Genomic DNA, 72,089 nt, shown 5'->3' with positions numbered 1-72,089 from the left:
CTCAAAAAAAAAAAAAAAGAGTATTGTTTATATTGACTTTATGGTTTGAAAGCATGAATATTCCTATAAACAGATATTTTTAAAGAGAGGCTTATGTTCTCTAAATTCAGAATTAAATAGAAATTAAGTACCTAATGATAATTATGTAATGATAAACTAACCTTGTGATATTTAGTTTTCCCCGAATGCAGAATACTCCAGCAGCATCTGAGTCTAAACGAAATACTTCAAATTCTAGTTCATCACCCATGTTTATCTCCATGGTTAGCCACTGCTCAGCTGACAACTGCTCAGGTTTAGGAATGGAGGCATTGAAACACCCGTGTACTAAACAGCCAATGTGGCTAGAAGACACTTTATTAACTATACCCTGGGAAGAAGAAGGAAGAGCGTACCATAAAGAACAGATCCACAAAGTTAAAAGGTGAACCAAACTTTACAAGCTTCAAATAATCTTCAAAGAGCAAACATCAAGTTAATGGTCTAATTTAATATGGAAAAAGTTTACCTCAATTAAAACTTACCCCATGTCATGCCAAAACATCACTTTAGAATACCTTTGGGTTTTGAGAAAGCTCAAACTTTATTATATAAGTAATTGCACATTAACTGCCTAACTGGATAAACTAACCTGCCCCCGCCACCCTGTCCAAGAAAAAAACCACCTAAACCCCCCACTGCAGGATTCCTTGGGGAGGAGATTATTACTCTTTAGCTACATTGAAACCATGCAGAAAATACTTCCATATAACCTATAAAAAGACCTCATATGTGTTTTATAACTGGGATCTATGTTATGTTTCTGTAAATAGACCAAATTTCAAAGCTTAAAAATGCATTCTTTATTTAATTTAGCATGATGCAAGCATTCCATTAGAAGACAGCTTACCCTTTATATGTAAATATTGACCATGACTATTTTTGGCTAAATCACAAAAGTATTATTAGAAGCTTTAAAACTAAAACAAAAATATGTGCTATATGATTTTAAGATGAGACTCTACATAAAACTTATTTTTCTTCTCAGGGTCAATATATACAAAGCATATGAATGAGACCCAGAAATATTAAAAATTCACATTTTCTGAATTACAAAACTGCAAATAATACTGACATCTATATAATGCTGTTTAACATCAGCAACCCTTTACACATGTGACATAATAAAACTTCCCTATCTGGTATGGTCAGAAGTCTAGTGTTCCCACTGGTAGTTTCCAGATGGTCTAGATAAACAAACTGGTACATCCATAAAATAAAAGATTATTCAGTAACAAAGATAAATAAGTTCTCACCATAAAAAGACATAGCGAAACCTTAAATGCATATTGCTAAGTGAAAGAAGTCAATTTGAAAAGGATACATACTCTATTCTTCTTTAAAAAGGCAAAACTATGGAAACAGTAAAAAGATCAGTGGTTGCCAGGGATTAGAGGGAACAGAGGGAAGAAGGAAGACATGAATAGATGGAGCACAGGAGTTTTTAGGAGAGGAAAACTATTCTGTATCATACTATAATGGAAGATAAGTTGTTGGGATTCACTCATGAAAGTGGCAGAAATATTAAAGGGAAATATTAGGGAAAGTTATAGGGAATAGTCACAAACCTTTTTGGAAGGCCAAAAGGTTATATAGCTTGTAATAATTGAACAGGCTGAAGACAGCCGGTTCTTACCTTAGAGCATTAAGTTATAGGGTAAATACTAGGGACAATAGAGGCTTCCTCAGTTAAGTCTGTTTACCCTACCTCCATTAACTAACCTTTAAGTCAGATGGCCCTCTGGGGGTGGGGCCGGGGGAGGTCGCCCAGAGATATTGCCCCCTAATGACATTTACTTTAAACCTCAGTACCTGAGCTTTAATTATTTGTAGAACTACTCTCTTGACCATGTTAATTATCCACAACTGTGTGGACTCAGAACTTCTATTGTTAACTGTATACTAAATAAATGCCTGGAGTGTGAACTGCTCAGGGCCAGTGGCAGGGACAAACCTCTCTCGGTGTGTAGGCGGTCGGACACTCAGCAGTACTGGCAAAACAGAATATCTGTGTGTCAGTGAAGGTTTTATTCATCCGTCTTTTAGGTCAGGGTCTGCGGGCAGACCCTGTATTTTTGGAGACAGGGTCTCACTGTTGCCTAGGCTGGAATGCACTGGCACAATCATAGCTCACTGCAGCCTTGAACCCCTGGGCTCAAGTGATCCTCCTACCCCAGCCTCCTAAGTAACTGGGACTACAGATCCATGCCACCATGCCTGGCTAATGTTTTATTTTGTGTAGAGATGAGGTCTCACTATATTGCCCAGGTTGGTCTTGAACTCCTGGCCTCATGTGATCCTCCTGCTTTAGCTTCCCCAAATGCTGTGATGGTAGGTGAGCCACTGTACCTGGCCTACATGTTTATATTTAAAATAATAATTTACACAAAGTAGATGAAAGTTAAGTTTCTTAATTTCCAAATACACATCTACTGCCAACTTCAGTAGTCCAGTTATAAGATTCCAGTTTAACAGGCAAAGGATACTATTTGTATTAATTCGATATTGATAAATGAAAAAAATTGGAAGTGCCTTCTGGGTTTTGTCATGGTTAAATTGATCTATATTTTTATGAACAATATCAAGGGTTAGTTAACAGTTCTGATCTATTAGATTAAAATATTTATCAGCTGAAGAAAAGAGCATATACACCCACATATGAGTATACATATGAACATGTGTATACACAGAGAACTGCTGGAGGAAGACAGGAGAAAGTAAAGAGTAAAAAAGGATCTATTTCAGTAGATTTCATATCAATATCTGCATTTCCAGCTTATGAAAAACTGGAAGACCTTTCCCACAGAGATTCCATTTCCAAGGCACAGACTGGCTGCCCTGTCATCTGTCATTCACACATTTTCATTACTGCCTAGCCCATTTGAATTCCTGTTTTATATACTGCTATATATTCTTTGAAACCTTTGTAAAGAAATGGTATTTGTGTAGAATTGAGAACTTTTGAAATAATGATAATTGATTTTTTCCCCTTAAAATCATTCTGTGACTATGAAAATAATAAAGTGAATGGGACATATATTCTGTGCATGCATGTGTTTTAGGAGGATATTAAAAAACTTACCTAGGTTTGGATGATACAAATTATTTTTTCCATAAAAATATTTATTTACTCACAATAGCAATTTATTTGAGTCCCAAGGTATATATTACCTTTTAAAATGTTCCAAGTTACATAATTATAGAATTGTACAAAGGGAGCTAGAAAAAAGGGATACACATACCATAAGCTTTTGCCCCGGTTCAGGGCAGAAAATAACAAAATCAGCTTCAATGTTAAGATGAATGTGTCCTTGATCATCATAAATATCTCCAAGTTCTCCCACAACTTTGATGTTATCATATGCAATAGGGACACCTAAAAGGCTGTAAAAAGAAAAAGTTGAAAATGATATATTTTATCCTCTTTTACTTATTTATTTTTTTGGAGACAGGGTCTTACTCTGTCACCCAGGATAGGGTGCAGTGACATGAACAGGGCTCACTGCAGCCTGGACCTCCTGGGCTCAAGTGATCCTACTGCCTCAGCCTCCCAAAGTGCTGAGATTATAGGTGTGCACCACTGCACTCTTTTAAACCAGGCCATTTTCATACTGATTAGATATTCTAAGAGTCCAAAGCCTACACATCTAAATACACCACGCATGTCAAAAACAATAGTATATGATTAGTCTGTAACAACTTTAGTAGTCCTGTTTCACCAATGGATTCTGATGTGTTGGCTAAGTTAAAATGATGATTTAAGATACACAGAAACAAAATATGCATTAATGCATGAGCAGTAAATCAACTCTTCTTCCCTTGCCAACTCCCATTCTTTCTGTTCTAGCATGACTATTTGAATTCTTCAAGTTACACTAGGATAGAAAGAAAGGACTTAGCAAAGAAAACGTGTATCTCTGTGAGCATGACTGAACAAGAGGCAATTTTGGTATTATTCACCATTACTGAATTTCAGTACTTGACAGCATATAGCAAGGGAAGCATTACAGTTAAAGGTGAAGCCCCTGAATTTTATTTTATTTTATTTTATTTTATTTTTTTTTTTTTTGAGACGGAGTCTCGCTATGTCTCCCAGGCTGGAGTGCAGTGGCGCGATCTCAGCTCACTGCAAGCTCCGCCCCCTGGGTTCACGCCATTCTCCCGACTCAGCCTCCCAAGTAGCTGGGACTACAGGCGCCCGCTACCACGCCCGGCTAATTTTTTGTATTTTTAGTAGAGACGGGGTTTCACCGTGTTAGCCAGGATAGTCTCGATCTCCTGACCTCGTGATACACCCGCCTCGGCCTCCCAAAGTGCTGGGATTACAGGCTTGAGCCACCGCACCCGGCCGCCCCTGAATTTTATTTTATTTTATTTTATTTTTAATTTATTTATTATTATTATACTTTAAGTTGTAGGGTACATGTGCATAACGTGCAGGTTTGTTACATATGTATACTTGTGCCATGTTGCTGTGCTGCACCCATCAACTCGTCATTTACATCAGGTATAACTCCCAATGCAATCCCTCCCCCCTACCCCCTCCCCATCATAGGCCCCGGTGTGTGATGTTCCCCTTCCTGAGTCCAAGTGATCTCATTGTTCAGTTCCCACCTATGAGTGAGAACACGCGGTGTTTGGTTTTCTGTTCTTGTGATAGTTTGCTAAGAATGATGGTTTCCAGCTGCATCCATGTCCCCACAAAGGACACAAACTCATCCTTTTTGATGGCTGCATAGTATTCCATGGTGTATATGTGCCACATTTTCTTAATCCAATCTGTCACTGATGGACATTTGGGTTGATTCCAAGTCTTTGCTATTGTGAATAGTGCCGCAATAAACATACGTGTGCATGTGTCTTTATAGCAGCATAATTTATAATCCTTTGGGTATATACCCAGTAATGGGATGGCTGGGTCATATGGTACATCTAGTTCTAGATCCTTGAGGAATCGCCATACTGTTTTCCATAATGGTTGAACTAGTTTACAATCCCACCAACAGTGTAAAAGTGTTCCTATTTCTCCACATCCTCTCCAGCACCTGTTGTTTCCTGACTTTTTAATGATCGCCATTCTAAGAGTGCATCTCCCCCGGCAAAGCAACGCCCCTGAATTTTAAAGTCAATGACTTAATGGAGAAAATCCCAAACTTAAACTGTTGCTAGTAAATGCAAATGTTAATACAACTACATTTAGGAACTGACTCTTGACACTTTAGTCTACAAATGTAACAGTCAGGATTAAGGGACAACTATTTTTCAAACTGTCATTTCTTAGTTCTTAAGGAATTATAGCTATTAAGGAGAAAGACCTAGTGGTGGGAGGCGGAGGGTGCAGTGAGCTCAGATCTCACCACTGCACTCCAACCTGAGCGACAGAGGGAGACTCCATCTCAAACAAAGGAACAAGAAACAACAAAACAAACACAACCTGGTGGCTTCATTACTTGTTGGAAAACACTTCCCTGACTCCCCTAGGCAAACCTGAAATCATTCCTCTACTCCTATAGGCCAGCTTTCTCACTGTTCTTAATCTAACTGTATTGAACCTATCTGTATATATGTTTGAATTTCACACATGACTCTAAGGCCTTTGATAGCAAAGAATATTTTTTCTTGAACTCAATTAAACTTCTAACACAATTCACATAAAATAAGGGAAAGCATTTATCCCTAATAGTTGTTGTTTACTAAAACAGCCAGAAGCCACAGAAAATAAACTTTAAGAACTACCAAATTAGGAAAATCCTAACTCAGAGACTTACTCGGGAAAGCAATCTTCTGAGGTTTTCATTTCTGCATGTGGCATTCCTAAGCTGGAATCATCCTATCACTAAGACAATGTTAGGGACACAGAAAACAGAATCAGAGAATAGGAAGAAAAATTAACTGCCATACTAGACAGAAAAACAAATATTAAGACTTTATTTCTCCTAATCAAAGCCGTGTCTGGAAGGAGGTCTGTGGTCCCCTGGTGGGAGGGGGGACATTTGGAAATTTGTGATACTAATCATGGTTATCACAAACTTTGCACAAGCCAGGGCAGAAAAGAGTCTGTCATGTACAGGACAGTCGGTACAATGAGGAAATATCCTTAGCTCTGACTTTTGAATAAAAGGACAAATCTGTTTACAAATAGCTAGGAACCTAATTTAACTCTTAACATCAACACACAGCCATCTTTGCATATTTTTAATCTATATTAAATTGTTCAGGAATTTAGCAATATATAAATTCAAGGGGGATTTTGTTAAGAGTCATCAGATATGTGAACACAGGCACCCAACACTATATACTTTTTCCTTCTTCACTTTTGTTTTTCAGATACCATCCTAAATAGGTATCAGGGCAAGATGGTAGCCTCACTTTAGTTCTTTAATACTGTATGTTCAATGTTTTGTCCCTCATTAGTAATGCATAGTTCAAAGTGTGGTGCCTGATTTTCACCTGGTGCATAATTTCACCAGGGGTCTTCAGCATATCCAAGTAATATGAAAGGAGTGGTGGCCAGATCTGTTCAGAGTCACTCCGCGTGATTTCGTTATTTCCCGCCCTAGCCTGTCAAATGCAGGCAATACAAAACGGTTACAGAAAACAGGATGGTTGCTTGTGTTTCCAGATGTTATGACTACTTTGTATATCCTTTAATCTCTCAAATCCATCCTCTCTAATCATTTTCTCTTGAACAATTATAACATGATCTTAATTCCTCTCCTTGTCCACTTTCTCATCCTATTTGGTAGCTAACCATTAAGTAAGGCTAACAAGTACTGTTTCTTAAACTGCAAATCTGATATGCCAGGAACTGCAGATAAGTACTGCTTTCTCAAAAGTGTACCAAGTCTCAGAGTTAAAGGGTACTGAGAGGATGAAGCACTAACCCTGCCTATGAAAACAGAAACACAAAAGGAAAAACAACAACAACCCCACCTTACCCCCAAAAGAACAAAAACTGGCAATGACAGGAAGGGAAAAGCAAAATGGCCATCCTCTCTGAGTCACCCCTGCCCTCGTCTCCAATGGCATCCAATGCCTTTCCCCTGACATAAACCTTATTCTACTTATATAATAGATACGGTTCTCTGGGCAAAGCATACCGGTTCACATCCAGTATCCGTTTGTTTATGCCACTCTTTGCCTGGAATGCTACCATGGGAAAGTACCGTCTTCACTCAAGTTGTTCTCAGAGGTCCCAAGATCCCAATTCAACACTCCTTATCTTGTTAGATTTCTGTCAAATTTTAACACCTTACTATTTATTGGCTTGTATTTGTATCTCTACTACAGCTTAAAGCTCCTTGAAAGAGGGATTTCATTTTTTGTTTGTTTTTGTATCTCAAGTGTTCGGTATATAATATAAACATACGAGAAGTGTATATTGGTGCTTGGAAGAAGCTGTATATTCTGGAGATGCTTGATTATTAACCTGTGTGTGGAGGTCAAGGATCCCTTAAGAAAGTGATAAAAGCTTCCGATACAGTGCCCAAGGAACTTCACATAAGAATTCCTGAAGGACAGTCATGAATCCCTAAAGAATCCATTCACTCTAGTATTAGAACCTCGCTTTTGAACCAAAGTATAGTCCAGAGGAATACTGAGGCACATGCCCGCGCCCCCCGCCACACACCTCTGTAATTCTGTTTTCAAGGCACTTTTGAATACCGTAATATAAATGCATACCTTTTGTTTTTTTCTCTCCCAAAAGCAACAGGCTCATTAGTTCGATTGAATAAATCGTCTTAAAAACAACTCAGGTCCAAAAGAAGAGAAAATGGGGAAATGACCAGATTGAAATACAGTAAGAAAAAAACGTGCTTCACGTTTTACAGGTAGAACGGTTGTACTAATGCTTCATGTGCAATCTTCGATGGAATGAGAATCTACTTAAGCACTGCAAACCAAATTTTTATCGTCAAATGAGAAAACATCATCCGGAACGGGATAAATGAAACGTTGAATGCCAAACAGAACTGGGCCTACTAGGTCTCCAGACCCTTGGTCTGTTCCTACCCCTACACCAGGATTCTGGAGCGAGAATCTCCACTCCCTCCGCCGACACCTGAACTTCATCTTTAAGTTTTCTTCTCTATCTATGAAAGGGACCCTATAAAGATCTTCACCACAGTGGTACTGGCCTTGAGGGGCGGATCGCGACTCTAGAATTCCACGGGGCTAAGCTCTGGGGGGGCAATGCGACCTTTACTATTTGCCCCCTTTCTGCTGCGTTGTCAGCATATCTACCTGCTGCTACTTCCCGTGCACAAAAGAAGGAACAGGCAAAGAGATCGGTACCTCTCAGAATAGCGAAGGAGCTCCGCATCAAGCTGTTCTCGAATGCCAGTGCGTTTCCTGTTCAGGTAGCGGGGAGACAGCGCGATGTGCCTTTGGTGCGGCCCAGCCACCAGGCATGAGTAGCGACTGTTCACCAGCGCACAAGCAGCGGCATAAGTCGGCAACTCTAGGCAAGGCAGGACGCCAGCCTGCCCTACCAGAGACCCATCAGAAGCCGCCGTTGGCCGCGGCACCTCTGAACAACCCGCAGCCATGCCGCTTGTCAAGGTTCCCACGGCGCGCGCCGTTGACGCAAGCACAATCGCCTGTCCCCGACGCTCTTTTTACGTCATCCACCAACTACCACGCCCCTAGGAATTTCTCCTCCTTACGCTGTATTACGCCGCTCTGGCCAGCAGGGGGAACCGTATTTTCGCGCTTCGAGGACGCGAGCTTAGAGCCTGGGATATGCATTGAGCATGCAGGAAAGTCAACTGTCTGCTCTTTTAAGGGCAGGCAAATATGTGTTTTCGTACAGAAGCTTATTGGATTAAGTAGGCAGCTTAAAAAGGGGGGTTTTCACTTTGATCATTTCCAGTAGTAAGGTGGTTTGGTAGAATTTTACAAGCTTGGACTGTACAATAAAAAATCAAAATATTTATGGAGTGTATTTTATGCAGGACACGAAATCCTAAGAAGCAGGCCTGATAACTCTAATGCAACATATCTTAAAACGAACCTACTAGTTCTCTCCTGTCCCACTTCTCTCCTCATTATGCACATGCTAAATCAGGGAATTATACCACAGCCAACCTGTCAGCCTCGGATCCTCTTTTGTTTTCCCAAATATTAAATCAGCCTGAAGGCCTGTATTTCCCAAAGTGGAAATATCATTCTGTTTGGACACTATTCTCTTTCCCTACCGACAAAACCGCAGGACTCCCTGCCTGTGGAAGCCTAGCTCAATGGTCAGGAGGACGCCCTGGGGCAGCCAGATCTTCCCGGAAACACATATGATTGTGTTGTGCCCTGTTTAAGCCCTACATAGGCACCCCACTTTCTCTAGGACAACACAAACTCCTGAAAAATGCTTATACAAGGCCATTTTGTGATCTGTGTGGGCACGCAGCCTCTCTCTTCAGCTTCATTTGTCACACTCCCCACCCCAATATTATGCCCCTTGATCCACTTTCAGGTCACTCTTTCTGCAGTCTTACGCTGTTCCTTCTACCGGGAAATATAATATTTTCACAAGGGTAAATTCTCCTCACGTATCAATTTTTAGCTTAGATTTTACATTCTGTCCCTTTGCAAAGAGTTCAACCACCCCACACCTCTTTCTCTATAAGGATTAGGTAGTTACCCATGCATGTTTTTTTAATGTTAATTTTATATTAACTGCCATTTGCTTGCCTGTTCCGTCAATAGATTCCTACACTCACTAAAGTGGGGACCATAATATCTGTATTATTCACTACAGTAGCCCCCCACATCTCATCCCTCCTCCAAAGAAAACCAAGAAAAACGCAAACAATGCACTCTGAATGAATAACCTGATAGCGAGTTAATAAATAATAAGTGATAAAGAGCTTGCAGCCTAAGTGGAAGTGGGATGTAAATGTAAACATGTAATAGGTTATGCTGGGTAAGTGCCAAGAGAAATGTATAGCAGTGATGTGAGTATTAACATACTCCCTCATCTCCTAGACACTGCAAAAAGCTTCTTAACCTCTCTAAACCTGATTTCTGACTTGTAAAATAGGAAAAATAATGCTTGCCCTGCTACCTTAGAGAGATGGTAGGAGGGTCAAACAAGATAAATAAAAAGTATTTTCTTTAATATTCCTGAAATGACTGCAAACTCAGCATGAGATGATAGCGGGATGAAACTGCCCCCAAAACCTAATAGTAGACATTTTAAGTCCATAAATGGGAAACTTAATGGCCCTTACCTTGATTTTGTTGCAAAGTCCTGTAAAACCCCTGTGCAGGACCCTTCTGTTCAATGTGCTCAAACTCAGCTAAACAAGGAAGTCACCTAAGGTGAGGAGCTTTAAGAAACTCCTGATGCCCAGATGACATCCCAGACCAGTTCAATCAAAATCTCTCCAGGTGACTACACCTTACAGTCAAGGTGGATCTAGACTGGATGTAAGTGATTTGAATGAAAACTATTTGGCCAAAAAAGAATTTAGTAAAAAACAAGCTGGACATCGTGGCAGTTTGCCCAAAACAAAATGTTACCTGAAATCAAATATTCCAGTAATAACCTTTCACAACAACTAAATGTAGTGCACCATGGAGTAGTTTTGTAACCCTAGGTGTGTCCAGTTGCAGTTAGAAGTTTACTTGTTTAATTTTGAAACTGATTTTGCCATTTTCAGTTTTAAAAATTCTGGCTTGATCGTTAGCTTCTGTCCACGCTCTGCGTGATTTGGGAGCGAACAAGGTGATTCTGCCTGCATGCCTGTGTTCACCATTATGGGGTTACTCTACAAATTAACCTGTTTCACCTTCGACACAGGGAAGAAAACAGAAATACCATCAGTTCCTCCTACCTACCCTACCCCACAGACATGTACAAAGTTTATTTGTTCAAGGACCTGTAGTTGAACTGAACCATTTTCTTTTTCTCTAAGATGTGTCCCAGTTCCACAGAAAGTAAGGCAATGGTGGTCCCTGTCTCATGAAAAGCTCTGTCAAGTCAAAGGCAGTGTGCTGAGAAGAGCTTCATTCTATAAGGAGGAGAAAGAAGGTTAGAAATAATTTTGACCCCATGACCAATGGCCTCAGAGGAAGAGAGAGAGAAAATTTCCTGTGCAACTGTCTGTATTATTTTATCATTGACCTTGCCACCTCCGGCATGCATACACATACACCTTATTATATTAGTGTGTTTCTATTCCTCCCAATCAGATAATCCCTGGAGCAACATAAATGTGCAAAAATTGGTGGTTTGCTGAAATAATGGTGGTTACAAAGTAATATGTGCCATATGCTCTGCTTTTTATAGAATACATGCACACTTATACACTTAGAAAAAAATCTAGATGCACAAATACAATCATGTGCCCCATAACTATGTTTTGGTCAACAACAGCTGACCTATGTGATGGTGGCCCTGTAAGTTTATAATGACATATCTTTTTACTGTATCTTTTCTATGTTTAGATATACTTAGTTGCACAAATACTTGCCACTGTGTTACAGTTTCCTACAGTATTCAGTACAGTAACACGCTGTTCAGGTTTGTAGACCGGGAGCAATGGGCTACAGACTATTTACCAACCAGCTAAATAGCAATAGGCTATTTATCAATCAAAGAATCTAATCCAGGCATGACTTATGTCATAACCTATCCTTTCAATTACTAAAGATCTTCACTTTTTCTATGTACATGACCAAAGCTGATAAAGAAGGAGATTAGCATAGCACAACATATAGCATAAGTGTGTAGTAAGGTATGCCATCTGGATGTATCTAAGTATGCTCTATGACGTTCACACAATGATGAAATTGCCTCATGAGGCATTTCTCAGAATGGATCCTTGTCATTAAGTGACACATGTCTATACCATATGTTAATGTTAGTTATTTCTTGAGTGTGAGTTTATGGTTTTCTTTTACTTTTGTGAATTTTATATATTATTTTAATGTTTTATACAGAAAAAAATCAGAAACTTAATCAGAAGATTGAAGTTGTTACAGAAAATCCTCTAGTTTTAGATGGTTTAATAGTATTGGTTGGTGCAAAAGTAATTGTGGGTTTTGCCATTACTCTTAGTGGGAAAAATGACACTTACTTTTGCACCAGCCTAGTACAAAGTGAAGAGTCTTCCTAGATGCTAAAGTCAATTGCTGGAGTTCAGATCCTGGCTCTGTCACTTACTAGATGTGTGATGTTAGGCAAATTTCTTTCATTTTTCAAAAAGCTATATTATTACAGTAGGATTATATGAAGATGGAATCAGACAGGAATTTTTGACTATACATAATAGTTTGCATAAAAAAATTCCTATAAAGAGCATTCCATGAAAAATGTCATTGTATCAGTTAGCTTTTGCTGCAAACTATCCTCAAATTTAGTGGCTTTAAATAAAACTATTAATTTAACTCATAATTCTATGGGGACAAATTTGGGCAAGACTCAGTTGGGTTCACTTGTGCATCTGTCCTTGTATGTGGCCCCACGTGTCTGGTGTTCCAGCAGGCTAGAGTGAGCTTGCTTTCCTGGCAGCTATGCAGGTTTCCAAGATAAAGCAGGAAGCGCACAAGACCTCCTGTCTAAACCCTGGAACTTCCACAATGTCAATCCAATGCATGGGGTACGTCTGATCTCATGTGCTTTGTTCTTTGCCTCAGAGAGGCTCAGAAGCTTCTTCTGTCATATATCAGGGGTATAGAAGTCCTTAGGAATGCCCACCCTGGATAAAGAGCAATACTAGTACTGACAGGAAGGATTTAATCATGCTTATATGACTGTTTTTATCAAATTGGTAGAATGAGTGATGAGTGTCAACATCACAATGACCAACATTATCATGGGTAAACTTTATTGCAAACCTGCCAGATGCTATGCCCAGTGCCCTAGGCAAATCACTGACAGATAATCTTTATGAATTTATTACAATAATTACATATATGTGCAAGTGAGGAGCCTGAATTCTAAAAAAACTGTCGGCCTCATGATGGTAGCTATCCTATCTGTATTGCTAACAGTCACATACCCAGGTCCTAACGCATACTCCTGGAAGACTCCCAGGAATATCCAGCTATTTATCAATAAAGGAATCTAACCCAGGCATGACTTATCCCATAACTTATGCTTTCAATTACTAAAGATCTTCACTTTTTCTATGTCTATAACAAAAACTGATGAAGAAGGGAATTGTAAAAATGGATGGTTTATTTTATTTAGTCTCTGCCTAAAAATGCTAAGGTAAGATATTTGAACAAATTGGAAAATATTAACATTTTAGTAGGATTGGAAAGCTGTCAAACAAGCACCAGTTTTAGCCAAATATATAAAATACAGGATATATCAACCAAATGTTGGTTGATGCAGACCACTTGTATTTCACAAATTTGCCAGCAGATGGCAAAAATGAGCTTAAATTTGTAAAGTTTTGCTTTAGCCTAAGGGCTATAGAAATGACAAAAATGAAGGGAAACTATTTATCGATGGCTTGTTTTTATCTACAATCCTTCTTCAAAAAAGAACTTACGATAAATTTTTGACTCTGAAGGCTCCTTCTACTTGCTTGTTAGATTGTTGATACTAAATGATACACATGTGCCTGCAGAGAATGAGGAAATACATTAACAGAGCACATTATATTACATACATTCACATACACACACATACACACACACACAGACACACACACACATATATGGTTTAAACCTGAGCTTTAAAATATGGAACTAAATAAAGTCATGCCAATGTTTTAGTTCCTGATGTTACAATTATTTATCTAGGTAAAAGCCAAGAAGGAACTGCCTAACACTTTGGATGAAAGATGTCAGCTAAAAAGGACTGCCTTAAATAACAAAATGAATTTGAGGTGTGTGGGTGTGCATGAGGGTGCATCCATGTAGATATGAGCACTAATGACTGCTTTTAGAGGTTGGGAAGAGGTAAACAAGGTATCTCAAGGGGGTGAGTCTACTTTAGGAGGACAAGATGCCATCTGTATTTATTGTCCTCTTACAAAAACTAGTGTCAGTATTTCTTCTAAGCCCTTTTGCCTATCTAATCAGACCTTTCTGCAATCAAATTTTAACATCCTTCTTTCAAGGTTTTCAAATCCAATGAATTAGGCTAATACAATTGGCTGTGATGCTTGCAAAGGTGCCTGTGGAAATTCTCATTTACTTCCACCTGTCTTTTGCTCAGTACAGAACAAAAATAGAAAACAGTTTTCTCTTTTATATTTTGAATATTACTTTAATGCTGTAGTTTAATAAACCACTTGATGACTGCAGAATCTGTGTAGGTGTGAACTCCAAGATTCTTGACGTTAAATAATTCCAAAGAATGTGGTATCGAAAGTTTGAGTGTGATAATTTAAAAAATGAAATTTAGATGCAGTGCCTTTTGATATGCAATTTACTCTGAAGTGACCAAGCACAATTTATGTTAATGTATCATATTCTAGACTTCCCCGTACAGCTACAGGGTGAGTAATACATCTATGCTTTGGAAATTATTATAGTTATGAATTTATCATTGTCCAATGGCAAAGTGAACTTGCCCAGTTGTGAAAAAATGCCCTGCAGGAATTTACAAAGTAAGTCATTACTTTAAGGCCACATTTGTTAGTAAAATATCTGAAAGTCCAAAATTTGCACTGAGTAGGATAGACTAATGAATAAAATGAAAGACTAATGAATGAAAGAAAGCTACTCGATTTCTTTGTGTCTCACTTTGCCTTGACATTTTTTGTTGTGATTCCTGTTGTCTTGAACCATATTGGCTTTAGGGTGATACTGACAGTATTAACTCCAGCTTGAATAAAACCTTTTCTCCTGAAATCTTTGGCACAGTCGAATCGACTAAACTGGATGTTTAAAATGGGGGGGGGGGGGAAGAGCGTACCAGAAATGAACATGTCTTTAATATAAGGGAATAATATTGTTCATGACTAAATTAGTTTTTTCTATACTCTACAGGTCCAAGAATCTTATCAATAAAGCCTAGGGGAAAAGTGATCTTGTTTCCATTTCTCAGTTACAGCTTTCTACCTGTCTCCAATGACTTCCTAGGTTTTCCAGCCTCTTTATATTCAAGGGTTACGGAGCTCAAGTTTTCTTTCAGTTGGCTTTCTTTGAAATCCTGTTTTCAGTCTGAGCACATACTTGTTGGCCAGGTGACTAAAACGGTCACTTCTCTCACTAGCTGCTGCTGCCTCAGTGACTAAAGCTGGATTTTAAATTGGCTGATTCAAGAGTAGGGAGTTTTGTTAAAGGAACCCAAGTGTCTAGAGTGAAATGACTGAAGGTAGCTGTCAAGGCTTGACAACTGGAGAGATGAAGTCTCAGGTTCAAGTGCAGAGACCGGAAACTGAAATCAAGGCAGCATCAAGAACCAGAAATTTGAATTTAAAATCAGAAGTAGTAGATTAAATAAAGGAGAATGGTTCATATGGGATAGAATTGGTTTGTTTTATGAACCTAAGTATGAGTGTGTGTGTGTGTGCGCGTGTGTGTGTGTGTGTATATATGCACATACATGTTATATGATTTGGCTGAATGGCTTTAAGATTCAGGAGAAATGACCTCACTTTTCAGGTAAAATGATGTCTACCCACCTTTTTCTTGTTTATTCTATTTCTTATTTCTTGTTAAATAAGTGATGTTAATATAATAAAGGGATATTCACCTTTATAGATAATGTATATTATAAGAGCATTTGCTAAATAGAGCTTGACAAATGCTTATTTTCACCTGCTGTGCCACCATCCTCTTTGCTGGTAAATGGCAATAGGCTAATATTACCACTACTAAGTATATTGAGACTTGGAAACTTGACCATCTCTCCAGCAATTCATTTCATTACAGAGAACATTGAGGCTTTTATTTTGTTTCCTCAGAGGTTGATAGAAGAATACTAATATACTCTGAAGATAGAAAGAGAAGTCTGGCTTTCAAAAGCCTTTTTGGATAGTAATGAAAGGAGTGGACATTTAGACCACTATCTAAACAAGCCCTTAGATTACTTTTATATTACAAAGTTGAGTGTTATGTCATCCTTGGGCTGACTTACAGTTCAGAGTGAGGGGTAGTGTTGGCTAATAGAGCCACCTCCAAAGGTATCAGTAGCTTTTCTTTCCTGGGCAATGACCCTATTATTTCAAGGGATTTCTTTTAGTGCACGACACCCCCCCCCCACCCCAACTCCCGGGTTGGATGTTATAGAATGATCAACTGGAGATCAATACCCTGTTGGATACTAAGGAACAGTCATGAGTCCCGATTACTTGCAGCTAATACAACACTTGGTGAAATTTTGACAACATTTTAGATTTTTCTGTGAAGTTTCAGGCAAATTCTAGAGCCTTCTTGACAATTTTCTGTGGCATAATAACTTTTGGCTTTGGGGGAAGGCTTGCAATGTATTCTGTGGCTGAAGAAGGTGGAGCCTTTCAGTGAAGAAAATCTTGTGAAAACAATAGTCCCTAGTTGATGTGGAGGAAGGTAAAGATGGCAAGGTTTCCAACTAAATGAAGGCCTTCTGCCTAAAATGAAGGAGTCTCTTTTCACTATAATTTGTTGATGTAGATAATATTGAAGTGTTAAAATATTAAGATAATTTCATTAAGGCTATAGCTTGGTTTTTAAGCAATATATTACTTGTGAAATGCATTTGTATTCCTAGTAAAGGACTCTTGTATTCAATAAATTGTTTTCCTAGCAAAGGGAGTAAAACAGAAATTCCTCCGTTTAATTTTGCTAGGCATCCACATTTCCAGCAATTTCTGAATTGGTTTCCCCTGCTATGAGTAACTGACAATCTGTGATTTATGGATTTGGAATAATTGAATTTCTTGGCTGTCATACACTTTGAGTAAGAAATATTACATATGTTTCCAGAAAAAATGACTAAAAGAAGAAAAGAGTGAAGTGATGCCAACTTCTGACATTTTATTTGGAAACAGTGCTCTAACTGAATAATACTTAAGATGCTCCTCTAAGTTTCTGAAATATGTTCGCTAACTAATCTTTGAAAATGTAGTTTGGGACATAAGGTTTTAAAATACACCATTTTTGAACTAAGTCAAATAATAAAGTGGAAGACCATATATTTATTATTCTCACATCCCCAAGCACAAGAAATGCAGGATATCCTTTGACACATGTAATAGGTAGAGTAAAATTCTTCAAAAATAGGGGTTACGCAACATCTCATTTTGCTTGTCAAACATACAATATTTAGCAATTTAGTGGAATTGTTCTAAGCAGAACTTTTTAAATGTGAAATATCTAAAACAATTTTACACTTGATTATGGGTTGTGCACATTTGCTAATTTTTACAAGTTGTGCTCAGTTTATGGATTTCTTTCTTTTCTTTCTTTTTTTTTTTTTTAAGACAGAAACTCACTCTGTCACCAGGCTGGAGTGCAGTGGTGTGATCTTGGCTCACTGCAACCTCCGCCTCCCGGGTTCAAGTGATTCTCCTGCCTCAGCCTCCCAAGTAGGGGGGGCTGCAGGCGCGTGCCACCATGCCCAGCTAATTTTTGTATTTTTAGTAGAGACGGGGTTTCAATTTCTTGACCTCGTGATCCGCTCGCCTCGGCCTCCCAAAGTGCTGAGATTACAGGCGTGAATCACCGCACCCGGCCCAGTTCATGGATTTATAATTGGTGCATCACCTTTCAAATTCCATGGAGTATTTACTGACTCTTTTCATATTTTCAATTGTAATGACAGTTGGTTAATTGTGCAAGAACTTGTACAAGGACTGAAGGAAATGGGAAGTTTCTATATGCTTTTGACTAGCATTATCCAATGGATCTTTCTGAAATGATGGGGATCTTCTGTAACTGTTGCCCATATATATCTATTTGACACTTGGAATATGGCTAGTTTGATGGAGAAACTGAAAAACAAAAATATTCTTTTTGTTTTAATTAATTGATACTTAGATTTAAATAGTCACATGTGGAGAGTGGCTACCATATTAGACAGTGTAGGTAGACCTTAGAACAGTGAGTTTATGACCTTGAGCAATTCAAGGCTTCCCTTATGGGTGGCATTAAAATTGGCTGCTCTGGATTATGTTCAAAGGATTTCCTCAGTGGTTCTTAACTGGGTAATATCTCCCTACCAAAGAAACAGGTAAGCATTTGTTAGGACATTTTTGGTTATTAAAATGATTAGAGTGTCCTCCTGGGATTTAGTGGGAAGTGACAAAAGATGCTCAATGGCCTGAAATGTGTGGGACAGTCTGCATAATAAGTTATTATCCAGCCCAAATGCCAGTAGCAACCAATTTGACAAACTCAAGTAGGCCATCAGAGTTCTCTAAATATTGTGGTTTAATTTGTGACATCACATGCAATCTCTGTCCTACCATAGTAAATTCTGTCTCATATGATCTGTGTCTTATTTTCTCATGCCCTTAGGGACTTCACATTCTTATTATAATCATTTTGTTTGATGTCTTCAACCAGTCTCTCTCTATACTTGAACATATTCTAACTTTTGTATCTCAACTAATATTCTTATTTAATTCTATATCCTTCATCTGTGACTATCTCTTTCCCCTCATTCACAGCAGGCTATCCCTTGCCACTCTCACAATAGCACATTTATTCATGTAGCTATTGGGGAAGCATTTCTGTATTATAATGAAAAGAAAGCCAACACCATATGTAGTTTCAAAGCACATCATTTTATTATAGACATGTCAGTAGAGTTGTCATATCATGTTCCATTTCCAAACCATCGTGTGTATGTATATATACATATACATATACATATGCACATATGTAAATATATATACACACATACACATATATGTTTAAAATTTCCAAAGAGAGCCAAATTGTATTCTTTTATGCTTATGATACGTCTCCCTATTTGATATGGTCCAAAGCATACCACCACACCAGTTTCACATATTTTTTCTAATTTAGTATCACCTTGCTTTCTTCTAAGTGTAGGCTCATACTAAAACTATAAGGTAGTCACTTAAAACATTCCAGCATGTGGTTCAATGTATTGTCCAAATTAAATTTTCAAGTACTTAAACAATATCTTTCTAACATCCCCCACTTATCTAAAAAAGAATCACTGCACATCCCAAGTAAATTATTCTAGACTCAACTCTGAAAACACTAGGTAGAAATGATCATATTTAAAAATATATCTATACTTGGTTAAACATACACTGTAAACTATTTGAATAATTGTGATGATTGCATCTCTTTTTAACTATACATCAAAGCAGTGATATGCCTTCTTTTGCCCTTTAATGTGTTATGTTATAAATCAGTTCAAAAGACATTACAACATTTTTCTGATGTATTATAATTTTGTATTGTACAAACATGTTTATAGAGAAATGTTACAGAAAATTAGAGTCAGTGTTTATTCTTGCAGTACAAAACTACATTCTTGCGTGAATTCAGTAGGACCATACACACACAAACATGTTCATGATGTAATTTAGATTTTTATTGGCAAAGATCATGCCTGTTTGTGGCACTGAATGAATAGTTATGATGTTGATTCACTATGTGAGGTTGCATTTATGGACAGCTTCTCTAATATACTAGGCAATGAAGTTATCCAAAGGCATTGGGAGACTTCAAAAACTACACCAAAAAAGCAGAGTCCCGTTATTTCTGTTGAATAGATGACAGCCAGAATTTTTAGTGAGCTCATTTACATAGGTTACATGATGATCATGTTGCTATAAAATAAAAGACCTTCACATTTTCATTAACTTGTATCATTATTGCTGTGTTAGCACAATTAAAACTCATGTTTTGTTTATAAATCATATTCTCATACTGGGTACTAAATATTTTAATTTACCTATGGTTCAATAAGTAACTCATAAAAAATGACTTGAAAATTGACTAGATTTGGGGAGAAAGAAAAGTATACAATATAGTGAGAGTTATGTACTTAAAAATAATAGATTTCTTTGCCTGTTGCCACAGGTTATATTCTCATAAATATATTCAGATATCTGTTGTTTTTTCACGTATATGTGTTGTTCTTGTTTGCTATTTTAACATTTCATTATTACAGGAAAGGAATGAACATAGCTATATAAATGTTAGCCTATCTTTTTACTTTTTCCACAAAGAATTATTTCAGGATCTTTGGATATATGCTTTCTTATATATGGACTGCCTATATTATTTCATGAAAATTGTAAAACAAAACGCCTAAATTAAATTATAGCAAAGGTAATTATAACTTTATTGTTGGGGGGTTACATCATCTGCCCTTTTGTATCATTTAATTGGACTGCAAGGTGTTTGAAATATCAATACCATCAACAATTTTAAGTCATGATGTCTTTATAAATATGGAAGTATGTCATTAAAATCATGTTCATTTATAAATTAATTTTAATTGCTATACATAAGTACTATAATCATAGTGAAACAGTAAAATAAATAATCTATCTATATACTACACTATTCAGATCACTCATCTTCATAAGTATCAGCCACAATGATATTTACACAAAACAAACCTAATAAAAAGAAGAAAAATGGGCAAGTTTAGTAGAAATTAAACATGTGATTTTGTGGGCATAGAAGAGCCTTGAGCAATTGCCTTCCCATTTCTATTGGAGTAGAATCTTAATAATACCCCCACAGCATCACAATTGCTTTCCTAATACCTATTTACATTCATGTATGCTATAATATATGCTGTATACATGTTGTATATTTACAGTATATATACACACATTCACACACGTTCTTTATTCTTAGGCTCATTCATGAACATGCAGATCAATCTGCACAGTATGATCAAAACATGTTTATTTTCTTAAATGATATTCACATATAACTTTTCACTCTTTGTGCAAAAATACCATATAGATTAGTATTCTCTCTCTCTAAAAAGTCTCTTTTTTATGCTTGAGGTTTTTCGTCCTTTACAAATAAATTATGAAATATATTTCATTAACAAGTTGAAAATAATTACAATGTTTTTATAACAAGGCATTACTGAGGTTTTGAATTGTGGCATCCTTGAAGCCATCTGTCTTTCAAAACAAAGACATCAGTAAGTTATTTTTATTTCTTGATATTTGCACTTTTCAATTACTCATATGAAATATGTCATTACAAATCTAATAATCATGCTAGTCAAATAGTGTTTGTATAGAATATGCATTTTATTTGTTTTATTATTTCTTTTTCCTGAAAAGGAAACAATCTGGAAAGCCTCTTGAAATTATTGTATTAGAACGTTTCTGGAAAGTTTTTTACCCCATGAAAAAGGGTGGAGAAACCAGTGAGGCAATATATTTTTTAGGAAGAATAATTTTAGTGGATGCTCAGGAGAAATAAACGCAAATGCAAAAACTGTTTTATTTTCTAGTCCTTTGGTGTCTCATTGCCTCATGAAAATCCTAAAAAGTGTTCAATTCTTTAAAACATTGATTATATTCTTCCATTAAATATCAGCTGTGGTCCTCCATTGCTCATGTTGTCTGTCATTTCCTGTTAGAAAAATGACATGATTAATTAAAATTGGCTTTTGGAATAAGACATTGTTTTGGTTAATGAGTTTGCAAAACAGAAATTTCAATCCATTGAAAAACTTGCTAAGTTTTGGGGAAAGACAAGGATATTTGAGGAAATAAAATTTCATGGCATCTTGGAGCACATGAAAATGCTGAAGTAAGAGTCGGTTAGACCAAAATATTCTATCCACAACAACGGTCCCTTCTCTCCCCACTTTCCTGAGTTTCCTCTTTCTTTCTTCAAATAAATTTTGGAAAGACCTTGCCTAGAAAGAAGAAGATGGTTAAATGAGCAAGTTTTTCTAACGCATAGACTCTGCTGAGCCTGTCAACAAAGTGCCAATGCATTCTAGAGGTGACTTTATTCTATAGGAAAATGCGTGGCCTTTTGCTAAGAACAGGAAAAGGCCTACAAGGGAATCATTGCTCATTTGTAACTATGGATCACTAAAAAATCATAGTAGGAAAGATTGTTTTTCATGACACCATCCCTCTTCCAGTAAGAAGTAATAACAGCGAAGTCTCTTAACATGTTTTTAATGGATCAGTTACTAAAAAGTTAATAAGTAAAACTATATAGAAAAGCACTGAAAATACAGATGCAAAGGACAAACTAGCGTTAAAAGTTTCACTTTCGATGATATGAAATAACATTATGAAAAATTGTGATGCTTTTAATTCATATGTTTTATTAAATATTAAACCCTTCCCAATACAATAAAAAGTGATGGGATGTGAAGCCCATTCATATTTTAATGGTTAGAGCACCATACTAAAAATATGTTGATAAAATTATCTAAAAATAGATTGGCAGCATCTTTCCATGCTTGAACAAGCCTATTTGCAAGAGAGCAGTAAAAAAAAATATATATATATATGCACACACATACACACACACACACACACATATATATATATTTTTTTTTCTCAATTTATTTCTATCTATTTCTATCTAGTTCTGTTTGGAGAATCTGCTAGATATGTACATGGTGAAACTCTCCTAGAGATGCATGTGATGAAAAATCTGAAAATATATTAGGGTTATTGTGCTGGAGCTAAGTTCATAGCTCAGAAATCTGATTTGAGGCTTCATTGAGGAACTCACCACTGATGGCAAAATAAGTAGAATCACCCCCCACCCCCAATGATCTTCAACAAAATTTACTTTTCCCCTTTTACCTACTAAGAGAAAAATCAAATTTCTAGTAGATTTACATAAACCCATTCGGTGCCTTTTCTCCTTCTACAAGGACTTTGCACTCAAAAACTGCTTAGAAATGATAAAAAGTTAATCCATTATATTAACCTTCAATTGCAGAATTTAGTAAAACAATTTTTAAAAATTTTACAAAAAAAGAATTTTCTTAACTGAATTCACTCTGCCGTGAACACAGCAAAATCACTGATCGGAAAGAAGAGTGAAAATTATTTTTAAAATGAGTGAGTCTCCAGTTTGCAAACAAATTTGCAAATAGGCATGCTTAATTTAATGGGAAGATTGTAGTTTAAATTTGGGCTGAACCAATGTGACTATTTGCAAATGGGCTTTCTGCAAATGGGCCATAGTATCCATGTGACTTTCTGTATGTCCAATTACTTTGTTTGAGCAAACCAAGAAACATTACTATTTATTTTTAACAATTTGAAATATGGGAACTAAATTTAAAATTTATCACATAAGATAATTTTACTAGAAGAGTCTTTTCATACTGAAATTTTACTGTATTAGCGTCCAACTTTGGCCATCTTCTCATGCAATTTTAGCACGAGGGAAATACACAGTTTGTCTTTATCCAGACATATCTATTATTAAAAACAAAACTCTGGCCCATGAATGATTATACTGAGTCAGTATCATGAAGTAGCAGACAATAAAAGGAGTCGTGAATCATCCAAGCAGAAATGTGTTTGGATGCTTATAGGCGGGCTGAGTGTTTTAAATACTCAACCAACTTTCAAGCTGCAAGACTCGGCCATGTAGGTTTATGGCAGCTCTGCAAAGTAAGCGCTTATGAAAGCGATACTTTGAGAAACAACATTAAACAACATCAGTTCAGACTGATCTGTTGACATCATGACTTTCTGGAAGGGGGTAATGCTTTCTGCAGTGACATTACAACATGGTAACTCCCTAGAAGTCAGCGTACCTTGTAGGTAACTCTGGTGTCGGGGGCACCACCGGGCAGCTGGGCAAGTCGGTTATTTCAATAGCCCTCAATCTCTAATGTAAATATAACAATCATACAATAAATATTGCACAAATATATACAGAAAACTAAATCAGACTAGTATAAAAATAAAGCACAAAAGAGCCACTATTCATATATACATATAAAATGACCATCTATTTTTAACAATCATTTCTTTAAATTACTGGAGTCTTCCTATGTATATTATTAATTCTTTAATGAAGGACATGCGTAGCTCTGCTTAAAACTGCTTTCTTGAGTCAATTTGAGAACACTTGCTCCCCTTATTTGAATGTATAGATTGTACACAAAATGGAAACACTACAGAATAAATATTTTTCCTTCAAAACATTATAAAGAAATGTGCAGTAAGCCTTGCTGTTATTACTTCTGCTCTGTGCTTATGCAATTTTATTTCCATGACATGAAGCAAAATATAATGTGGCCATTACCTTAGTGAGTTTATTTTACAAATGTTTCCTCTTTTCTCTACTAGATCCAGTAGCAGGAACTGAATTAAGGAATATGTGCAAAATGTAATAGAAACACAGACGTCATACTATACCATTTGTCCTTTTATACAATTAATTTAACTTCCTATTTATATGGGTTTCATGAAACAATTATGCAAGGACAACTGCTTAAAATACAGGCAAAGCTATCCACATATGCATAAGTTTAGATGAGAATTAAATGAAGCTTTATATGGACTGTAATATCTGCACTGATAGGCCAGGCGTTTTGTCACCTTATTAAAAAGCCCCTTTATACTTGAAGATCAAATTTACATAATCAAATGCATCTCCTTACAAGAACAAGGGAAGAGCTAGAAAAGGGAATTCATGCAATTTCTAAAACTGGCATTATTGAGTGGAGAGTGTATTTAGTATCTGTGCTTTTCCTCAGTATAATACATAAAAATCTGTATTTATAAAGCATTCAATATTTTATGAAATACTATTTTAGGCACTATGTTTTTGAATAGACAGATAGACTACAAACTTTTGTCGAAAATAGGTGTATCCATGAATTGCAGAGAAAAAAAAATAAATATAAAATTTCTATTCTTAACCCAATAGAGCCAAATGTGTAAAATCTGATTCCTCAAATTGTGATCTAAAGTTTCAAGTTGATTCACCCAGAGTGGACTTCAGTCTTCATCATGTGCTAGCAGTGAGAGGAAAAGGTACGAAACTCACTTTCTCAGCCATTTCATGAGAGTGATGCAGGGAATGCTCCCTTTCTGAGAACATCCTCCTCTGTTCATAACTGGCTAGTCGACAAGTGAGCCAGGAAGAGAGCGTGCAGCCCCCGATCCCAATGCACGCGAGAGACATGGAGGCAACGTGCAGAGGGTATAGGGAGGAAGTTTTCTTTGTGACTGCCCGGAGGAACTGAAAATTCAGGATGCCCCCAATGAGTCCACAGATACAGCAGGCTGAAAAGAGGATCATCTGATAAAAAAAAAAAAAAAAAAAAAAAAAAGAAAGGGAGCGTTAAAGTTGAAAAGTCAAACCTGACCAGAACACAGTTGCCCTGTCGGGCTGCATGTCAAGGATGACTAACCTACAATAAAGAAGAAAAAGTGGTTTTGGTGCTTCACAGAGGACAGGAGATTTTTTTTTTTAAGCCAAGTTTCTATTCACTCTGACTCACTGTAGACAGAGAGAGTATACCACAGTGTTTCAGAAATTGATAGCTGACGATATTAAAGCCAAGAATATAGCTTATGAAAACCCTGAAGCAAACAAAATTTATCTTCTAGGTAGATTCAGATTTAAATATTTATTTAACATCTACTGTGTGCTACTATGCTAGAAACTTTAACAGATATCATCTCAATTAACACTCCCAGCAAGCCTCTGAGACAGTAACATGTGTTTTAGAAAAATGAATGGTAAATAGCTAACGCTAAGTTTAGGCACCAAGCCGAGATTTTTCTGATTCCAAATCTAATTTCACTGTGTCAATCCTTCAAAAATATCTCAATAGCTTCTCTTTGGATTGTCATTAGTTCCACCTAACTTCAAATCTTTATACCTTCCTACCTATGTGAGCTTAGGAAACTTAGTTAAATCTCTTTTTTTAAAAAAAAGTTCACTCATATTTCATTGTGCATGTATTTCCTAAACAAGTACTTTAGGGACTCCTATGAACTGGCCCCTATATATTACAAATATTTTATTACTTTGTGGCACTATTGTTGAAGAATATACAATCGGTGTTCCAAAAATACTGTTTGTTTGTTTTAGAGAAACAGATGATGTAGCTTTGCTTTTGGTCCTACTATTGGTTGGATCTCAGTGTCTATTAATAGAGCTAGGAGGGTTAATCAACAACTATCATAGGATCCCTAGCAGAACCAAGAATAATGCTTTCTGAGATGTACATATTTTGTGAATATTTAATAAACTTAAATTAACTAGTCAAATAACTTTAATAATTATATTTTCTTTTTGCATCTGGTCTAAATTCTTCTATGGGCTTTCATGATACTTTATAGTATGATACTAATTGAATTATGCAATCTAATTTCCATTCTTCTCTGGAACACAGTCTTATTCCAGTTACCTCTCTTGTCCTTCAATATGAATTACTTATTCCCACATCAGTTGTATTTTTCATTTCCTGGAAATAATTTTGCTTCTTCCTTAGACTCCTGGATGAAAGGCACAAATTAAGTCCTAACTTGGACTTTATTGATCTTCTCCTTTGCTATAATTCCCCAAGTCAAACAGCTTTGTAACTCGCTTTAACATTTAATTTTACTTTATCAGGTATTATTTTTCTTTCTTTTCTTTTCTGTTTTTTTTTTTTTTTTTTGAGATGGATTCTTGCTCTGTCGCCCAGGCTGGAGTGCAGTGGCGCAATCTCGGCTCACTGCAAGCTCCGCCTCCCGGGTTCTAGCCATTCTCCAGCCTCAGCCTCCCGAGTAGTAGCTGGGACCACAAGCGCCCGCCACCATGCCCGGCTAATGCTTTGTAATTTTAGTAGAGACGAGATTTCACCGTGTTAGCCAGGATGGTCTCAGTCTCCTGACCTCGTGATCCGCCCGCCTTGGCCTCCCAAAGTGCTGGGATTACAGGCGTGAGCCACTGCACCCGGCCTTATCAGGTATTATTTTTCATTGACAGTTGAGTTTACTCTGCACTTATTAAGCACCTAGCATCTGTTAGCCACTGAGTCAGCAGCTGCTGGCATTACAATCAATCATTCATAATTCTTCCTCTTGAGAATAGTTAAATCTTGTGAAAGAGAAGATCCAGAATTTTAACATGGCATGATAAATATTAAGAAAGGGATATATGGATTGCCCTAGGAGTAGGGAGGAGAAGAATTTAGCCCAGCCAAGATTTTTGGAGAAGGCTTTCTTGAGAATATGTCATGTCAGTAACTACAGTAGTTAATTTCATTTTTTCAACTTAATTCAGCATTCCTTATTGCATCTGTATCATCAGAGCTAAAAATCCAATAATGAATAAAATCTTTTTATACTTGATTAAATATAATACTGAAGATCCATTACCAATAATAAAATCATCCTACTAAGTATAAACTTGTAGCTCATGATGCCTACTAGAATTAACCAATTATATTTTATTTTAAAGTAGGTTTGGATGTCATGCTGTTCTTCGGGGATATATTTTGGTGTTTACTCATTCTCTGAAAATATGGAAAGATATTATAATCAAGCTTCAAATAATTATTGTTACAGAGAAAGTAGACAATACCTTTAGTTTTCTATCACATGAAAGCCCATATCTTTCCTGATGTCATTCTGATTAATTCTTTAAAGGCATGACACCTCATTAACATGTATTAACAAAGCAATCTTATCCAGGAATTAAAATGTTAAAATCTGTAACCATATACTATTTTCAAATTTCACCAGGTTGGAGACTCTAGACTGCAGATATATTTGGAGTAAAATTTTTTTTTTAAATTTCATTAAAATGTAGAAAATCTTGATAGTTAAATGCCATCAATGGGGACCTCAGAAAGTACAGAGGATAATGTACCTTTTAATAGTATATACAGCTACCACCTGAATGGTAGTTTCTTAAAAAAATCAGATTTCATTATTTTTTTTTCTTTGTAACTTGTAAGAGAAAGACAGAAAAGTGACACTATTGCCTTTGTATAAAACAACAACAACAACAACAAAAAGCCTCTTCCCTCCTTTTTTATTTTTCCCTTCCCTCCCTCCTCTTTCTTTTTCTCTCTCTCTTTTCTCTTTCTTTTCCTTTTTTGTCTTGTTTCCTTGTTTGTTTACTTGCTTTCTCCCAAGGAGTTGTTCCTACATAGTCATAAAGAGTCTTGGTAGAGGAAGAGCATAAGAAGAATGAAGGCCATGTCTAAAGAATGATGGGAGAATCATAAATGCAAATTACAAGCCTGAAAAAATACATTTTTTCTAAAGGTTTCATTTTTCCCTTTATGTAATTTTTTAAAATCAAATATAAAATTGCTATCTAAAGCAATGAGGGCTTTAGCCTTTTTGTCATAATAGATGTTCTCACAAAGAAAGGTGTGATTAGAAAAAGGGGTCAAATAAAAATAACTGCAATGCTTCCAATTGCCTGATTGCTCACATAACTGGCCTCCCCTTGGAAAACTCTTGTTAGGCTCAAAGGCCACTTCCTAGGGTCCCTGTGTAGTATTAATTTTGCTAATTTGTAAGTGTCTATGTTCTTTCCCATAATACTTGGTAAAATAAACCACACTTTTTCCTTATTTCCAAACTCTCATAAAAAATCATGAAAGGCAATGTGGAATCCACACTTCAGCATGCAGTGTGTCTCATCCAGCCAATATCAGAGTTAACTGGGAGTGTGTTCCATACCCCAGAAACCCACTATAGTACCAGAAAACATCTGAAAACACTTATATGTGCATTCACAGTAATAAAAGAAAATAAAATAAATCTCTGAGAATTAACTGTAACCATAGCAACACAGCTGTCTTGCTGCTTCGCAAAACTTGCTTCACAGTCAAAGAAAGCCAATAATCCTTAGGCCCAGTTCCATATTTAAACGGTTACATTTCTCATGGGCTGAAGCTTTATCTTCTTGAGCTCACTGAAGGATTCAGGCGATTGTCTGGCAGTCTTCAAATTGGAAAACTAGAGACTGCCATCTGCAGCAGTCATTAAAGGTTACATATTCTGGTATTTAAAGAGTTTATTAAAGTGTTTTTATATTGGTGGGCTTTTGTCATGGTTTCTAATAATTTTGATGGTTTTCTTTGAAAACAGAAAAGGCAGGATTTTTTGCCAGTTTTTTTTTTTTTTTTTTTTTTTTTGGTCTCAAACTAGCAATATTCAGTATATGAAAACTGGCTAGTCATCATTTCTATTTTAGAATTTTACATTTCAAACACCTCAATGCATAATACAAACAAATCAAAAACTTACGACAAGTCCTGATTTTTTTTTGGCGCACAATATTCCACAAATGCCACAAAGAAGAAACTGAAAAGGAAAAGAAGAACAATTATGCCTTATCCAAAGACATGAGGACCCCTAGATTTTAGCTTTTAGTTCACTCATGATACTTTCTCCAGGGAAGATAGAACATTTTCAATTTCCTTCAAAATCTGGAAAGGATAAGATCTCATTCTAGAATAGTAAAGGATAAAGGTATAAACCCTAATAAAAATTTATTTTTTGCAAGATTGTTAGAGGTAATTGAATCCATTTTACCACCAGGTAAAATTATTAAGTAAATAAATTTAGAGCTTTGTTTTTCTCATTTCCTTTCACTGTCTGATTCCTTTCCACTTTCTTAGGGAGAAAAGTGGTGTGATATATTCATTCATACTTAACAACGAGAAATCAGTAAGTTACACTACAGGAAAGAATCTGCACAAATCAAAAGATAATGCATCAGGCAAGGATGATTCTCTATAGAGATACTCTTTGTACCTCTCCAGTTGGTACAGTGACTATTTCCTTATTCTACCGGAAAGACTGTTCTTGTGGATATGTCAGAAGAACACAAAGGGATAAAGCAATTGACAGCATGTAATTTCTTGTAGATAAAACATTGTTGACATAATTGCTTTGCAAAGGCAGTCACATCAGATTATCTACCAAGGAGAGACTATTAGATATTTTGGTGATCATAAAATGATAAATAGTTTAATTTGAATAGAAACAGTTCCATTTGAATGCAAGTTTTCACATACTTCTGACTTGAACTAAACTATGTAAAATATTCATTAATAAGTAAGAAGTCCACTAAAGGACTTCAGATTTGTAAAGAAAATTTTGATTTGCAAAGAGAACTAGTTTTCATTGTTGTTGTTGTTTAATTATCTGAAGTCAGAACTAACAATATAGCTTATTTCACTAAATATTTGACACCTGGATAGATTTATTTCCAAATACATATCAAAATATGCTAAAGATTATCTGAGATAATATGCATGTGAGAAGTACCAAGAAAATTTGTTAAAAAGCAATAAGTAAGGGAAGTTGTTGCAAGGAACCTTTTCCTATAAGGGAGCAAAATGATTATGCAGGCAGTGGTGCAGCAAGAAGGAATAGGGAACACAGAATATATAAGAATTTGGTATATAATTTAGATGACCTTTCATATTAATGGAAATGATTATTTTCCCAATAAATAGAACTAGAATAATGTGTTAACATTCCCTAACATACACCAAAGTTAATATAAAATTGAATATTTATACAAAAATGTTTAAATGCCTTGGGAAACAACTAAGTTAAATATTGATATAATTTTAGAGGACCGGGAAGGATTTTCTAAATGTAGCACCAAAGTTTTAACTAAAGTAGAAAGTACTTATTAATAGAAAAAAAATTAATTCTGATAGTCAAAAACATAACACTCAAAGGCAAAAACATGTTGGGATTATATTCAGAAAGTATATGATAGCTAAATAGTTAACATACTTTAGAAATAGAGCTAACAAAATATTTTTAGTATTATAAAACCATGAGAAGATAGAAACTCAGAACTTTATAAAACCTGAATACTTGCATAATTTTCAGTAGCCTTAAAAAGCTATTTCAGAGTGACCATTTCTCACCACCCACTGTGTCCTAAGTGTAGATGATCATGTCCTCTTATGGACTCTTTTTGTTACTAATTTCATCTCACATTTTTCAAGGCTGTGCTCAAGAAATTCCAGTTTGGACCAATTCTGTACCTCTCAGTGCTTCAAGCTTCAGATCAAAGCTCAAGCATACTCTTCTCCTTAAGTTTCCCTGACTACCCTGTTTTCATCCTGAAAGTTCATTTATCCAGAACTCAATCGAAAAGAATTAGAAAGCAGTGTAGCTTTATGTTCCTTGCATCTGTTTTGAAATCTATAAACACTGCCATTATTCATTTACAGTAAAGCCCAAGGGGTGGTCAGGAGCATAAGCAGAGTTCTCCATTCAACCATTTGGTTGGAACATCTAGGTGCCAATAAATTTGCTATTTTGTATTGTCTCACTCCAATTGGATGGAGCTAAGAAATGGGAATTCAAGGATTGGGAGAGGGAAGGGAGAGTAGTGAAGGAATCAATCAAAATTTTTTCTACTTGCAGCAGAAGAATGTAAATACTCTCCGACTGTCACTTCTGTTAGAGTATCCAAAAATCACATTTCCTAGAGAAAAGCTGTAACCTAAGAAAAAGTGGACACATGTAACAGGAAGCATATGAAATTATGGGATTTATGAGGAGGATCTAAAAGATCTTGGTTGAAATTTAGCCAGCACAGTTTATAGAAAAGAGAAAAAGAGGCCCCCAAAGTAGTAAATTGATATTTTATTTCATTGGCTATCTTTATTTACCCCAAGTCATAATAATGGAAGAGATCTTAAAAGTTGATTTAATTTATCCCTCAAAGCTTACATGTGGGGATGTGGGGAACTAGAGGTCCAGAGAGGTTAGTGACTTGCTCAAGGTAACACATAAAGGTCAGAAATCACACATACAATTTAAGACTTTATTAAGTGTCTAATTAATTTGTTTTTAATAATGTAATGGACCAGACGTGGTGGCTCATGCCTGTAATCCCAGCATGTTGGGAGGACAAGACAGGTGGATCACAAGGTCAGGAATCTGAGACCAGCCTGGCCAATATGGTGAAACCCTATCTCTACTAAAAATACAAAAATTAGCCAGGCGTGGTTGCGGGCGCCTGTCATCCCAGCTACTCTGTCTACCACCAATGAGGGAGAGACAACAGCGTGGGAGGAGACCCTGCACCCCCACCCTGTGATGAAGATGAACAGGTACTCCAGCTGAGGGTGGAGCACTCACACCAAAAAAAAAAAAAAAAAAAAAAAAGTCCAGCACATAAGCACAAGGCAACTATAGCCCACTACTAGAGGAGTGTGAAGACTATTTTGCACCAAAGATAATCACAGCCACAACAACATTTAGTTCCGTACACCAGACTGACTCCACTTCTCACACTAACAGCCTAAAAGTAGATATTAAGATAAAATACAAAATTCTGGAAAAAAAATGACTTTCAAACTTTGCACTGTATATCCAGCCAAACTCTTATTTAAGCAACAGATTATAAGAACGACATGTTCACTTGGCCAAGGGCGTGGTGGTAGACTGAATTATGGCCCTCCAAATATATCCATCTTCTAACGCCCATAATGCATGAATATTATAGGGTAAAAAAGGCTTTGCCAATGTGATTAAATTAAGTTTCTTGAGATGGGGAGATTATTACAGATTATCCAGGGATTCCTTAAACGTAATCACAAGGGTCATTTAAGAGGGAAGCAAGGTCAAAAGAAGCAGAAGGCTATGTGTTGACAGAAACAAAGAGGCAGGGAGAAGAGATTTGAAGATGCTACACTGTTGGCTTTGAAGAGGGGCAAGGGGGCTATGAGGCAAAGGATGTAGGTGACCTCTGGGTACTGGAGAGGACAAGGAAGCTGATTCTCCCTGGAGCCTCCAGAAGGAATGCAGCCCTAAAGACTAATTTTAGACTTCTGCCCCTCAGAACTGTGAGAAAACGAACTTCCATTGTTTTAAGCCACGAAATTTGCAGAAAGTTGTTAGAGAAGCAACAGGAAACTGATACAGGCTCAAAAACATTATTCCACATAAAACTCTAAAAGAATTACCGGAAGTTGTATTCAGGACAATAAATAGAGAAAGATATGAGACAGGAAAGGAAAGAAATAACAAAAATACAAAATAAAACACAGTAAATGTTTTAAATGGAAAATACATTATTGAAAAAAATTAATATCTGCTAATACCCCAGGCGATTTTGGCATAAGCTATGATGTGTTGAGCAGGAGTAAAGAAGATGTAAGTAAAATGTTCTAACATTCTTATATTACTTAACTGAATAAAGAGATCCTAACTAGATTTAGATAACAATTAAAAAGTTGAACTTTAAATTTGTGCATTAAATTATAGATCAGAAAACTAAAAATAAAGAGAATTTGTTTTAAAAACAAGATAAAATGACAACAAAGATTAAACCAACAGGTATTAGGAAAGTTAGAAAAAAATTTAAAAAGTGACACTATGCAATAAATTGATGTAAATAATTCTAATAAAGTAAGCAATAAGACTAAATGTGAATGTTTTCAATTTTCTTAGCAAGAAGAAAAATAGAGAACAGAAAAGTACTTTGTTAGAATTTCTCTAAAATGAGTAACACCCTTTTCTTTCCCTGCTAGTTTGTCTCTCTTCTCTGTCTCCCTCTTTCCTTGTCTCTCTCTCTTTCTCTTACACTGGCCTAGGTACTAGTTAATGAGTTCCGTATTAGTATTCTTTTCTGTATAAGAAAGTTTATTTTGGGGAAGAGCAACTAAAAGTAAAAAAGGCAATGGTAGAATTTCCCAGTTTGAATTATGTAATGGAAAATTTCGGAACCATGATTGCTGTGGAAGCAGATATAAGTATTAGCTGGCAGGGAGAGCAGGCAAGGTTGAAGGAGAGCAGGCAAGGCTGAACTGATAAGATTATAAACGGTGATGGGCCAATCCTATTTTAACACAGCTTATTAAAAATTTTTCCCACATAATATTTAACTACTTCAGATGAAATAATTTTCACTGAAATTCTCTAGTTATTAGAGGAGATATACTCATTAGAAAATAGAAACACTACTACTTTTTTTTTTACCCACTGAACCACAAATTGAATTTAATACTTTGAAAACCTTTAATGACTTATACAATTTCATAAACATTAGTTCATTTCTTTAACATGCATAGAAAAATCATTAGGAAAACACACAGACAGATATTAAATGTTTAAAAATTATTTAGAAAGAATCTAGTTCTGGCTAAAAGATGTATTTATCCTGTACCTGGATTAAAAGTTGAAAGACTTATTTTGAGACCACTAGTTCTTGAATATTCTTACTCTACTTCACTCACCTTTTAATTAAGTAATAACTCTGGAAGCTCTTAGAAAGGTTATTTTGTGGTTCAAAACACAAAATGCACATAGAAAGCATTTCATAGTTTTCTTGATATTGTGCTAGTGATTGTGTTTTTCTTACATCATATCCTGGCTCAACTCATAAGGATGCCTTCTCTGTTATGGGCTTCTTTTCATTTGAGATCCCACTTTTCTAGTGGCTTCTATTATATATACACACACACACAGAGTATATAATATATGTTATATATGTATATATAGTGTATATATATAATATATAGAGTAAATTATCTCTGTAAAATGGAGAAAGCTTATCAAGTTGGAAAGCCTGCCTGAAAGCAGTGGTTTTCAAATTTGGCTGCATATTAGCTTTTAAAATTCCTGACATTTTAACCAATCAAAAATTACAATCTCCAGGGTAGGACTCATGCATCATTATTTTTAAATCTTCCCAGGTGATTCTAGTATACAGTCAAGGTACAGAGTCCATTCCCCTGGGAATCACATGCAGTGTTTTCAGCAGTGCTTTACCAATAGACCTATTCATTTTAGGGCTCTCCATTTCAGCCCTGAAATTCTCCTTAACTACTCTCAGTGAGATATCGACAAACATGAAGACCAAATAAACTGCTCTTCAAGGGAGAAACATGGAGTCAGCGTTCAAAACATAAGGTCAAAGAGTGAGAATTGTTTGGTTTGTAATAGGTCTTAGACATAGAGATCATTATTTTATCATCCTTTAATTTATTTCACTCAGAGCCCTTCATCGTTGCTAATACGTATTTTTTTTTTCCTAAGTCTCTAATCTTTTCTAAACTTTTTTCAAACTTTTCTTTTGTTTTAGTTAACTAGACCTAGAATTTGGCATGGTACACTATTGTCTGGGTAAATCAGGTCAGTTTTTTGAGAATTGAGAAATAGGCAAAAGAAAGACACCTATACAAACAAACACCCCTGCAGAAAAATATTGAAGGGAAATAAACTGAAATTAAACAAGATCAAGAATAAGAAAACAAACAACTGAATTAAAATATGGGTGAAAGATCTGAGCAGACAACCGACAGAGAAGATACACGGATGGCAAATAAACATGTAAAAAGATAGTCAACATTGTTTGTCATTAAAAATTATAAATTTAAACAACAGTGAAATATCAAGACAAATCTGCTAGAATGGCTAAAATTAAACAAACAAATAACTGATGATATCAATTGCTTGTGATGTGAAGCAGCAGGAATTTTCATTTGCTACATATAGGAATGGAAAATGGTGTAGCCACTATGTAAAACAAGATGGCAGTTTCTTACAAAGATAAACATAGTCTTCCCATATGGCCCAACAATTTTGCTTTTAGGTATTTACCTAACTAATTTGAAATGATTTGTAAAACTAGGAACAATAAAGATTTTTTTTTTCATAGATGGATGGATAAACTGTGATATATTCATACAAAGCAATACTATTCACTGATAGAAAAAAAAGCGAGATACCAAGACACTCAAAGGCATGGACAGAATGTAAATGCATACTGCTAAATAAAAAAGCCTGTCTGAGAAGGCTGTTCACTGTCCAATTCTGTAAACTTTTGGAAAAAGTAAATAATAGAGACAGTAAAAAACAAGCAATTGCTAGGGTTTGAGGGAGGTAAAGGGGGTTGAAAAGGTGACATATGGGGTGTATATTTAAGGAAATAAAACTATTCTGTATGATATTGCAATTGTGGACACATGATACTATCCTTTTGTGAAAACACATAGAACTGTATAGCACAAAAAACCTTAATGTCTAAAAAAATTTTTAAATTAATTTTGCTAAAAATTAAAAAATTAGGGGGTGAGGGAATCCCAGAATAGAATGTAGAATGTAACCAAACAATATAACTGTAATAAAATGTGTAAGACAATTTCAATGAAAGGGGTCAGGGAGAAAATGCTGACCTGAGATATAACTTTAGAAATAAGTGGAATATGTAAAACTGAAAAAAAGACAAAAAGGCGATGGTATATAAGCATTATACTCTATTTCACAAAGTTGTTTCCTACAGGGTTACTGGTTAACAATTTTGACACCACTATACATGTATACTGAAATCAAACAATTAAATAAATGCATAAATGGTAAAAGCCAGATTTCTTACTGTTAGACTGAGAGTTCAGAGATAAGTCAGGGGAAGAGTCTAGAGTGATGCAGTGGGAAGGGACTGGAGTTGTAGGTATCAGTATTAAGCAATTTTTAGTTTAATGTAGATACAGACGGTTACATATAGAACTATTTATATGGATGTCTATACACACACTGGCATATTCTCATATATATATTTCTTTGCTCTGATAACTGACAAGTTCTAGAAGGAGCAACATCCCAGTATCAATGAGCACACCTATCACCCAGATCTTAGTTTCGAATGCCTTTTCCTGTAAAAGGAACCATGCATCCTTGGAGAAATGACTGATTTTTGGACTGGGGTAGGAAATATATAAGATGAATGTAGAGCATACAAACAAACAAAACCCACATTGAGATTTGTCAAAGGGACAAAGGAGCCAACTGAAATAGCTTCCAATGACTAAAGCTGGAGCAATTCAAGCTATAAAATAAAATAGCATGGGATTATGACACAATGTGTACCATAAATATCCTTAAGGCCATGAAAATGAATGATAGACTAAATCAGTAAATGGAGAGAAGAGGAAAATCTACTGTACAGAAAAATTTCAAATAACTTATGTAGATAGTTTGCTCTCAAAGAAGTGGAGCATAACTTCCCACTATGTAAGTGTGAGCCACACTTAATGATTTTCTTCCAAAAAGTACCATATGGGAATACAAAAAGTGTATTTGGAATGAGAGGGTGGCACCCCTTTTTGGGGTGGGCCAAGGAACTCTGCTAGCATTTTTTCAACCACAACCACTGAGGTCATTGTTTTGCCTGCCTATATCCAAGGCTGGTTTTGCATGTGGAATTGAAATGAACTCAGAATCTGGAGGGTCAGGCATTTCAGAAACAAACCCAAAAGTTCCATGGAATAGAGTACTCTTTTTTCCAAGGAGAACACCACCTCAATCAGGTGACCAAGGTCAATGCCAACAGTGATAAATCGTGTTGATAGCATACATCCTGCATTCAATGTGATGAAAATGGCAAGGATGCCCACTATTACCACTTGTGTTATACATTGGAGCAGAGCTACTAGACAGTCCAAACAGGCAATAGCAATAAATTAAAAGTATTAAAATTGCAAACGTGGAAGTGAAACTATCATTATTTGCAGACAATATAATTGATATATGAAATTCCCAAGAGAATCAACTCTACATGGTAATATAGAAAGGTAGCAAGGCACAAATTAGTATTAGAAATTAGTAATATTCATATATGCAAGTGATAAAATTCCTAAAAATAAATTGTGTAATATAAGTATAAATAAGGAGAAAAAAACATTAATGAAGAACACTATAGTAGATTTATACAAATGAAAATACATAAAACATACTTGCTATAGTCTGAATATTTGCTAATGGAATTAGTGACCTTATAAAGGAGGCCTCAGAGAGCTTGTCTATCTTTTCAGTTACCTGAAGACACAGCTAAAAGGTGCCATCTTTGAAGCAAAGAGTGAACCCTCAACAGACACTGAATCTTCTGGCAGCCTGGGGAAAATATTTGCAACAATAAGCAAAAGACTAATTTCCCTAATGTAAATGAACTCCTAAAAACTAATAAGGAAAAGACAAACGATTCAATGGAAACATACACAAAGGATATGAACAGATACTTCCCTGAAATACAAATGACTTCTAAATATAAATATGCCCAACCTCATCAGTAATAAGAGAAATGCAACTTCAAACTAACTCAAATATGTTTTTTCATTTATCAGATTGGCAGAAATCCTTTGATTCTGTTCTGTACTGTTTGATAATCTTGGCAAAGATGTAGAGAACCAGTCATACATTGCTTAAAGATACATTGATTACTGAAAGGAATTCAGCAACAATTATTAAAATTATACAGGTGTGTTGTGTGTGTGCCTGTGCGTGCATACGTATATCTCCTTTGCCTCAGCAGTCCCACAAGTGAGAAGTTATCCAACAGATTTAGCTGCAAGTGTACAAACTGATCCATGTGCCATATTATTTAATTTAGCACTATTAGTAATAGCACAAGAAGAGCAGTCCCAAATGTCAGTCAGTAGAGAACTGGTTAAACTTAAAGGAGTTCTCTGCATCTATTAAAAATATATGAGAAAGATTACTATTCACTGATATGGGAAGTTCTCCAACACATATAGTTAAGGGATAAAAGCAAGGTGTAAAGTTGTGTATGTAATATACTACCTTTTGTGTAGAAAGGCAAGAAATATATAATTATCTATATACAAGTTTGCTCATACATGTTTAAAGTAACTCTGGAAAAACAAATAAGAAACAAATGATTATTTGAGTTAGAGGAGTGATGGCAACCTGATCAAAGGGACTGAACTTTTCATTGAATACTTTTGGTTTCATTTACATTTGAACCATTTTCAGGAGTTACTTATTCAAAAAGTTAAATAAGTTGACTCCTATTTGCTCAAGGCAAAATTATGATGTAAATATTAAGAAAAAGTAGTCCATCAAGGTTCATTGTTATTCAGTTTTGTGTTCTCCATAGGTATTTAAAAAATACTAACAAAATCTCCCCAATCTGTACATACTCAGAAAGTGTGTTTGGAATGAGAGGGTGGCACCCCTTTTTGGGGTGGGCCAAGGAACTCTGCTAGCATTTTTTCAACCACAACCACTGAGGTCATTGTTTTGCCTGCCTATATCCAAGGCTGGCTTTGCATGTGCAATTGAAATGAATTCAGAATCTGGAGGGTCAGGCATTTCAGAAACAAACCCAAAAGTTCCATAGAGTAGTTTATAAGAATTGAGTACACTCCTTGAAATAAATTAAGCCTATCATGGAAGATTGAGGTTGAAGGCTGAGCATAGTTTTCTTCTTAAATATAATGAAGCATAAACCACTACATGTTGAAGTAGATGCAGTCTCCACCTTCAATAACTAACATATTTCATCTTTAGTTAGAAAGGATCTTGTAGTTCCACACATTCATAATAGTTGCTGAAATAAAATCTTTATTTTGTAATGCATTTTGATCATCTCTTGACCCTCTAGAAAAAGAAATTAATTGAAAAAGGAATTTTGCTCTGTGATGTGCGGCAAGTTTATGAAGAAAAGAAATTATGGATCTAAGAAACCTTTCAAACCTCATATGAATCTCCATATCAACATAAATGTGTTATTTCATTTGCCATTACTGGCATTGTTAGAGTGATAGATCATCTACTTGTTATATCCAGCTTTGCCATAGCCTCTCTGACAAAGCTGTGCTGTTGAAATAATATTTCTAGATGACATAATTGAACTTCAGATGAAATGAATGAATTAGTAAATGCATTGATGATACTGTATATTTACAGTATCCGTGGGGAGGTACAAAAATTAGTCAATTTCAGCCAATTTTAAGGCACATAACTGGGTGCAATTAATCGTCACTGAATCATATCCAGTTAAACATTGAAAACAGTTATGGTTCATCATGATAGATTAATTCTTTTCTAAATGGTAGCATTTGAAAATAACTTGGATGGTGTTGACCTTTCACATGTCACAGTCATAACACTGTGTATTTCAGAAAGTTCTTTCTCAGTCCTCAGATGCTGTTGAGATGTCAATACAAATAGACTTTTCTACATAAAAGTCACTGAAAAAGACAGTTTTGCACTGAGTGATAATTGCAAAAATATTTTTTAGAGATGAGAAGTAATTTCCCAAACTAGAAAAGACTCTGTTCTTAATTGACAGAAAATGATTTGTGAAATTTACCTATGAGAATATATTCCAGTAGTTGATTCACTTTCTCTCAAACATCAGGTTTGCCTTCAGAATATACACAGAATGGCTTTTCCCTTTTGGTGAAACTAGAAGTTGGACAACGTCTTAGCACTTTCATCTGAATGCTGAGATGCTATTACCTGCTATTGACTGGTTCACTGTTCTGAGTGACTGTAGTTCATTCTCCTCTTTAGACCCCTCTTTTGCCTTGACGCACACACTATCCTAATATCATCTAGAAACTTGCAACCGGAAGAAATCCAGATACATTTCATTCAGTCAAGATCAGATAACATATGAACAGTCAAAACATATTAGAAAAGGTTTCAGGACATTAAAATATCAGAATACATTTTTAAATAGGGTCAATTTCTTTGTTATTTTATCGTTATTTTAACCCATCAGGTACTATACTTTTCATGTCATGCCTATCTAAAGCACAGTTCCTAAAGGAGACAGGCATCTTACTTTTTGATTGAAAACAATGACTGGTCTTTGAAGGACTATAACCAAAGCTGTTGCCATCTTTTTTGTTTGTCCTTTCTGAGGAAAAAGAGTATGCTCTCTCAGGGAGAGTAGGGTGCCCTAAGAGGAACTTCCTTAAACCTCAGGGCTTACGTCACATTAATAATAATCCTGACTTTATGACTCTGCTTGAAATCCTTTGTAAGATATCACTGAAAGCAAAGAGGCATCGCTCCATTTGACGACATATGCTTTATTCAATAATCCTATCTGAATGTGCATCTATCCAGTTTCAACACTCTGGGGAATGAATGTATAAAAGCTGCCCATGCTATTTGCCTATTTCTTTTCCACAGGTAGTTTGTGAGGACCGGGTTTTGGCTGTCTTAACAACTGGACCCACTTTAGTCTGAATAATCTGAGTTACAAAACATCTGCAAGAATTTTTCAAATAATGACTTCCATAAACCATTATATTGGAATGACATGGGGATACTTATTAGAAATGCAGACTCATGTAAGAGTCCTGACGGGAGCAGCAATTGATGTCTCATATACTCTAAGGACTCCCTAAGCTTTTATGATGGACAAGGTTCTTCTCTTTCCTAAAAGGTATGGACTCTCATACATAACACTTCTCTCTCCATTCCCAAGTGTTAAGACAGTTGTCAGAAGCACTTTGTGAGGAGTCAGTGTCTTGTTCATATTTATCTGCATTAGCTATGGGGCGAGGAGGTTACTGTTGCTTTCTCTAGATCCTGTTGGAAACCTTTTATACCTTTGCATGGGAAGTTTTGTGTAGTTTGTCTTTGAGAGGCTCATTTCTCCCTCAAAGAACTGGTGGTATATTTGGGCTTTTAAGTTCTTTTAAGCTTTGTTTGTTTTTCTGTTTCTCATGATGAGGGATCATTTCTGGGGATCAGACTACCTGGATTGAAGGGAAGGTGGAGCTATCATCCCAGATAGAGCCCCTAAGGAATGAGAGAGTGGCCTCTTCAAGAGGTACTAACAAAAGTAGTTGTCTCACCCAACTTTTTCTGTCTCTCTTTCTCTATCTGTTTCACTCTCTCTTTTCAGAGCATCTAGAGCAGTTGATTTGAGGCCTTTGAAATAAACACAGGGAAGAATTTTACTCTCACTCTGTGAGTCAGTATTATAGTTTATATGACTTAGCCATGCTCTCTCTGTTTGTATCAATTTTATAATAAATATTTTGGATCAGGTATAAAAGTATCATTTTTCTTCCTGAATACATTTATGCAAGAGGTCAGTATATATAATTGGACTCTGAAAACGAGGGGTTGGAAATAGTAAACTAGAATGAACTGTTTCCAAACTCTATGGGAAATCCATGAGTTAAAGAGCACTATTTATAACTCACTTGAAATTTCCTGAGGCAGAAGTATCTCATCTCTCCACATACCTAGTTTGTTAACTTCAAACTGGTTTTAAAGGACAGCAAACATGAATTACATCTTTCCAGTACCTGGTTCGATTTGATTTGCCACAGAGCCCTAAAATCTTGATAAGGCAAATAGGGAGACTTTTAAATCAAATCTCAAAAGGAAATATTAGAGAATTATATAAATGAAAAGTAATTATACATTTCTCATTGTCTCAAAAAATCTAAAATAAGATCTTACAAGAACATGAATCAGATTCTTGTCTGATCCAAATCAGATAGAAGATTCTGGTAAGTGAATCCGGAGGGTGAGGTTTTTAAGGACTAGATTGTGGAAGAAATCATTGTAATAGAAGTACAATAATGGTCTAGGTGATTTATAAACTTAAGCTAATAAAAGACCCAGGGAAGATGCTGAGTTTCTGAATTATTTAAGAATAGTTATGAATGGTGGTTTCTAAGTCTCGTTGATTTGTGTTATTAATGTAACAGCTTTCAGCTTTCTCTGGGTAAACAGGACCATCATAAAATAATTTTAGCTCTTTTTCTAGCCTTTCACTGATTCATTTATTCATTACTCAGCAATTTTCTTAGGCCTGTGCAGTTGCATAGAAGATTTAACACTTGTATGTCTTTGTAGTATTATAAGACAATGCTACAGAGAATCAAAAATAACTTATTCTCTCAACAGAGCCAGACAATAGGTGCTGGCTCTTAAAGAAGCAAAAAGATTAAGCCTGATGGATTTTCTATTTCCTGGAGTAACAGTGTGCTTTTACTGAAATACCCACAAAGGTTGCAGCAAGAAATAATAGTGTAGCAAAAAGAAATAATTTGGGAGCATAAAAAAACATGTGGATTTTGGGCTTTGGAGAAAATATTAAACACTGTACTCTCTATCAATATCCCTTAGAGGTACAATTCTTAGCCTTACTAAAAAAATTTTATAAGATATCTTAGCAGATGAAACTTTACCCTCATCATCCAGTTCCTTTACTTTGCTGTTAAATCAAGAATGACCCCAGAAACATTTCTGAGATATTCTTTTGGAATAAATTCTCAAATTTCAATAGTTTACTTTTTTCAAAAGTTTGTAACACTTACTGAGTTCTCCCAATATTTCTGGGAATACTGAAAAGAGCATTCTTTAAGTGTTTTTATTATGTGTGTAGAGAAATAAAGATGCAAAACAAACAAACTGAAAAAACTAACAACAACAAAACATAGCAAATCAGTGGCAGAATTTTAATGAGAATTGAAGCTTGGGATTTCCTAATTATTCCTTATTGCGCCCTATACAGTCATCTCTCCATATATGCAGGAGATTGGTTTTGGGACCACCATAGATCCTGAAACCTGATGATGCACAAGTCGCTTATGTAACAGGGCACACTATTTGCATATAATCGTCCCACATGCTTCTATATACTTTAAATTTCTCTAAATTACTTTTAATGCAAAGACAATATAAATGCTACTATGTAAATAGTTGTATACTATATTGTTTTTCTATGTGTATTATTTTTATTGTGGTACTCATATTTTTATCATTTTTCCCAGATTTAAAAAAAATCTTCAGTTGGTTGAATTGGCGGATGCAGAACCTGCGCATAGGGAGGGCCAACTATTCTTGGTTTCACATTAGCACTAAGTATGTTGGAAACACCTTGTCACAAAATACTCTCTAAAAGATCAATTATAAATTGTTCCCAGTGAAAAGGTTTTGAGGAAAATCTGTCTGGAGGGAAGGGTTGCTAATGAGTATACCTATCACCTTAATTTTCACCTTTCCCTTAAAGAATCCCTTAAGTTTCTTTTTTCCCCATCACTATCACACTTAGGCTTCCCACTGTATCTCTTGCCCAGCTGCGGATAAAGTCTAACACAACTAGAATACATTTATTTCCATTTATCTATTAATACAGCTAAAATAAGTTGATATTTTCAAAGAGACATGGCTAGAAAATAAAGAAGTACTAAAGGAAAATGAAAGGATGTGTCTTCTTCCTGGTGCATAACTCATTGAACATGCCGGCCCTGTTCCATCCCACATCCTGTTGGAAGGACCCAGTGACCCAGTACTGGGGATGCTGAGAGGACATCAAACCTTAGGAGGCAAAGGGCCAGAGGCCACTTCCGTGGTCATCTGCTCCCAATTGAAAGTATCCATTGGCATATTCTATGAGTTATTTTAATAAAAATGATGGTATTTTTACATTTTGTTCTGATTTATATCCAGATTTGAAAAAATCAAATAACTCAGAGGACCTATATTTTATTTATTTTAAAGTGCTAAGGTCATAAAAATACATGATTGCTGAAAGGTGTGATACACAGAAGGACTACATTTTGTGCTGCAGGATATGTACATTCATAGGTTGAAGCTAATACTACTAAAAGTTCTGTTCTTTGACCTACCTGGGAAATTGGGGTAGTCTAAAATGTTACCTATTATTTCTGAATCTAAATGCTAGCTCCAAGAACAACGGAGAGGAGTTACATAGAGGAAGATTTTAACCGATTATCAGTAAATAATTTCTAATCAATAGATCTGTCCACAAAGTAGCTTAAGCTTCCTGATAACATAAATGAGGTCCTTTTAATGGGAAATGTTTAGGGAGTAGGTAAATGAGTACCACGTGGGAGTACAGAGGATAAGGTTGGTGCAAATGTGGCAAAAAGTTGAAGTAGAATCCTATGAAATATACTGACTCTTTTTTAAACCGTAATTTACCACGCGGCTAGATGCTCAACTTTCAAAGAAATGTAGATGCTCAATTTTCGAAGAATTGGAGTTCAATGACATATATGTGACACTGTGTAATTCATCTCCCATAAAACAAGCCATTTTAGGCTGTTTCAGTGTCCTGGGATATCTATAGTTGTGAATATAAATTACTCAAGTCATAAATATATGCATGAATTGGTTAATTAAGGCTACTGAATCCAGAATTCCAGAAAACAGGTTACTATAACCAAAGAAACGACCACACTATTTTTACTCTTCTTTTGATTTAAAGATAATAGTAGATGACTTTTGGTTTCTATTGTATAAAATTATAATTGGCATCCACATACAAATTTTATATTTTGGGCCACCTTCCAAAATAATTAATTGATTTGTATTTTTTATAGCACTGAATGAGTTAAACAAGGTTCAAGGGGGCTTAATTGCCTTGCTCAGAACCTCAGCAGGAAGGAATTATTATTACTGCCTGATCTAGATATAGAATGTATGATATTTCTTCATTTCTGTCTTCTCACTGTAGTTCTTTCTTTGGAATTAGGGAAATCATAGAAAATCCCTATTATGGTTGTGGCGATTTTTACTCTCTTAGGTTAAACCTCTTTACAGTTGAGTTGATTGTATATCATAATTTTAATGAACTGAATATGTATTTAGGTTTAGGGAAGATGAATACAATTTATAGTTATCATAATAAAAAGGAATGGAATAATATTTATCAAGCACTTGCTAGATAACAGCTTGTAGGCTAAACATTTTGCACACATCATCTAAATTAACCTCTATATTTCAGCTGAGAAAACTGATCCTCAGATACATTTTTTTCATATCATAAAGCAGGCAAGTGGCAGAGTTGGTGTTTGAACATCAGTCCTTTTAACTCTAGAGGCTAACCTAATTTGGAATTTTTCAATTATGATTTTACCTGAACTCTCTCAGTATTTGTTACGTTTTCTTTTCTTTTCCTCTATTAGAACTAAACTTCGGTTTTGTCTCTTGACAGAAAAACATTTTGTTAGTGTGGTAATAGAAACCAAAGACAGCTGGTTATTTAATGAAGATCAGATCTTGGGTGATTGTGATGCAATGGGATAGGATGGAATACATTTGGATCCACAGTGTGATGAGGGAACTTTTCTCCCTAAAGGTTATGGTATTCTAGTCTCTGAAGAATATTTTCTTACCACTTGGGGGCAGTAGCTCCCAAATAATTAACAACTAAACTATTGATCTTTACCTCTAACTGGGGGGTGATTTGTAAAACGGATTACTTCTTTCAATTAATTGTTTTTTCCATGTAATACATGTATTTCCACTGGTTTCTCCCATGCATATTTATTTATTATGATTATGATTTTCTGGGGGCATTGCTTACAATGCTCTCCTGCATCTCCCAGGTTAAAATTCTTGCATTTTCCTTTATAACAGAGTTTATACATAATGACAATATAAAGGTTTCCTTCATTCAACCTTATAAATTTAGAGATGTTCACTGTGACTGTCCAAAAAAAAAGGGTAATGACAGAACTTAGAAAGAATGAGAGCTTATGAAACCAGAATTAGAAGAGGCCTTATAATAATTGAGCATTAACTTATTACTATGCATTTACAATAATCAAGGAACATACTTATGTTGTCTCCATACACACAAGCAGCTCATTTTATAGAACAAGAAACAGGCTCAGAGAAATTTAAGTGATTTTGTCCACTTAAATGCAGTGTATACAGCTCATGAATGGCAGAAGCAGGACACAAATCCAGAGTCGTCTGACATAAACATATGCACCCTCCTCTGTGTCATGCTCTCTCTGATGACGGTAGTACTACACCTAAGGGAAGACGTGTACAGAAAGACCTCAGAAGGGAATATCAAAATTCTAAGACTGTTCAACTCTTCAATGTGAAGACAAGTAAAAGAAATGAGTTCATAGTGATCAAGATACATTTTGCTTAGCTAAAAGGCAAGTAGAAATTTGAAGTGGTCTACTAGAATGAGATAAGGCAGAAAGTATTTTTTAGGAGGTAGAGATAATATTTGCCTTAAACAATTATATGAAATTGAAAGCAGAAGGCTAGACTAAAAATATACTAAAATTTATTCCTTAAAATCATGTCTTCTTAGAATATGTTAGGTCACAATAAAATGTTCATATGACTATTTTCAATTTAATAAAATATCGGAATATAAAATTTTATGCACATTTTGTTCCTAAACTAGAAAATTATTATGAATCAATGTATATAGTGATTATCTCTTACTGGTAGGATTATTGGCAATTTTAATGCCATTTTGCTATTTTATATTTTTCCAATTCTCTACGGTAAACTTGTAGGAAAAAAAACAGGATACTAAGTATAATATTTCCAGAAATTTGTCCTGATAACTTTATTTAGGCCATTGGGCTATGGCTTTTACATTTATAGGAGTTAATATATGAACAAGATAAAAATAAACCAAGAGATGCCACCCTTCTTAGAAGTGGAGGAAGACCTACTTATAACGTGTGATATGGAAAGAGCCAATGAAAATATTTCCTCACTTGGCTTAAAATCTTACTATGTGAATTATTCATTTGAATTATGTCACAGATTCCCCAAAAGGCATCCATTTAATACACAATCTATAAAGTGGTTGGGATTTGCATTCACAAAATTAGTATCCAAGTGAGAAAACACCTTCATCTTGCTTTGTGTGCATGTCAGAAACCCTTGGTAATAACCCAGAGCAATGCTAAATGTCCTGGAAAGTTCTGTTTTTTTATTTAAATGTATACAACATGATGTTATGGGTTACATATAGATAATAAAATGGTTACCATAGTGAAACAAATGAACCTATCCATCATCTCTTTCAATGCTAGAAAAGAACAAGGCTTTTTGTAAGTTGGTCTTGTTTTCATCAACAACTCCTCCAGATTTTTCTCATCTATTTTTGTTCTCTCCTTTATTTCCCTTACTCACAATTCCTACCTCCAAATACAAAACACTCACAAACAATTCTCCTACATATTGAGGCTAAGCTCAGCCTGCTGTAGTGGAAATTAGAGTGTCAGTGAGTTATACATCATAACTTGCCTGGCATAACTATACTACTAACATTCCTTGCTTGACAAGTTTTCACAGTTTAGGATCAATCTCTTCCATCAACAAAGGCAGCTTTTTTCATCCTAAATGACTTTGATTGTTAGAAAGTTCTTTCTTTCATTACACCTGAAGATTTTATCCCCACCATGTCTACCCATTGTCTACACATTAAGGCAAGAGCACCATTAGCCCTGGATCTTCCCCTAGGAAAAACATGCCCTGGCTTCTCAGCCATTTTCATGATCACTCTCTCCTAAGCGTTCTGTTGTCTTTCTCTCTCTTTAAGAGTCAGCAAACCTTCCCATTGCTCTAAAAGAGTAGATGTTAAATGTTCTCGTAAAAGATAAGTATGCAAAGTGATGGATATCTTAATTAGTTTGATTTAATCACACCACAATGTAAGCATATATCAAAACTACCAAAACATCACATTGTAGCCATAAATATATGCAATTATTATTTGGCAGTTAAAAATGCAACTACAGTGCAAATAAATAAATTGGAAGACCTTTTTCTGTTAGCCAGAAGAGGATTCTTTTTAGCAAATTTCCAAGTAGTTGAAGTCTTTAATCATCATTATGTCCTTACAGATATTTGTATCTCACAAGAACTTCTTAACACATGTCAGCCTTAAGATGGTGAAAAGTTGCTCTGGGGTTGTAAATACTTTTAAGCAGTGGTCCTCTGCTGCTCTTTACCGAGACCAGGCCATTATCTGCTCCCAAATAGGACAACAGAGATTAAAATATATGGGGTCTACAATGCTTAGCAGTCTATAAACAAGTACCATTCATTATGCAATTTATTTCCTTTGCAGGCAGTTCTATCCTTTTACAGAACTCAATAAAAATAACATCATTCCTTCAGAAATAGAGTGAATCTTGCACAATCTACACCAAAAATATAATTTTAGAATATCTGAAAAAGAACGATCATATATTATGTCTTTTAAAATATTTGTTTTAAAGGTTGTAATTCCCCAGTGCTATTTCCTTGAAAAATGTTTTGTTTCCAAAGGTATCTGTAAAGGAGTAACTGTAATATGTGAACCAAGTTAAGAAGAATGGTTAAAAATGTAATGCATTCAACGTTTTTCCCTCATTTCTGAGGAAAGAATAGAAAGACTCTCTGATTAGGAAAAAAAGGATGTCGTGATTATTTTTATTTTACATATTTCTTGTTAGAGCAGAAATAGGAAGATGCAGAGTGGCATTGTTTTTCTGCTAAACCATATGAAGAAGAAATACAAATATTGGAAGAGAAAATGATTCATTCCCCTTGACAAGATAGATAGCATGATGATTCTGCATCTGCTAACAGAATGCGACTATACAGGGGAGAAAGGTATCTGCAATGGCTTTTCATGTTGAGCTGCTAGTTTTTGAAGCACTAGTGGAACCGTATTTATGCTCCAGGACATTTTTCACTCTGGGAAAGGTTAATTGACAGGTGCTGTCCGCGAAGGTCTGGAATATAAAACCAGCACTGCTATTTAGAACCAAGGCTTAAAAGAAACCAGCGAAGTATGACACAATGGTTAAGAGTACAGACTCTGGTGTCAGACAGACATATGCTGTAAATTTGGCTGTGTCACACACAAGTGGGACTTATAGCAGCTAATTAAAGTCTCTGACTCTCAATTTTCCCATTGGTAAAATGGATGTACTCCTGCAAGTATGCTGATACTTATCTAAAAGTGCTGTTAAAAATATTAATGTGATAATGCTTATGATATTTTTGGTATATTTCTAATGTCCAATAAACTATAAATAAATGGAGCTGTTAATAATAATTATTAAAATTTTATAATTTTTAAGCATCTGATGGGTACAGACCAGTGTCAGAATTCCTAACAGAACTATGAAGAATATTTTATACTTTTATTTTTCTTATTTACAGAATCTTCCCTTGTACCAAAACTGTATGTATGTTGCTTCAGAATACTCATGTTTCCTCATCCATGGAGGCAGATTTTCCTACATCACACCAATATATATACTCAGGGATTTGAGTACCATTATTCTCTGCAACCTCTGGCCCAGTACACTAAGCTACGATTAACAAGATTTCAAGGATTGTAAGTGGACTGTCTTCTGGAAAATAATTGTGTATTAATTTCTATTTAATCCAAGGGAAGTCTTTGAAATGCTGCCAATCATAATTGTCTCTGAATGTCATGTTGTAAAGCAAAATGTTATGTTCAGATTGGGCTGATGCTCCAAGAAACTAAAGAATAACACAAAATGTTGGTCATCATAAAAGCTTATGTCTAGTTTTAGCTCAGCCTACAATCATTTTGCAATTCAGTGTGCACATAGCCAGATGCACAGCAGTTAATGAAAGAGATCTAGACTTACATTGTCAGCTTCAGACTCAAAACATGAATCTCAATTCTGTTTCCACTCACCACTTTTCCTATGTCTATTACTCTTATTACTGTTCTCTCAAAACTCAAAGACCCTATTGATTCCCCTCGCTTCCTATGTCATTTTCATCAGATTAAATTACTGTGTGCCATTACTTTTATATCCATAGTGAACTTGTTCTTTTATTCAAGGCCTCACCAGCCCTTAACTGGATTATTTAAGGGCTTTTGAGCAAGTCCCCCTGCCTTTAGTTTCTCTAATATCACTCACTCTAAGTTCATTCCTAGCATAATTTTTAGCGCCTTATTAGTGCCTTATTTTTCATTCAATTTTTTAAATTTAATTTTAAGTATTTGTAATTATTATTATTATTATTATTATTATTGAGACAGAGTCTCACTCTGTCACCCAGGCTGAAGTGCAGTGGCCCGATCTTGGCTCACTGCAACCTCCACCTCCCAGATTCAAGCAATTCTCCTGCCTCAGCCCCCTGAGTACGTGGGACTCCAGGCGCACACCACTATGCCTGGCTAATTTTTGTATTTTTAGTAGAGACGGGGTTTCAATATGTTGGTCAGGCTGGTCTCGAACTCCTGACCTGGTGATCCACCCGCCTCAGCCTCCCAAAGTGCTGAGATTACAAGCATGAGCCGCCTGTCCAGCCTTTTCATTCAATTTTTAAAATCAATGTCTCTTCAAATTTCTTGTGCTGGCATCAGGGCCCAAATGGATGGTTCTAACCCAATTTACCGACTGGTCTACTGTGAATCTTCTACAGCCAAAGTGCACTTAAATTATTCTGTACACTCTCAGTTTATCTCTTTTTGCATATTCCACTTCTCTTCTTAGACAGTGTTATTCTTACTATTCTGCAGGGTCCATCTGAAATTCTCTGTTCAGATATAATTCCATCTTTTTTCCTTAATTCTCATAATACCTTTTTTATGCGGCTTATTACATTTTGACTCGTATTATAGATAGTTATACGTTTATTATCTCTGTTACTACACTTTAAGCACATTAAAGAGAAGTCTATTTTTTATTCTATGTTATAACGACCACCAGCACCCTACTCCCACTCAGAATGAATCAAAGGGGTACAACTTATCTAAACTCATTTTTTTACCCCTTCCCAAACCTGCCTTCATTTTTGTTTTTCTGATCTCAATACACGTTCATTCTCTTTAACCCAGGCAGAAAGTCAGACTTAATTGCCAATCTTTTCAATCCATGTTTTTAAAAGCCTGACTCCCATGAAGTCTTGCCGAATCTGCCTCCATAGTTTTCCACATAATTCCGTTGCTCCTGGTGTTCCCTTCATTCAGAGTCTTAATTTTAATATTAAAAGCATACGTAATCCCCCTGCCTCTAATTCTTCACACTACTCCCTAGGTGATTATTCTTAAAATAAATTGATTCTAGTCACCCTTATCCTCAAAACCTTTTAAAACACTTTTTGTACCTGTCCATTTCTAAAGAAGCAGGCTTCAAATCCTATAGTCTAATACTCAGGTTCCTCATAGTTGGACCAAGCCTACCTCTTCAATCTCCCTTCTTTCTCTGCTTGGAAACCAACAGTCTCTTTGCCGTTCTCAAGCTCTCATAGGCCTTGCCTCCACGAGTTTGGAATATCTCTCCTCCTCTCTTTTCAAGCTCTCCCTACTTCGTTTTTCCAGGTTTGCCACCGAAGGCACATCTTTCTTGAAGTCATCTGTGACCCTCTTCACCTTCCTTGTGCATCCACAGGATTTGCATACACTTAATTGTGTATTGAACTATATTTATGTGGATTGAGTAGGAGGTAGTGTAGCCTAGTGATAAAGAATGACTACTCTGAAGTCATAGTGACTGGGTTTGCATCATGGCTCATTTTCTGGCTGTGTGGCTTTCAGAAAGTTACTTATTTTTCCACAGTTTCCTCTTTACTGAGATGCATAACAGTGTACGCCTCATAGAATAGCTGTAAATGTTAAATGAAATTGTAGGTAAAAGTCACTTGGAAGAATTCAAGTGCTCGCTATCTATTATTGTTTGCAAGTATATTTCTGCTAACAACTCTAAAGCCCTTGGATCCAGAGTCCATTGTATTATTTATCTTCAAATTCTCAGCCAAGTGCTTAATTTAATGTTAGCCCCATAATTATGTGTCAAATTGATTCACTAGAGAGCTCTAGGGTCCAGTATATATTGAAGCTTTATATTACCAAAAGTACCGTGATAATATCAGTCCTGTTAAAAAAAAATATTAAGGACAGCAGGTGAAAAAAATCATCAGAATTTCCAAAGAGAGAATATGATTAAATGTTAATATAATTACAGCTCTAATCAGTAGAATACAGACAGGAATCTTACAAGTAAGCTGAAAGCTTGCAATAAATCATGAGCATGGTTTGAAGTGTGTTGTTATCAGAGTGCAGGTTTTGATGAAATTGTCCTCTGTCGTTATGGGCTAAAAGCTTGTCAACTAACTACTTGTGGCCACGAACGATTAAAAAAAAAAGAAAAAAGAAAAAAAGAAAGTTCTGCAATTCAGAACAGAACCTCTAGGTGGCAATTCTGTCCTCCTTTGTTATTTATTTACCTTAAGCAAGTCAATTAATTCTCTGGGCTTCATCTTTAAAAAGAGAGACTTGGATCAGATAGAATTGTGAATCTCCTCCAGCTCTGACATTTTCTGATCACTAATCTATGTAACCCTATTTTTTTCCCACTCATTTTTAGCAGGCATTTCTTCGGTGTCTACCGTGATGAAAATCACAGCTGATACAGCACATATTATTTATAATGAAATGATTCTCTCCATTCTTTTTATAAGTATAAGGAGACTAATGTTAATATCATGTAATTATGGTCTTAAAGGGACAATTCATGTGAAAGTGCTCAATCTTGGGTTATAGTACATGGCAGGTGTTAATAAATATTTATTTTCCTCCTTCCATGGGAAAAATTTCTTTTTGAACATCAAGGTTCAGTACAATTATTAACTTTATTTGTGATGCTTTCTTTAACCTTTCTACTTATTCTTAGTTAAAATCTAACAAAATATTGTTTTAAAGCATATTTTAACACTGATGCACTGATCATACTTTCTGGTAATTATTAATTATATATCTGTCATTGCAAAAGGTTTTAAACTCCTTCTGGTCGAATGCTATTAAAATATATATTCAACCTTTATCACTAACATGAGACCTGCGCATACAAAAATTTCAGTGAATATTCGATGATGAATAAATCGATGAGTGAATGAATTTCAGTTCAGTGGGAGAAGCGGGAAATAGTCTTCCCTTGCCTGGAACACTTTTGGTACTTGCCAGATTATACTATACTTGAAATCCCACGAATAAAAAGTAACAGAGAGATTTTGGTTTTACTCGTAAAAAAATAAAATTGAAAGTTCTGTGTCATGGGTACAAGTAATTTAGCGGTTTATTTTGGGAAATGCTGTACTGTAACACCTGTTTCTGGTGTCCCTACAAGGCAAATAAGCCAACTCTGCCTTCCAGTTTATGACTATGCCAAAAAAATAACACAAATTGTCTTAAAGACTTTCCTCATCTCTAGTTAATGTCTTAGCAAAACAAAACATAAGGTCAGGCGTGGTGGCTCATGCCTATATTCCAGCACTTTGGGAAGCTGAGGCAGGCAGATCACTTGTGGCCAGTAGTTTGAGACCAGCCTGGCCAACATGGCAAAACCCTGTCTCCACTAAAAATATAAAAATTAACCAGGCATGCTGACATATGCCTGTAATCCCAGCTACTCAGGAGGCTGAGATACAAGAATCGCTTGAACCTGGTGGGCAGAGGTTGCAGTGAGCCAAGATTGTGCCACTGCACTCCAGACTCCAGCCTGGAAGACAGAGTGAGCCTCTCTCTATATATTTTAAAAAATGAAGTTTCTTGACTCATTTCTTTTGATCAAAAAAATGTATTCATACAAAAGCTATGCAATAGCAATCTAATGTAAGCCACAATGCAAATGACATATATAACTATACATTTTAGTAGTTACATTAAAAGATCAAAAGGGGGAATTAATTTCAATAATATAGTTTATTTAAGCTATAAAAAGTATCATCATTTTTCCATGAAATCAACATAAAACGACTTGAGACATTTTACATTCTCTTTTCCATACTCAGTCTTTGAAATCTAGTGTGTATTTTTTACCTGCAGCCCATCTTTGTTTTCTAAACTTTTATTTTAAAAGTTACATGTGCAGAGGTACATCTGCAGGTTCGTTATATGAGTAAACTTGTGTCATGGTTGCTTGTGGTTCAAATTATTTTCCTCAACCAAGTCTTAAGCCTAGACTGGTGAGTTATTTTTCCTGATCCTCTCCCTCCTCCCACCTTCCACCCTCTGAAAGGCCCCAGTGTGTGTTGTTTCCCTCTATGAGTCCATATGTTCTTATCATTTAGCTCTTTTACAAGCGAGCTAATGTCTTAGTAGTTCACTTTAAAAGTGAGCTCTTATTAAAAGCTCTTATTAAAAGACATTAGCTCACTTTTAAGTGAGAACATGTGGTATTTGGTTTTCTCTTCCTGTGTTAGTTTGCTGAGGATAATGGCCTCCAGCTCCATCCATGTCCTGCAAAAGACATGATCTTGTTCCTTTTTACATCTGCATAGTATCCCAGGTATATATGTATCACATTTTCTTTATCCAGTCCATCACTGATGGGCAATTAGGTTAATTCCAGGGCTTTGCTATTGTGAATAGTGTGCAGCACATCTTAATTCAGACTAGCCACATTTCAGGTGCTCAATAGCCACATGTGGCTAGTGGCTACTACATTTGACCGTGCAAGTCTAGATGATGCACTATGGCTACAAGTCAAGAAAAGACAAGTTTCTTCCCAAATATCTTGTCACTCAGAAAATACAATGTTTTCCTAAATTAGCTCTAAGGCAGTTTACTTTTTACCTGCATAAGTTTTCTGATAACCTATAGCGTAATACCTCCAAAACTTGCATCTTATATTGCAGTGAATACTTTTATTCTTTTTTTTTTTTTTTGAGATGAAGTCTCACTTTGTCACCCAGGCTGGAGTACAGTGACACAATCTTGGCTCACTGCAACCTCCACCTCCGAGGTTCAAGCGATTCTCTCACCTCAGCCACCCAGGCAGCTGGGACTATAGGTGCGCGTCACCATGCCCAGCTATTTTTTTTTTTTCTTTTTGTATTTTTAGTTGAGATGGGGTTTCACCATTTTGGCCAGGCTAGTCTTGAACTCCTGACCTCAATTGATCCACCCGCCTTGGCCTCCCAAAGTGCTGGAATTACAAGTATGAACCACAACGTCTGGCCAATGCCTTCGTCTTAGTATTTTATAAACCCTCATGTCTTTCTCTAAAAGACTAGTCTGAAGGTCTGAGGGTCTAAGAGGTTTAGTGAGATAGCTTGGCTGGAGTTGAAAAGACATTAGCAAAATTATGAGTTAAAGTTACTCCTTTTTTTTCTCTAAAATAACTGATCCTTTGAGAAAATATTTTACTTTAATTATAAGTGATTGGCATATAAAATTAATTAATATTGCTTGTCTTTTATAACGATATTTTAGTTTCTTACTTTTGTATTAGAAAACAGCCCACCCTATCACTAATAAATATGCTTCACTGTATCCATGGTTAAAAATAAAAGCATTAAAAAGGTTACCTTTTTAAACATATACCATGATTAAAAGGCATTTATCTTTTAATATAGTGTTGGATGAAGCTCTTTTTATATATATGCATGTTGTTTTACTAAGAACTCCAGGCAAATGGTGTAGTAAATTTATAAATTTTGATTCCTATTTGTTTGAATTAAAAAGAAAATGCTCAGATAGCAAACATTAATAGCCAAATGACTTTGACATTTCCAGTCCAAAGTTTTGAATGTTCACTGCTTGATAAATGAGCTTTGGACTCTGTTTTTAAAATACCTTCTTGAAGGCAATTCACTTACTTATCCAAATTGATCAATAACTCTTGTGGGTTTGGAAAATATTAACTTCTAAAAATTAGCTTCCATTTCTCAGTTGGTCTGGAAAAGCACCATGGAAAACATGCCAAAATTGGTATAGAAAGCCATTTCTTTGAAACTTCTGAACAGGTAGAAACCCCTGAAATCTGTTAACATGCTAATTATATTTCCATTATGATTTAGCACTGCCAATAATTTGGGATCATTTCTGTTCAGTTTTGGGTAGTGGCCGGATAACTGCATTTTCCTTTTGGTTGAAAGATTATTTCAAGGATAGTTAATATTTTGAGTCATCTGTAGAAATAATGTTTGAATAAAAAAATAGGTGATTTGGACTCTGGTCCTAGTTCTACAGCTAGCCTGATTCTCTGGACTTAAGTTTACTTATTTGTGAAATGATGAATTTAGAATAAGTTATTTCTAAATCTCTAGTTCATTGCATGACTCAATTATAATTCTCAACCAATAGGAAGAGAAAACATTTTAATGATGCTTTCAGTGCCCACATACCCAGAATTCTATGTCTTGTTTACCCTCAGCTATTGACTCCTAGAGTCTCAGCCTACACAAAAAGGCAGAAGCTGTCCAAGACTCCTCTCTGCATTGGCCATTTAATGTGCATCTTCACTCATACTTGACTTGCTCTCTCTGTTTATACAATAGACAAAGACGACACTTAACAAAAAAACTCCCCCTTTAGCTCTTAAAGACTTTTTCTCTTTACATATTTATCTCTTTGTACCCCGTTATTCACATTGGCACGTAAACATGTTCCAAAATCTCCCCTAAAAATAGAAAATTTCCTTGACTCCAAAGTCTATTGCTCTATCTCTATACAGAACCCATCTCCCTTCGCCACTAAGCCTCTTGTTTACAATTTCTAGATTCTTATTTCCCATTATATTTTCAGCACACTTTAGCCTGACTTATATTCCTGTTACCATACTTCAGCTACTCTTGCAAAAGCAAACAATAACCACCACCTTTCAGCCTTCATCTTACAAGGAAATCTCTCCTTTGGTCTTTGCTTACACCACTCTTCTGGTCCTCAGCATATCTCTCTGGCCAAACTTCTCAGTACCTTTTTTCTGGTTCCTCATTTCTATCCAGCCTCTAAATATTGTAGTAACTAAAAGCTTTATTTGGGTGGTTTCAACCAAACATATGACCTTAAAAATATTTTGTATTTACTAATTACTCCCACACTGATATTTCTAGCACAGCCTTTTCTTCTGAACTCTAGACCTATTTATCTAACAGTCCACAGCATCTCTCCATTTTGATATCTCACAAGCATCTCTACTTTCACAGGTCACAAACAGATTCTTGATCTCCCATCCTACACCGGACACACACACATGCACGCACACACATGCACGCACACACACACATGCACACAGAGTTTTTCTCTTTTCTAATAATCTACTTCTCAAAAAAGTAAACAGAAACTCGATTCTATCATTTGCTTGATCTCAAAATCTGGTAGTTATTCTTAATACATCCCTTCTATAATGGCATAAAATTGAACACAAAACACAAAGTCTTATCAAGTAAATATCTGTGCTTTTGTGTTTTACCACCTCCACTTTCACTGCAGTAACCATTGTATCATACATCTTAATAGCCTCCTAACTACACCTGTGACTTCCTGTGTGACATCAATACATTTTCTAAACTGAAAACCAGAATGACGTTTATAATCTTGTCCATTTCCTGCTCAAACGCTTTCAATAGATCCTTTTATAATTAGGGAAAAATCTAAATGTTGTAGCATGTATATAAAGTTCTAATTTTTACCCCTGTTTACCTCGTTATCTCACCCAATGCCTTCTACTTCCTCCTCCTCAGGTCATACTTCAGTCACCCTGGACTTCATTCAGTTTCTTGAAGACACCAAAGCTTTCCTATCTCAGCATCTTTACTCATGCTATTCCTCTGCATGAAACAATGCTCTTCCCTCTGTATGTCTGGTTAATGCCTCATCATTCTTGAGAAAATATTGCTTTCTTAGAGATGCTTTCCTGATTTCCCCAATGTTAATAAAGTTATTTTATATTCTTCATAAGCCTATATATTTTCCTTTTTTTTTTTTTTTTTTTTTGAGATGGAGTCTCGCTCTATTGCCCAGGCTGGAGGGCAGTGGCATGTTCTCGGCTCACTGCAACCTCTGCCTCCTGGGTTCAAGTGATTCTCCTGCCTCAGTCTCCCAAGTAGCTGGGATTACAGACATGTGCCATCATGCCCAGCTAATTTTTGTATTTTTAGTAGAGATGAGGTTTCATCATGTTGGCCAGGCTGGTCTCAAACCCCCAACCTCAAGCGATCTGCCTGCCTCGGCCTCCCAAAATGCTGGGATTATAGGCGTGAGCCACGGCACCCAGCCTATTTTCCTGTTTAACATAGCACAGTCTTTAATTTTAATTAGTGTATTATTTAGTCATTGTCTATATTTCTTTTTGAATTAAGCATCAGAAGATCAGAGATTATGGTTATTTTATTTACTGCTAGACTCTCAGGACCAAAATCACAATATAGAACACAGTAGCCATGGAATCAATATTTGTTCACTAAATCTAACAAGAAAGAGAACCAAGGAAAGTAAGCAGGTGGCTCATGAGAGTGACAACAGAAGCTTGCGCTCCTGGAGTCCCGCAGAGCTTTCTTCCATGCCACGCTGTCTTTTCCCTTTTTGTCTCATCCCAACCCAGTGTGGACTACAGAATTAAGGCCTATCAAGTGTTATTGCCATTGACCTCAACGCTGACTTGGCCCCATCTTCATAAGCCTAATCCCTGCGGGTCCCACTCCCTGGGCTCACAATCCAGGTCCCTGGACCTTCCTTGCCTTTATTAGATTTACAGATCTTCTCGGTGGTCTTGGCTTTCAGCTTTCCCCTCTCCCAGTTCTTCTGCAATTTTAGCGTAGTGTACATCTTCAAGCCACTTTCCATCTTCCTATTTATATTTCTTTCTTTTCTTAGTTCATGGAAAACCCTGCTAATTATGCAATGTTCTTTTTTCCTTAAACTCAAACTAATTTCTTATTTTTTAAACTATAATGAAGGACTGAAATAATGTAAGGAATATAGTTCCATATACCATGTTTCTTCCACTACAGAAAATTTCACCATCAGTTTAACTGGAAAAGGGTAATGTACATCTTTTATCAAAAGAGACATAACCTCTCACACATATGATCAACTTCATAGAAAAATAAAATCCCAAGATGATAAAATGTACAACAGACAAGTTTATGTGATAAGGCGTTCCTCCATTAACACCAGCCATCTTGGTGGCTTAGCAGACCAGGTGAGATAAGATACAACCACAGCAAACAGAAATTAAACCAGAAGCACTCAAGAGAGAGATGGAAAGAATAGTTTCATGGTGTTAAATGAAGATGCACATCAGATAGTGACAGAAACCTTTTCAAAGACTGAAGTAACTGAAGGAAAGATGAACTTAAGAATAAATTTCAGAAGAAATCACCAGACATAGCATGTAGCTAACAAGCATGCACACACTTCTAAATAAATCCAAGTCCAAAAAAATCTCAGAAACTTCAAACTGGCCCAGGACCCAAATCTTTCAGTGCACCGAACAAATCAGCCTTAATTCGCAGAATGCAATTTCTTCACATCTCCCCCTCAGTGTTCATGTAATGAATCTTTCTTGTTTTTAATGCATTATGCATTGTGTTCTGTTCCAATTCTGTTTTGTGATAGTTTTTTCTTTTTTAAAAAATGATCTCTTGAATATTTTGAGCATGCTAAATAAATAAGGCTTTTAGGTGTTAGAGCTGTTTCTGCTTCAAAAGTGACAGAAAAATCATAACCAAACTTGTGAATTTTATATAAGGGGAACTTTGAATTTGCAGTATATTTAAATGTCATTTTTTCTAAATAAATCTTAGTTATAGTCATTATTCACATAGGCTCTTAAAACAAAAGAAAACCCATCTCATAGATAGTAGTAAAAAAAATTCAGAAGAGTTTCTCTTTGGAGTTAAACTTTTTATTATCTTAGTCAAATATAATAAATAAATTTTAAAATTAAATTCATATAAACCTTTATAATAGTGATTACTTCTAGAGGGTAGTAAAAAGGAATGTGATTAATATTAAGCATCAATGTATGGATAATGTTATCAATAATTTTCTAGTTACTGCAGTAACTTAAACTTTTTATATATTTGTGCAGAACCTCTGTATTATATAGTTCATAATAATTTAATAAGTGTATTTATGTCACTTAAAGTAGTTTTATATTAATGTAGGTTACTCCAATTTACATGATTTTGCTTATATTTTATGTTTAAGATTCTTTTATATCAAATATGACTAAAATGTACTTGGGTATAGCCTAGGACAACATTCAAGTAAAAAGCTCACAACTTGAAACATGTGGAAACTATAATAGGATTTAAAATGTAGATGATGAATTTAGTGAAGGAGAAAGAAAAAAAATTACTCCCTTGAGTTGTGCTAGCTTTGAGTCTGATATGTGACCTGTTCTTACATATTTGAAAATAGCCAATGACCCTAGGGGATTAAATAATGGAAGTTATGCTCTTCCCAAGAATTGCCAACACAACAGATGAATGTTCATCCAACATGCGTGGTGGTTTCTGAAAGCTAGCCAGTTATGGAAACAAACATAGCTGCACAGAAGGTCATGGCATTGGGAACTTGGCCCCACATCAGGGTAATAGCAGCCTAAAAATGCAGCTTAAATTGTATATTAATGACAATTACCAACTTTTTCTTAGGAATTGCTTATCTTTTTACCTTCTCTGTGCCTGGGTGTGCACACACAGACTCCTACACATATTTCTCTCTTTAAGTGATTTTGATTTTTATCCTAGTTCTGTTACTGGTTTCACTTTCGGATCTTAAATCACTAAATCCTAAATCCTTTAGTCTCTCATCCCTTAAGTGAATAAATTTATCTGCTGGGATAAATGGTGTAATGAGAGCAGTTGGATTTCTTAGGCAATATGGTTTATTATAAATATAAGCTGCCATTGCTGTTATTAACATAATGATCCATATGGAAAAATAATTGGCAGGGTACAAATTAAAAAAGAAGGCAACTAAGAATTCAAAAAACCCTGCCAAATATAACAAGAAAATCAAACATACGTCTCTGTTTAGTAGAATAAACAAAAATCATACTTTGTTATTCCAACATTGACCTAAAACAATTATTCCTGGAACTCTGGAACATGCACACCAAATCACAACTATTACTAGGGAACAAAATCAGTTATGTAGAGTAAACAGTTTCTAAGACAGGGTATATGACCTAAATGTTAGCAAGCCTAGAGTCCAAGGTCAATTTAATCAATGGTCTTACAAGAAGATCCTCTTCATAAATGTATAAAAATAAAATATGTATATAAATGACAAATAGAAACCACACGCAGATTATAGATTTTCCAGAAAAGAGACCAAAACATGCATCCCATTGTTGTGGATCAGACATGGTTAGTAAATATCTAATGCGTATATTGAATACTTTAATATAACTATCACATTTAATTTTTAGAACAACTCCATGAGATAAGTGGTGGTATTTCTATTTTGCAGATGAATTAACTGATTGTTCTGTGAGATAATGTAACTCATTCAAGCCTAAACAATAAAAAAGTGCTAGAGGTAGAATATGAACCCAGATCTTAATAGCTCCCAAACCTATTCTTATTTCTTTGTATTATGCTGATATCTCCACTTAAATGCACAAATTTCTGTTTTTATATGCCAGCCGGCTGTGAGATTCACTGAACATAAGAAATTTACAAGTTTAAAAATCTACCATCAACAGGAATGACATTTGAAAATGTGGTTAGATTTGCGATGGTAAATTTACATTTTCTCAATTTCAAGGATTTCCTCAAGTCTTTCTTTTGATCCAGGATGTACATCTCAGAACCCAGCTGGCATTTTGCCTGGAAATTGAGCAGCATTGCCTGGGCTTAACTGCCTTGACCTCATGATTGTCAAGTTCTACCCAATAGAGCTCTCCAAGCCTAGTAGGGTATCAAGAGCAGACTAGTCTTGCCATTCTTTCAGTACCTTTTCAAGACTGGTACCATCTTATTTAGAAGAGGCAGATCTTCATTTCACAGTTTTTACATGAACATATCTTGCCCTAACAAGGCTGATATCCTCAGTGCCCCACAAAAACTCCATTTTATTGCCTTTACCTCTTCTCCATGACTGTACGAATGTTAATAGTTTTGCTTTGCACACATTTCCTCCTCTGCCCACTGGAAACCTATTCTGTCTCCAAGGCTTAGATGAAGAGTAAGTGATCTCTTGCTTATACCTTTTATTTTGAACTCTGTTTAAATTTGTTGTCATGTGCTATACTGACTAGCCCTTATAATATTTAAAGATAGTTTGAAATTCATAATTTAACACTAAGTCTTAAGCCTTGATGGCAGGAACAATTTAGGTCCAATATCTTAGATGCAAAATTCTGGTAACGTGGGGGTTGTACTTGTTGATTGATTGACTTGCTAGTCTCTTCTGGAAAATAGATAAAAGGAATGATTGGGACTTAGCCTTTAAGGTATCCTGCCTGGTACATATATTCAAGGATGGGGAGCAAATAATGAGGTCGGGCCTCAGTGAAAGACTTTTTCATGAAAATTTCCAAAGTTCCACACAACACAATAGAAAAAGTACAGACTTTGAAACAATATTGCTCTGACTTAAAGTACTGACTCAGCTGATTAAATAACAATGGAGCCTAGGTAAGTTCCTTTTTCTACTTAAACTTTATAAAATACCACATTTTCACAAGGTTGTTAAAATTAGAAATAATAGTACATATGGAAGCATCTGGACATTAGTTAACTATTAATAAATCATGTCTAGCATTATTTCTACAGGATAAATAGATCAGGGCACTCTATCTCCCAAGCTGATCTATTTATTTAACCATTAATATTTTCTTTTTGCCTTGACCACATAGTTTTATTCAATATTTAACAATAGATTGCAAACTAATGGAACTTAGAATTGCTTCTTGGGAGTTTTACTATTGGTACTAATAAATCATGGGCACCAGTTAAGGTTATAATAGTCATTGTTGAAATCTAGGTATTTAATTGAGGTGTCTGTGAATAATACATCATGTAATAAACATGGCTTGTAGAGCTACTCTTCAGGCAGTTCAAGTTTCTAAGATGTTAAGTATCTTTATTTATTAAATATCTAAGATATTAAGTATCTATTAGATGTGTTAATTTGTACTTTGACTTTTCAAAAAGTATTTACATAGTTCTAACTGCTTTTTGAATACTTTGTTTTATGGCATAAATAATGGTCACCATATTCACACTATTCAATTTGTCTAATTTATATAATTGTCTTATTAATCTGATTACCAAATATCTTTATGATAGAGTTTCTACCACCCTCTCTCACTCCAAAAGAAAAACAAAGAAAGAAGGGTTTTATGTTTTCTCATTTGGTTTTAAACTAAATATTACAAGAGTTTTCTAATATAGATATTTTGGTACATTTTCATAGTTGCTAATGTAATTATCCTAATTAAATCAAAACCTAACTAGATACATACTGTACAGGAACAACGAAAACAAAAAGAATGGGTCGAACTAGGGTTGATGAAAGGTGTGGGAGAAATATTGAGAGCCAGAGCACCATTAGTGGACTCTAGGTCCCAGGCAGGCAAGGAGCAGCACCAGCCAGCGGAGAGAAAGCAGCAGCTGATGCTCACTGATCCCTAACTCTATGCCAGGCCCAGAACTAGCAGCTTTAGAAACATTGTTTTTTGAGATTCACAAGAACTCCATGAAATAGAGCTAATATTTTCCTCCTTTTAGGAATAACGAGACTGATTTGGTGAAGAAATAAAACGTTTCCACTGACACAGTTATACTGAGTGAGATGTATGAATCTAATCTGATTGTCATCTAATTTTAATGAAGTATGTCTAGATTAGATCTGCAGTTCAAGGACTGCATGGCTTTGTACATTACAGAGGAAAGTTGTCACACAGCTTCTTCTCTCTTTCTCTTTTCTAGAAATATGCTCAATGAGAGTCTAATTATCAAGGCACTGTCCATTTTGCATGTTGAAACATCTATCTGTAGAGTGGCCACAAGAAAATTTCTCTAAGATTACTAAGACAAATTTAAATATTTAGACCAATGCTGGACCTAGTTATTTAGGTACAGAAATTCCATTTACGTGAACAGGATCATATATATATATATATATATATGAGATATACATAGGATTATATATATATCATATATAGGATTATACATATGTATCATATATGTATCTCATATATTATATATATTTTTATTTTGAACTCTGTTTAAATTTGCACTTGCACACACACACACACACACACACACACACACGAAAATCTATTATAGCTTTTATTGAAGCCAAAGAGAGACATTTCAGATTGTATTAATCTACCAGTATGATTAATTGTTGCGTGAAGACCAAATGAATATACAAAAAAGTTAGATAGTTTGGTTCTATTCAAAGTACACATTGGATAATCCGGCTCATAATTAAGTCAACGCAGAGACCCAACTAAGATATTTTAGGCAAAAATGTCCAAATTAAAAGGTTTGACTTTGTTCAGATGTTTCTATCAAGCAAACTGTCAATTAGTAGGTGACTGATGCAAATATTATTAGTTATCTCTTAATGTTTCTAGGACAAAGACTTCAAGACCAGTTATACCCTTGAATAAGAACAAAAATCTCAAAGTAGATTTTGTCATGGACTTTGGATAGAAATTCCAGTATGTGCCATTTACATGTGAACAGAATCTAGACTATGAGAAATTCGTCAAATAAATAAAAATGTGACAAAACTCACCATATTTTCTATTATACCATTATCAACACCAGAAGTGAACACATATTTACATCTCTTTTGATGCACGGTATGGCCCCCTAAATAATAACTATATTTCCCAGTAGTTGGGCTTGCCTAACTTATCTGATTGTCAATCATCCAACTGCTTATGCCCAGTGGACAATCAGCAGCATTTGAGAATGAGAGTATGAATCATATAAGAAAGAGATTCTTTACCTGGCCTCTACAGAATCTGTTAATGGGCTTTATTATATGCAAAAATTTGATGAAAATTGGTTTATATGCCCAGATCAAAACTATTTTTTCTTCATGGAGAAATGTCTGTGAAACTATAAGAATATAATGGTGTCTAATTTTGATAAGGGAGTAGGGAAGAGGACTTTAGTTATAACTTAAAAAACATTTTGAATGTATTTATAAATTACTTGTATAATTTAAGTTAATTTTAAAATGGGGCACAAAAATATGTTTGTAATTTTTGGGGGGCCATAGGAGCAGCATTTTCATCTTATGCCAAAGGATATGAATCTCTTTTGTTAAGTACTTGATCTGGAAGAAAAAATGATATGTTACCTGGTTAGAGACACACTAGCTTCAAATTGTGTACATTTGCAGTAACTGAGAGGTTTCTTTCACTTTATTTCTTTTTTATTAAATAAATTTTAAAAGCTTAAATATTAAAAATAATACTTTGGAGCAGCTATAATTTATATACAGCACCTCATTTGGATTACTATAATATAGATCGGAATGTGCAGAGGTGAATTTCAACAAAATCCTACAATTGGCTGAGTTGTTGCCATGGTAAACCAAGAGTCTACAGAAAAGGTATGTGCATTGTTTATGCTGTAAATTTTGCTGAAGCAAAACATCAGATTTTTTAAGCAGATAAAGATATAATGTATAAATCAAATATGCTCCAGTAAAATAAGCAATAAAACCTGTAAATATTAAATGATTTAGATAAGAAAACTTTTAAATATTTAAAAATACTACCTTGTGGTTTACACATGGGAGAACTAGGCTTAGAAAAGTTTGTTTAATAAATTAAGTTTTATAAGATATCAGATATGTTAATAGACGGATGGAATTTTAGCATAATATATATAAAATGCAACTTAGCATCATATTTTGTTCTGGATACCACCATTTAAATCTCTAGATTTCCAAATCTCAAGCTACAGCAATACAATTCTCAGGGATTTATGAATCTGTGTGCTGCTAAACCCAGTCCATTCCCATTATAGATGATGCACTGGAGGCTGAGAAGAGTGACTTTCACACAGCAACTTGGAAACAGAACTCTGTGCATTTAACTTCCTGTCTATAAATCTTTTACATCAGTTGTAATTCACATGACTATATCTTTTCCAAAGCATATTACTCAATGTTTATTAATTGTTATCTAACACTTATGCCTCTGATTTTATGCTTTCATTGTAGATGACCATATCAGCTATAACAAAGAATCAAGAAGAAACAAAAATGCTATAATGACACCTATAGTTTTCGTTCTTTATGAAATTATAGTCAACTGATTTTTCCTTCTAATTGCCCATATTTTAAAAATTTATCACAGGAAGCATCCCTGCCTGATTAATCAGATGAAATAGTGCCTTGAAATAATCTGTGTAAGCATCCATCTCATACATTTTAAGCCCTTTACTTTTAAGCTACCTCTTTTTTTTTTTTTTTTTTTTTTTTTTTTTTTTTTTTTGATTTCTGTGTTCGGGGCCAAATAATCAAAATGCAGCAGTGGCTTAAAGCCTTAGTGCACTTGTCCTAGATAAAAAGCTTACAATTTTAGGGTCTCTCTGTATAAAAATAATCCTTTTATAGTGCAGCTTTTATTTCCACTGCCTTTTAAATTTAATTCAGAAACCTTATAGTAATGATATTAATGTGTTGAAAGGAGTTTTACAACAGTAATCAAAATGTAGTTTGATTGTAGACTATGTGTATTGTGACAGGTTAATTATTGTAAAATCTTATTTGGCATTCATAAATAATCCAGATTTTTAATTCATAATTTAGCAAAGAGATGAATAATTTTCTGTCTAGCTTTCTTCTGCATTTCCTCAGTATCGCTTTGGGAAGGGGAAGTAAGAATGGGTGTTATTATTACTCGAAATATGAGGAAGTGAATCTGTTGCCTCCAACTGGTACACAGTCTCCTATGGTCTGGCCCCAATCATTTTTTCTATTCTTATCTTCTTCTTACACACCTAAGCCCCAGAAAAATAGAAGAGCCTACTCTTCCTGGACCACAACCCAACCTGTCCCAGTTTTTTGCCTTCATCTATGCTTCCTGAAAGACTGTCTTTTCTCACGCCCTCCACTGCCAGTCTGTGCATTCAGTATTAGCTGCTCATATTTACTCAGTGCTTACTACATTCCATTCACTTTACTAAGAACATTACAGTCAGCCCTTTGTATTCCCAGGTCCTGCATCCATGAATACAAACCAACCTCTGATTGAAAATATGTGGAAAAAAAAAATACAACAATAACAATAATACAAAGGAAATATAGTATAACAACTATTTACATAGCATTTACATTGTTTTAGGTATTGTAAGTAATCTAGAGATGATGTAAGGTGTATCGGAAGATGTGCCTAGGTTATATGCAAATACTGCACTATTTTACATAAGGGACATCAGCATCCTCAGATTTTGGTAACCAACAGCGCTCTGGAACCAATCCCCTATGAATAGGGAGGGCCAACTGTATTTAATGTGTTCCTTTTAACGACCCCATTTTATAGATAAGGAAACTTTGGCTAGTCACCCAGCTAAGTAAGTGGTAGATCTGGGATTTGCAACCAGGTAGTATGGCCTCAGATCTTACACTGTGAAGCATTAGTTAACACTGCAGTACATCAATTCTAAGTCCTGATAAACTTCCAAGATCAAGAATAAAATAATACTTCTTTTGTGGATATTTCATTGACCACCCCAATCTTTCTCCCCCTTTTTTGCCTCTGTATCTCTCTGAAATCACACTCTAATTTCTCATTGCTGGCAAAGTTATTGATGTACCATTTTGTTTCTTCCACTATGGAGTAGTATTTTAAGACAGTGCTCTGATTCATCTTTATAGTCTTGGTAGTAAATATGAAAGCCATGTAGCTTGAAGGAAGGAAAAAACTGGTTTTCACAATTAGATTCACATTAGGAATGGTGCTGAGTTATTTTATTGATTATTGGTGGAAGAAATAGGTTTCTAAGGCTTTCTTGAAGATTCACCCTAATAAAAAAGAAGCTTGTTGAATCCAACATCTGACCTAGAGATAACTATGACAGTTTCTTTGAGCAGTTTGGTACTCTGTAAGCAGAATTATTCTCCAATTAGAATGTTGTTACACATCTTACCAGTTGTTTTTCTAACTTACTGTCTAGAACTTACAAAAGAGTTTTCAGAGGTGAAATATCAGAAATGTAGCACAGGAAAATTAAGAGCAATGTTTTCTGGAATGAAATGCACCCACAAACTTCCTTTCACACTCACACCACATTTCTCTTTTTGTTATTGGTATTGCCTTTGGTGTACCTTGGGCATTATTGCCCAGTGATAAATGCATAACTATTTCTGCTTGTTCCCTGATACAGAAAAATGATGGAACACTCTTATTTTGATTTTCCTTGTAGAAGGAAGAAAAGATTAAGTGAGCCTGCCCTTGACAGGTGTGACACCCCCCTTCCCCCCGCCTCCCGAACAGCACCACTGGGCAGAGCAGCCCTTTGCAGAATCAGCCAGTGGAAACTAATCCCCCACCCCCACCTTTAAACAAAGCCATTTAATTTAGTCTTTAGCCCAAGTAAGGAAAAAAATAAATAAAAATGAATAAAGGACAATGTAAAGAAGCATAGCCTGTCAGCATGAACCTACATGCAAGTCAGAGATTTACGATTTTGTTTCCCAGGGAGGGAGTGACTAATGCGCGCACCCTGACCATCACCGTAAGGAGGTAAAGAGAGAGTGAAATGGCTCAACGTACACACACCCCGCTCCATACCGGGGACGAGTCTCCGAGCTGCGGCTTGTGCTCTCGGAGGGCCAGGCTGAAGCTGACTGCCCCCACGGCCACACTGGACACCCCCAGCCCTATCTCCAGCACGGAAAGCACCAAGAGGCTCCCGATAATCTGACCGCTGGTGCACATCCTTCCTCGGTCATCTTCCTTCCAGATCAGGGAGAGAAACCAACCATCTATCTTTTTTTCTTCCACTATCCTCCTTACCCCTCCACCCCCTACCAGATCCCAAAACTTTTCTTCAAGAGCGAGGCATTATCCACAAGGGCTGGATTTCCAGAAACGAAGACCTTCCCTGGCTGAACCAGAGGCAAAGGAGCTGCTCCACCCCCTGGCACGTTCAGATAGGGATCGTAGAAGGATCTTCCTGGGTTCGGTTCGGTGGTGCGAAGATTGCACACCAGTACCAGGGCTTTTAAGGAGCCGGAAACCTGGAGTAACCCAGGGAGCTCCGAGCCCTGCTCCCCAGGCGCTGTCCAGAGTTCTGTCGCGTCCCAAATCTCCGCAGGGAAACCCGCCCCCTCCTCAGCCTACCAGACCCTTTCACACGGTCCCTTCTGTTTCATTGCCGAGGAGAGGAGCTTTGCTTCCCGGAGACCCAAAGAGAACTGCTCCGAGCTTCTCTCTCCCTCTCCCTTTCGTCTCGCCTTTGTTTTCGTGGCAATGCAAAGTGCTTCTGCAAGTCTCTGGATCCCCAGGCAGAGCGGGCGGATGATATTCAGCACCACACTCCTTGCAGTTGCTATGTCACCAGAAAAAGCGACCTTGTCTGATGGCCTCTTTCCGTCTGGGTTTCTTCTCCCTCGTCGTCGTCCTCTTCCTCCCCCTCTCTCTCCAGCTGATTCTCTCTCATTGCTATGACCTCATTGGGATTTAGGAGGTTGACGGAGGAGGAAAAAGCCTGATGTATTTGTAGATCCAGGACCAATACTCTTGGCTGGCCTTTGATCCGCCCCGCCCCCGGAACGCAGCAACAGGAATCCAGGCGACCCCTACCTCCGCTTCTCTCCGTGGCTCCTTTCTGGGCTTCTATCCAGCGGAGAGGGGAGGCGATGCCTACGTCAACGCAGGCTCATTCTGAGAAAAACTTTCTTTGGCTTGTACGCGGGGTAGGGGGAGCAGTGAGCAAAGAAAGACGGAGAGGGGTGGAAAAAGCCAGATTCCTAATGTCACTAGGACTCTCAAGGCCCTTCATCAAGGAACTCCCCTGTCTAGGAGAGCTAGATTCAAGCCTGCTTACAAGGAATGTCCACTCCTGGCTATTATAGCCTGTCGCCTTCCGTGTCGGAGGGCGAAGAAGCAGTTGACTGGGGCCGCATCTCCAGGGTGATTTTGTTCCTTTCCAGCCGCAGACCCTTGCTTTCCTCTAGGAGCGTGACCACACGTTCTAGGATGCATAGCTAGATCCAACTGAGCTGGGATCATATATTCTCATCCAAATTCAAGAGACGTGTATGCATTAGAACAGGCATTATTAAAACAAAAACAAAAACAAAACAAAACACGTCTGGCTTAATGCACAACTATTTTTGACGGTCTGTTTTCATCAAAATCTTTAGGGCAGGGGCCAGTCCAGCTTGGCCTGGGGTATTTTTGCATTGTCTTTTGATGCCTGTGAGAGTCTAGATGTCTAGGGATCGCTGTATTTAGACCCCATTTTCATTACTCTAGTTTTATGAAAAATCTCAAGGTATTCTATCAAGGAAATCTAGGAAGTGGGATAAAGAGAGGGTTCTGGGTGTGGGTCATCTTTCTCAAAAACTGGGTTCTCCAGTTGCAGATGGACTGAAGGAAAATAGAACAAAGGAAGATGAGGTTAGGGTACATTAACAGGAGACTAGGACATCTTGACTTCTATACACATGCAGATCAGTGCAGTGCAGGCGCCTCTGTGGTTTGAGGCTTCTTAAAGCTCCCATGATGGTAACATAAAAGTTCAGCGACTTATAGCATAAGTTCTGTAACATAAATGCCAGTTTTAGTTTTCTTAAATTTGATTAAGGGCTTCTTTTAGAGTTTAAACTCAATTCTACACTATAATTTTTTTTCATATGTTTATATTCTATAATTTAAAAATTGGGTCCTCTTCTCTTAAAAATAAAAACAAATGCAAGGAAGATGAGTTACAATTTATTAAGCCTTAAAGAGCTTCAGTTACTGTGATATTTGGAGTACAAATAAACATTGGTACTGAATGATAATTAGTGGATTCATTTCTATACTTTTAAATCCTGAAAGACATGCTAAAGTACCTCATTAGTGTATGGTTGTAATGATGTAAAGTTTATTTAAATATTACAGAAGTCATCTAAATTATCCAATTGATATGCATAAATAATACAGCATATACGTTGTTGAATTTTTGCTTTGTCTTTAGTCACTTCTTTAGGAAAAAAAACACTTCTCTGTTAGGAAGAGAACAACAAATCGTAATATTAAAATGAATTGATTAGTGGAGACATTTAGGAAGGGAAATAAACTTTTGTAGAGAACATAGGGATGGCATTAGCAATAGTTGAATTTCACAGAGAAAAAGAAACAAACAAAACATATATTATGGTTAACATTTTATCTCTGAATATGATGGCTTGGAATATAAGATTGGTTATGATATGCCTGATTAAAACCAATCTTGATTGATTCTGGGTCATTGGTTAGAAATCCAAAACTTTTGAAAATTAAATTGTATGTGGAAGAAATGCAACTCATCTTCACATAAGTAACTACCAATAATTCACAATAAAACAAATATTTTTAAAAATAAAAACAATTATTTTCTAGAGAGGAAACTGCTGTTTTGTGTTTTAAAACATGAGCATCAACGTTAAAATTTTCAAAAAAACTATGTTATCTTTATTGGGACACAAAGGATATTTTTTGTGCCTTTTAAAAATGACATAATGATCCTCCTAAGATAAACCCAAATACACCTAAAATTTCCTCCTATATATAGAAATCAAGAAAAAAGAGTTCAAACTGACAAACTATTTATGATTCTTATCATAATTATCTCTCTAAATTATTTGCTAGACAAATAATTGTAGGATAAAACTATAAATCAAGAAAAAATCATATAAAGCACAGCACTATCCAAACACCAGTAGCTCCACAATTTCTGAATTTGATTTTTCTAACACCGTAGTACACCAAAAGAGCTATTTAT

The 72,089-nt window shown here is 35.8% G+C and overlaps 2 protein-coding genes across 11 annotated transcripts in view; both read right to left on the bottom strand.

Moving 5' to 3' along the window:
- Positions 1–8,609, bottom strand: part of POLR1F (RNA polymerase I subunit F) — a 13,351-nt gene extending 4,742 nt beyond the window's left edge. The window contains exons 1-3 of one of the 2 annotated variants that reach the window (XM_074036593.1): positions 5,808–8,609; positions 3,282–3,423; positions 162–370 (exon numbers count right to left, since the gene is read on the bottom strand). In XM_074036593.1, the coding sequence (XP_073892694.1) occupies positions 162–370; positions 3,282–3,423; positions 5,808–5,851 (395 nt within the window). In that variant the 5' untranslated portion in view covers positions 5,852–8,609. The remainder of the gene's footprint in view (positions 1–161; positions 371–3,281; positions 3,424–5,807) is intronic. The other variant, XM_005550024.5, reaches the window with a different exon arrangement.
- A 10,079-nt stretch (positions 8,610–18,688) lies between these two features.
- TMEM196 (transmembrane protein 196) lies at positions 18,689–69,949 on the bottom strand. Of its 9 annotated transcripts, none has more exons than XM_005550020.4 (5): positions 68,891–69,949; positions 29,136–29,192; positions 24,922–25,176; positions 23,681–23,754; positions 18,689–21,510 (listed from the first exon to the last, which is right to left on the bottom strand). In XM_005550020.4, the coding sequence occupies exons 1-5, from the start codon at positions 69,053–69,055 to the stop codon at positions 21,504–21,506; spliced, it is 558 nt and encodes a 185-aa protein (XP_005550077.1). In that variant the 5' UTR covers positions 69,056–69,949; the 3' UTR covers positions 18,689–21,503. The 9 variants fall into 9 exon arrangements, with proteins under 9 accessions (XP_005550077.1, XP_005550078.1, XP_065398286.1 ...); XM_005550021.4 differs by having other exon boundaries at positions 68,909–69,949; XM_065542214.1 differs by having other exon boundaries at positions 69,923–69,949.
- Positions 69,950–72,089: the final 2,140 nt, after the last annotated feature.

This window comes from Macaca fascicularis, chromosome 3, assembly GCF_037993035.2.
Source record: "Macaca fascicularis isolate 582-1 chromosome 3, T2T-MFA8v1.1".
In the NCBI taxonomy this organism is placed as follows: Eukaryota; Metazoa; Chordata; class Mammalia; order Primates; family Cercopithecidae; genus Macaca; species Macaca fascicularis.
The sequence above is the reverse complement of the archived record's forward strand: the minus strand, read 5'-3'. Positions and strand labels throughout refer to the sequence as shown.

Coding starts and splice junctions, on each gene's coding strand:
- TMEM196 (XM_005550020.4), bottom strand. CDS start 69,055: ATGTGCACCAGCGGTCAGATTATCGGGAGCCTCTTGGTGCTTTCCGTG. Junction 29,193..68,890: donor CGGTATGGAGCGGGGTGTGT/GTACGTTGAGCC, acceptor TTTCCTTTTCAG/TTTCTTCTTTGTGGCATTTG. Junction 23,755..24,921: donor CTCATGAAATGGCTGAGAAA/GTGAGTTTCGTA, acceptor TATTTACATTAG/AGATTGAGGGCTATTGAAAT.